At 35.0% G+C, this 70233-nt stretch overlaps 8 protein-coding genes and 2 long non-coding RNA genes across 15 annotated transcripts in view; 6 read left to right on the forward strand and 4 right to left on the reverse strand.

The window, feature by feature from the left end:
- The window catches only part of LOC108196179 (putative ABC transporter C family member 15), a 6103-nt gene extending 964 nt beyond the window's left edge, over nucleotides 1-5139 (forward strand). For both annotated transcript variants that reach the window (XM_017363341.2, XM_017363340.2), the window contains 10 exons: nucleotides 1-292; nucleotides 405-1834; nucleotides 1929-2015; nucleotides 2096-2707; nucleotides 2823-2987; nucleotides 3063-3357; nucleotides 3606-4126; nucleotides 4206-4269; nucleotides 4369-4608; nucleotides 4727-5139. The exon at nucleotides 1-292 is cut by the window's left edge. In XM_017363341.2, coding sequence (XP_017218830.1) covers nucleotides 1-292; nucleotides 405-1834; nucleotides 1929-2015; nucleotides 2096-2707; nucleotides 2823-2987; nucleotides 3063-3357; nucleotides 3606-4126; nucleotides 4206-4269; nucleotides 4369-4608; nucleotides 4727-4830 — 3810 coding nt within the window. In that variant the 3' untranslated portion in view covers nucleotides 4831-5139. The remainder of the gene's footprint in view (nucleotides 293-404; nucleotides 1835-1928; nucleotides 2016-2095; nucleotides 2708-2822; nucleotides 2988-3062; nucleotides 3358-3605; nucleotides 4127-4205; nucleotides 4270-4368; nucleotides 4609-4726) is intronic.
- A 2141-nt stretch (nucleotides 5140-7280) lies between these two features.
- Nucleotides 7281-9315, forward strand: LOC135147838 (uncharacterized). The gene is made up of 7 exons (XR_010285723.1): nucleotides 7281-7457; nucleotides 7559-7682; nucleotides 7780-7900; nucleotides 7994-8116; nucleotides 8192-8277; nucleotides 8385-8436; nucleotides 9010-9315. It is a non-coding gene; the product is annotated as an uncharacterized LOC135147838 (long non-coding RNA).
- Nucleotides 9316-12410: 3095 nt separating this feature from the next.
- Nucleotides 12411-15184, forward strand: LOC108196180 (pentatricopeptide repeat-containing protein At3g04130, mitochondrial). Its single transcript, XM_017363342.2, has 3 exons — nucleotides 12411-12888; nucleotides 13094-14706; nucleotides 15072-15184. The coding sequence occupies exons 2-3, from the start codon at nucleotides 13139-13141 to the stop codon at nucleotides 15145-15147; spliced, it is 1644 nt and encodes a 547-aa protein (XP_017218831.2). The 5' UTR covers nucleotides 12411-12888; nucleotides 13094-13138; the 3' UTR covers nucleotides 15148-15184.
- A 1061-nt stretch (nucleotides 15185-16245) lies between these two features.
- Nucleotides 16246-18955, forward strand: LOC108196182 (lysine histidine transporter 1). Its single transcript, XM_017363343.2, has 7 exons — nucleotides 16246-16424; nucleotides 16884-17267; nucleotides 17560-17956; nucleotides 18042-18147; nucleotides 18261-18352; nucleotides 18440-18508; nucleotides 18604-18955. Exons 1-7 carry the CDS (start codon nucleotides 16246-16248, stop codon nucleotides 18700-18702), a joined length of 1326 nt encoding a protein of 441 aa, XP_017218832.1. The 3' UTR covers nucleotides 18703-18955.
- LOC108196184 (uncharacterized) lies at nucleotides 18440-24654 on the reverse strand. Its single transcript, XR_001801716.2, has 4 exons — nucleotides 24059-24654; nucleotides 23289-23325; nucleotides 22524-22603; nucleotides 18440-18742 (listed from the first exon to the last, which is right to left on the reverse strand). It is a non-coding gene; the product is annotated as an uncharacterized LOC108196184 (long non-coding RNA).
- Nucleotides 24655-25377: 723 nt separating this feature from the next.
- Nucleotides 25378-25905, reverse strand: LOC108194589 (uncharacterized). The gene has a single exon (XM_017361549.1). It carries the CDS (start codon nucleotides 25903-25905, stop codon nucleotides 25378-25380), a length of 528 nt encoding a protein of 175 aa, XP_017217038.1.
- A 2391-nt stretch (nucleotides 25906-28296) lies between these two features.
- On the forward strand, nucleotides 28297-35894 carry LOC108193735 (uncharacterized). 2 transcript variants are annotated; one of them, XM_017360539.2, is made up of 16 exons: nucleotides 28297-28475; nucleotides 28548-28623; nucleotides 29252-29377; nucleotides 29678-30038; nucleotides 30114-30209; nucleotides 30446-30525; nucleotides 30955-31030; nucleotides 31130-31306; nucleotides 32746-32850; nucleotides 32946-33041; nucleotides 33133-33225; nucleotides 33368-33406; nucleotides 33523-33564; nucleotides 34763-34890; nucleotides 35008-35134; nucleotides 35513-35894. In XM_017360539.2, the coding sequence occupies exons 1-16, from the start codon at nucleotides 28400-28402 to the stop codon at nucleotides 35663-35665; spliced, it is 1851 nt and encodes a 616-aa protein (XP_017216028.1). In that variant the 5' UTR covers nucleotides 28297-28399; the 3' UTR covers nucleotides 35666-35894. The 2 variants fall into 2 exon arrangements, with proteins under 2 accessions (XP_017216028.1, XP_017216031.1); XM_017360542.2 differs by lacking the exons at nucleotides 28297-28475; nucleotides 28548-28623 and adding an exon at nucleotides 29461-29560 and having other exon boundaries at nucleotides 29246-29377.
- A 3473-nt stretch (nucleotides 35895-39367) lies between these two features.
- Nucleotides 39368-47253, forward strand: LOC108196066 (cell wall protein RBR3). 2 transcript variants are annotated; one of them, XM_017363151.2, is made up of 7 exons: nucleotides 39368-39691; nucleotides 40132-40419; nucleotides 40524-40632; nucleotides 41124-41244; nucleotides 41378-42127; nucleotides 43652-45539; nucleotides 46323-47253. In XM_017363151.2, the coding sequence occupies exons 2-7, from the start codon at nucleotides 40224-40226 to the stop codon at nucleotides 46751-46753; spliced, it is 3495 nt and encodes a 1164-aa protein (XP_017218640.1). In that variant the 5' UTR covers nucleotides 39368-39691; nucleotides 40132-40223; the 3' UTR covers nucleotides 46754-47253. The 2 variants fall into 2 exon arrangements, with proteins under 2 accessions (XP_017218640.1, XP_017218641.1); XM_017363152.2 differs by having other exon boundaries at nucleotides 39517-39657.
- A 10978-nt stretch (nucleotides 47254-58231) lies between these two features.
- LOC108196461 (uncharacterized) lies at nucleotides 58232-64534 on the reverse strand. Of its 2 annotated transcripts, none has more exons than XM_017363756.2 (11): nucleotides 64114-64534; nucleotides 62289-62371; nucleotides 62050-62185; nucleotides 61383-61879; nucleotides 61244-61291; nucleotides 60799-60973; nucleotides 60336-60448; nucleotides 60166-60262; nucleotides 59802-60021; nucleotides 59356-59515; nucleotides 58232-58991 (listed from the first exon to the last, which is right to left on the reverse strand). In XM_017363756.2, the coding sequence occupies exons 1-11, from the start codon at nucleotides 64331-64333 to the stop codon at nucleotides 58515-58517; spliced, it is 2226 nt and encodes a 741-aa protein (XP_017219245.1). In that variant the 5' UTR covers nucleotides 64334-64534; the 3' UTR covers nucleotides 58232-58514. The 2 variants fall into 2 exon arrangements, with proteins under 2 accessions (XP_017219245.1, XP_017219246.1); XM_017363757.2 differs by having other exon boundaries at nucleotides 62050-62201; nucleotides 64114-64164.
- A 3498-nt stretch (nucleotides 64535-68032) lies between these two features.
- The window catches only part of LOC135147622 (uncharacterized), a 4390-nt gene continuing 2189 nt past the window's right edge, over nucleotides 68033-70233 (reverse strand). Inside the window, exons 2-4 of one of the 2 annotated variants that reach the window (XM_064080759.1) lie at nucleotides 69590-70233; nucleotides 68682-68789; nucleotides 68033-68566 (exon numbers count right to left, since the gene is read on the reverse strand). The exon at nucleotides 69590-70233 is cut by the window's right edge and continues 1673 nt beyond it. In XM_064080759.1, the coding sequence (XP_063936829.1) occupies nucleotides 70073-70233 (161 nt within the window). In that variant the 3' untranslated portion in view covers nucleotides 68033-68566; nucleotides 68682-68789; nucleotides 69590-70072. The remainder of the gene's footprint in view (nucleotides 68567-68681; nucleotides 68790-69589) is intronic. The other variant, XM_064080760.1, reaches the window with a different exon arrangement.

The raw sequence follows: 70233 nt of genomic DNA on the forward strand, positions 1-70233 counted from the left end.
TTGTTACCAAAAGCAGACGTAAGTGAGGCTAATGCCACTGATGATGCATTCTCGAAAGCTGGAATTTGGAGCAAGCTTACATTTAGGTGGCTTAATCCTTTGTTTAAGAAGGGTAGAGTTAAAAAAATTGAATTATCCGATATACCATCCATCCCTCAATCTGAAGCAGCAGATAATGCAGCTGCTTTGCTAGAAGAATCACTTTTAAAGCAGAAGAACCAAGCTTCTTTGTTGCCTAATGCGATATTTAAAGCTATATGGAAGCCTCTGGCTGTAAATGCAACTTTTGCAGGTATTCATTTTTTTGAATCTGGGTTGCTTTTCTGTGTTCTTAATTTTCGGTTCAGCATGTTTTTGTTTGGGTTTTGTATGATATTAATATGATTAGTTTTTGTCATATTCAGGAGTAAATACAATTGCTTCGTATGTTGGTCCCTTCTTGATCACAAATTTTGTGAATTTCTTATCAAACAAAGATGATAATTCAAGCAGTTACCATGGATTAGTTCTTGCATTCATCTTTTTATCTGCAAAGACGGTAGAGTCTTTGTCACAAAGACAGTGGTACTTTGGTGCACAACGAATTGGAATTCGGGTCCGGGCTGCTCTTACTGTACTAATATACAAGAAGTCTTTGTTAATTAAGTATAGCGGTACTAGTACTGGAAAAATCACAAACTGTGTCAATGTAGATGTTGACAGGATTGGTGATTTTTGCTGGTATGTTCATGGGATTTGGCTACTCCCGGTGCAGGTAGCTTTGGCGTTAGTCATCTTGTACAGGAATCTCGGTGCTGCTCCTTCATTTGCTGCTCTTTTTGCAACAATTTTGGTGATGGTTAGCAATACTCCACTAGCTAATATGCAAGAAAGTCTCCATAGCAAGATAATGGAATCGAAAGACTCAAGAATTAAAGCTACATCGGAGACTCTAAAGAGCATGAGAGTCTTGAAGTTGCATTCATGGGAGCCGACTTTTTTAAAGAAGATCCTTCAGCTTAGAGAAACTGAGAGGGGTTGGCTAAAAAAGTATCTTTACACGTGCTCAGCAGTGGCTTTTCTGTTCTGGGCCTCACCAACTTTGGTTTCTGTTGTCACCTTTGGTGTTTGTATTGTTCTGAAAACCCCTCTGAGTTCAGGCACCGTTTTGTCAGCTCTAGCCACTTTTAGGATTTTGCAAGAGCCAATATATAATTTGCCTGAGTTGATCTCAATGGTTGCCCAAACAAAGGTTTCAGTTGATCGAATCCATGACATTATTTGTGAGCAGGAAAATTTGCTCTCGGCAAAACAACTTCCATCTGAAGATTCCAATATTGCGGTAGAGCTTGAACAGGGTGAATATTCATGGGCTGAAAATAACCAGTACTTTGAAAGTTTCAAAGTGAAGATTTCTGACAAAATTAGAATCAGGAAAGGTTACAAGGTAGCTATCTGTGGTTCTGTTGGATCTGGGAAGTCAAGTTTACTTTGCAGTATACTTGGAGAGATTCCCAAAATTTCTGGCAATAATATCAAGGTTTATGGCTCCAGAGCATTTGTTCCACAAAGTGCTTGGATACAGACAGGCACCATACGAGAGAACATCCTTTTTGGCAAAGAATTGAATATGACATTGTATGAGAATGTTGTGGAAGGATGTGCTCTAACTCGCGATATAGAGATGTGGGCTGATGGAGATCTAAGTGTGGTGGGAGAGAGGGGCATGAACTTGAGTGGCGGACAAAAGCAGAGGATTCAGTTGGCAAGAGCAATCTACAACGAATCAGATGTTTATTTCCTAGATGACCCTTTTAGTGCTGTGGATGCACATACTGGAGCTCATATGTTCAAGGCAAGCCAGCCAAACTTGATGTTTTCACCTTTAAGATTCTGAAGTTTATTTTTTTTCCTAAATATTTATAATTTTTCTTTGGATTTTTTTGCAGAAATGTATGATGGAGTTGCTAAGTACGAAGACAGTTATATATGTAACACATCAGTTGGAATTTCTTGAAGCTTCAGACCTTGTATTGGTAAGTTGTTCACTCTATAAAAAATTATTAGGAGCTGATATTTTTCTGTCTTCTTACCTTGAAATGCAATATTCTCATAGGTAATGAAGAATGGTAGAATTGTTCAGTCTGGAAAATATAGAGATTTAATTGCAGAAACTACTGGTGAACTTGTGACCCAAATGGACGCCCATAGCAAATCTCTAAATCAAGTTAAACCACCCAAAAAGTTCTACAAAAGCTTTTCATCAAAGGGATTTGTTCAAGAAAATCAAACTGAAGATGAAGTCATTGAGGAAGTCCATAATATTTGTCACAGGGATGTTAGTCAAGAAAAATCTCAGCAAGAAGAGACGGAAACTGGAAGAGTGAAGTGGCATGTGTATTCAACCTTTGCTACCTGTGCTTATAAAGGGGCACTGGTTCCATTAATCCTTTTGTGCCAAGTTCTTTTCCAGGCATTACAGATGGCCAGCAACTACTGGATTGCTTGGGGAACTGAAGAAGAAGACAGGGTAAGCAAAGACAAGTTGATTGGTATATTTGCACTGATGTCTGGGGGAAGTTCTATCTTTATACTAGGGAGAGCTGTTCTGTTGTCCACTATTGCCATTGAAACAGCTCAGCGCCTTTTCGAGGGAATGATTACCTCAGTTTTCCGGGCTCCTTTATCATTCTTCGACTCTACACCTTCAAGCAGAATCCTGAATCGGGTTAGTAACGCTTTTATTACTTCCATACCGTTGTTTGCTTAGTGTTTTTGTTTCAGTCGAAGAATCTGGACAAAATGTTTTATTAATTTTTTATTTTTTTTTTGCTTACATGCAGTCTTCTACAGACCAAAGCATTGTTGATACAGACATACCTTACAGATTAGCTGGATTAGCTTTTGCATTGATTCAATTATTAAGCATTGTTGTCCTTATGTCAAATGTTGCTTGGCAAATTTCTATCCTGTTCCTAGTCGTCCTTGCCATCTCCGTATGGTATCAGGTAATGGTACTGAGCATTATTACAAAGACTAAAATATAAAAACAAAACTCTGAACCTCGAAGTTGAACTATACAGGCTTACTATATTACCACTGCCAGAGAACTTGCCAGGATGGTTGGGATAAGAAAGGCTCCAATTCTGCATCACTTCTCGGAGTCCATTAGTGGCGCATCAACAATTCGTTGCTTCAATCAAGAGGATCGCTTTCTCAATAGAAATATAAGTTTAATCAACGATTATTCTAGAGTTGCTTTCCACAACTCCAGTACAATGGAGTGGCTATGTGTTCGAATTAACTTCCTTTTTAACCTTGTCTTCTTCCTCCTTTTGGTCATACTGGTGAACTTACCGAGATCAGCCATTGATCCTAGTAAGTTCTTTGATTTCCCTCTCCTTGGAACTCAACAAGTTTACAAATGAACGACTGCTTTCCAATTGCTTTCTTACTGCATCATCATGTCAAATTGCTATTAGAGATATATAAATAAGTTATGTATTTTCACCACAGTTAGCGATTCTCGCAAGTGTTTTTTAGTTACATGTAAACATGTGTTAAAATAGAAAGAGTGTCAAATAAGAGGATTAAATTAACTGATTTGGTGCTTGATATGACAACAGGCCTGGCAGGACTGGCAGCTACTTATGGCCTGAACTTAAATGTACTCCAAGCTTGGGTTATATGGAACCTCTGCAATGTCGAGAACAAGATGATATCAGTGGAAAGAATTCTTCAGTACACAAAAGTACCCAGTGAAGCCCCATTAGTCATCGAAAGTTCAAGGCCAGAACCAAACTGGCCAGCCAATGGGAAGATAGAACTTCAAAATCTTCATGTTCAGTACACCCCTTCTCTCCCAAGAGTTCTTAAAGGAATCACCTGCACTTTCCATGGCCAAAAGAAAATTGGAGTTGTGGGCAGAACAGGGAGTGGGAAGTCCACTCTGATCCAAGCTCTCTTCAGGGTGGTTGAACCCACTGAAGGCCAGATTTTGATCGATGGGGTTAACATATCCAGTATGGGCTTGCAGGATTTAAGGTCTAGGTTGAGTATTATCCCACAAGATCCAACATTGTTTCAAGGAACGATGAGGTCTAATCTTGATCCCTTACAGCAGCATTCAGATCACGAAATTTGGGAGGTAACTGCAAAACTTCGGTCTGTTTTTAACTTAATAAAAGTGAGGTTCAGTTAACCGACATGTGTTTACTGGTTTCCAGGTTTTAAACAAATGTCAACTGGCAGAAGGAGTGAGGCAAGACCAGAGACAGCTTGATGCACCAGGTACAGTAAAATAGTAAATATTATGCAAACTTGATAGTTTAAATTAAAATACAACTTTGTGAGGCTGTTTGTTTGAACATGTGGGATATATTGGTGCAGTTGCCGAAGATGGAGAAAACTGGAGTGTTGGACAAAGGCAGCTTGTATGTCTAGCCAGGGTGCTACTCCAGAAACGGAGAATATTGGTATTGGATGAGGCTACAGCTTCGGTGGATACAGCTACAGATAATGTCATTCAGAAGACAATAAGAAAAGAAACAAGTGAATGCACAGTCATAACCGTTGCTCATCGAATCCCAACCGTCATTGACAATGATCTAGTCCTTGTACTTGATGAAGGTAACTTCGAAATTTGCTTAATAAGAATAATCCCAGGTATACATGTTTTATATGAGATTCATATAAACACATACTTTTGAGATAATTTGCTTACTAGGGTTCATGTTTACCAACACAGGCAAGATTCTAGAGTACGACTCACCAGCTCAGTTGCTAAAGGATAGTTCTTCTGCATTTTCAAATTTGGTAGCGGAGTTTATGAGGAGATCATCTAAGGAATGAAGGGCTATCATATGCAATCGATTTACATTGAAGTATATAGAGGTACAGCCCATGCACAGAAACTTAACCAAGATTAGAATGCGAATTTAGTAACAGCTAACTCATGACAGTTCTGAAAGATGCAGCCCAGTATATACCAAAGAATAGAACAGTAGCGCTGCAGTTCAGTTTTATCTGTTAGTAATATTTTCTTCTTAGTGACAGTATTTATTATATTGGAAGTCTTTGGCAATGCCTAATTGCCTATGCCTATGTTGTTCTGGGCAATTTCAAAATTTCCGCTTTTGATAATTAATACACTCACGCACACATCTTCAGACGTAAACATAAAATGCATGAAGATTAACAGTACATCCATGGAAGATTTTGTAAAAATGATGTAAACTTTACAAAACATCATTTTAGTCCTGACTGTTTCATCACCGATTCTCCGGTGGCGCGCTGGAGTGATCCAATATGTGGTTCTTGTATGTGGATTATACAAGATGACCTTGAAGTGATGTATAAAACTTATAGGAAGCCAACATTTTAAAGTTAAAAATGCAGAATAGTTTGCTTATACAAGATGACCTTGATATAATGATCTGCTACATGAACATCAATCCGTCGTACAAGTGGTGAATAATCAGTAGAAGTTCTGAGTTGCTGCAGTCGCAAAATTCTGTGTTATGTAGTTCAAGGCTTGTTAAAAATGGATCATCTGGAAGCAATTCAGATCCATTTAAACATGCCAAATGATTTAGAGGATCGATATCACTCACTGAAATGTGTTCTAGTAATTCATCTTTCATGCTCCAACTGCTTCTGGACTCTGGTGTAAGGCTCGGAGTAGAAACAAGTTCTGTGGCTGCTGTCAGACTGGACAGGACACAACTCATATTCAACTCTTTCCGGACTCTGTTTTGGAATGTTTCGCCTACTGTAGGGCATTTTGAATTCGACATGGGGTGGATTGTCTATTTCTGTAATAGGTGTTTGACATATAGTGGGAGCAAATTGCACAATATTTAGGAGGATGTGGTTTTGGACATTGGGATATTGGAGATGGCTCAAGTCATTCTTCATCTCTAGGTGAGGCCTGCGTTCCTGTTTGGTCTCGATTCCTGGTCCATTTCTGCTCAAAGAATATTGAGATGGAACGAAAGAAGACAATGCCATATAGTTTGCGGCTGCTGTTCCACAAGTATGAATGAGATTGCTCTCTGATATGCATTTTGAAATTAAAAATTGTCATCGGTTGTCGTCAACATGGGCAAGGAAATGATACCTCCACTTTCAGATGTATTCTGAATAACACTGCTTTCACGAAACCCGTATGTGCAACTGTCAGCGTCAAATTTCTTGAAACTGATCTTGTCAGAGCCCATATCAGCAGCAACTTGTTCTTTTAAAGATAAATCTGAATGTCTTGTCCCACTAAAAGAGGTCTTGATCATCTTCTTTCTGTAATCTGCTCAAGTAGAGCCGGTATTTCTGCACATCAGAAAAAAAAAAGATAAAGAAAATTAAAAAAGATAGATGAACACAAGAAGCCTGTCTGCAGAGAACGTTACCTGCAAGTGACTAGCAACATTTTCCCTTGTCTACCAAACAAAATAAAACAAAACTCAGATTGCATATATGTAATCCGCTTCAGACAAAAACCAGCTTAAACAGATGCAAGTGACATAAACCAGCTTTAGTTCAAACTACTTTACTTTTCTTCACACCAGAAAGGTCGACAGTTTCATTGTCACGGTACTTGCTTTCATATCCTTTTCTTTTCTTTCCAAAATTCATATTTTTCTCACTCGCACGAAGGGCGTTTTTTTCCCACTCGTTAAAGTATATAGAGGTACATCCCATGCACAGAAACTTAACCAAGAATAGAAGGCGAATTCAGTAATAGCTAACTCACGACAGTTCCGAGAGATGCAGCCCAGTATATACCAAAGAATAGAACCGCTGCATTTTAGTTTTATCTGTTCGTATAAATTTCGGATGTTTTATAATTCTTGCCAGTGACAGTATCTTATATCTTATATTTATATAAAGGAGGGTCTCAGCATGGTGACGTGGCGCTTTCTAAAACTCTTATCTAATTTTCCTGACTTTCTAGGATTTCTAAAAATTTTAAATTATAAAGGAGGCTCAAGTTTGTTTTCGACTTCTATGATGTTTTTTTAATTCTATTTATCTGTTATTTGGCCTCATTTGGGCTTCGTTATAAATTTTATATATCATCAAGGGCGTTCTCTGATATTCCATCTCTTTATTGCTCTAATAATTGGACGATGACTTGCAAATTATTAAGAATTAAGAAATTGCGATATGTCATTCTGATCATTTGTATGTTATCTCATGGGCTAATGGGAAGGGATGTGCCTACACATAGTTTCAAAGAGGTATTCAGTTTCTTGCGCAGTTATTTTTGTTTTTGGCTCAACAGGATAGCTATGTTTTTCTTTGTTTAGTTTGATTTATGTAGTTTGTAATGCTATGTGTGGAATGACATCTTTATATTTTTAGAGAGCCATAACAAAAGAATGGCAGCAACAGAAAAGATAGCTGGCATGGATGTGCTTTGCAGTGACAAAACTGGAACTTTGACATTAAACAAGCTCACCGTTGACAAAAACCTTATTGAGGTAGTTTGGCAAAGTAAATCTCTGTCGTTTAATTGGTTTTTTTATAAAAACGAAGCAGTAGCATGTATATATCTTTATTGTCCTTTATTCAAATCCTTTAGGTATTTGCAAAAGGAGTAGATAACAAAAGAATGGTAGCAACAGAAAAGATGGCTAGCATGGATGTGCTTTGCAGTGATTATTTTGATGTTAAACAAGCTCACTGTTGACAAAAACCATATTGAGGTAGTTTGGCAAAGTAAATCCCTGTCGTTTAATTGGTTTCTTTATACAAGAGAAACAATAGCACATATCTCTTTACTGTCCTTTGTTCAAATCCTAGGTATTTGCAAAAGGAGTAGATGCAGATACTGCTGTTCTTATGGCAGCTCTAGCGTCAAGAACAGAAAGCCAGGATGCAATAGAGTACAGTCATAGTTGGGATGCTGGCTGACCCGAAGGAGGTGATTTGATGAACCAGATATTTCTTGTACTTGTCTTATAGTCATCGATGTAACTTAACTCGTTTTTTTTTTGTTGTGTAATGTCATCGACAGGCACGTGCTCGCATTCAGGAAATACACTCTCTTCCTTTCAATCCAACTGATAAGTGTAATGCTTTGACTTATCTTGATAGAGATGGTAAAATGCATTGAGTTAGCAAAGTTGGTCTAGAGCAGGTACTAATGCATAAGATTTTGCGATACCATATCTTATGTGACAATCAATTAACATGAGCTTTTTATTTCAATAAGGTGGTAGATTCTAAATCTTACTCACAATAAATCGGATATAGACCGTCGTAGACCGGGGTTTGCGGTCACTTGCTGTAGCATACTAGGTAAGTTATTCTCTTAAATCTTACAGTTCCAAATATTTCTAAAAATGAAATAACTTCTATTTTGTTATGATGCACTACAATTAGACACTTTGTCCTTTTCTATGCAGGAAGTTCCAGAGGGTAGAAAAGAAAGTGCTGGAGGCCCTTGGCAGTTTATAGGTCTCTATTATTCTCTACTTCCACATAATTCACATTTTTTCTCTACATAATTTATATTTTTGTAAAAATACTATTTATTTATCTTCATTAATTTTGGTTATTCTAGAGTTACTAGACTGAGAACTTTAGAGGTCTTTGCAATTACACCCATTCCGGTAACTGAAGACCCATCAACTGCTTAGCAATTAGGATCTTATATATTAATCCGCTCTGAGATAATGTCTGTTTAGCTTAGTTGTGTTTTTGTGCAGCATAGTTGTGGCTAAAACCATTCTAAGCCTTTATATTTTGATGCAACGATGGCCTGTTTTTACCTTTCAGACATGGATCACCAGTCGGGGTGTGTGTTTGAGAATGTCAGTACTTTCTCATGCTTTTTTGTGCTTATTGCTACTTCTACCGATTTATTCACTGTATCAAACTATGCACCCATTACTAAATTATGATAATAATTAGAAGTTGCATATGAAATCTGATATCCGTCCTAGGTTACTGAACTTTATCCAGTGGTGATTGTTGTTAGAATATAATAACTCTGGTAAAAAGTCTTTCCCTGACAGTTTTTGGTTTCAGGAGAACTGCTACTTCCTTGACAATTGAAGCAGAGGAATTCTAATAGAGGCTCCTCAAGTTTGCCATGTCAGCATCCAAGAACTTCCTTCACAATGATGGATATTTGCTAGAGATAATAACCAGAATGAGCATTGAGTAAATTGCTAGAATTAGATTTTATTTCACCATGTTCAACTAGGAAGTTTGTAATAAAGTTCACAATATTAAGTCTCATGACAACACGTCACTGTTGCCAATTCTGATACACTTCTGACTTCACCATAGATATCAACATTCCTCAATAGTAATTAACAAATTTTGTTGCAACTTTTTTTATATTCTTTCAAACACAATGTAATCGTTTTTAATTCACCCGGTAAACTTTTGAGGAACCGGGTCATAATCATCAAAGTCAAGCCTTGGCGCTCACTTCTTCTCAACCTTGGACAAGCATGCAGGGTCATGAGCTTCTTAGAAAATGTCATCAACAATGCATTTTGGCATCCCTAGGGCTATTCAGCTGAATAGTGTTGGCTATGCCTTCGAGGGTGACACAAGCAGCCTCACATACCCAAAACTAATGTCATTTTGGAATATCTCCCTGTGTTGTTGAAGTATGGCTAAATGTTTGATTCGTTCTTAGATCCTTTATAACTAACAATATTTTCTTATATTTCATAAACAAGCACAAAATAAAAGGGCTTAGAAATTATAAATTGTATAGATATTTTGAAATATTTTATATTTTATACTTTTCTCACTCGCGCAAAGCGCGTTTTTTTTCCACTAATTTATTAGTATAATATTGGAAGTCTTTGGCAATGCCTAATTCAAACATAAAACGGGGTTGTCTATCGTGTGTCCTATCTTTTTTTTTTTTTACTTCATTAAAAAACTACTTCGTCCGTTTCAAAATGTTAGTTCTATTTTGTCAAAAAAGTATTTCCCATAATATGTGTCCTACTCTTTTTCCAATACTATTTTTCAAAACGAAACTTAACTTCTTTTTTCAAAGTTGACCAATTATAGTAAATATTTAATTTAATACTCTCTTGACATTTTATAGTACTACACGGAGTAAGTCTCATACACTAGTTTAGCTTATTAAATGCACTTATGTGATTTTCAAGATTTACAATCATTAAAAGTATTAAAAGGGGATAAAGATACAAAGAAAAATATGCATATTTAAAGTATCCTAATATATGTGAAAATGATAAATAAGATTGACTAACTTTTGACCAAAGATTGTAAGTCACTCTTTCATTATTTTAAAAAAAATTGAAAATTACATCTTAAAGTAAATTAAAAATTATTTCCGCTGACATATTTTTTTTTATTTTTTTAATTGATAAAATATTAATAAATTTCAATCAAACTTATTTGACCAGCACAATACCAAAGATGACAACTAAAAAAGGACGGAGAGAGTAATATACTTTCTTAATTGTTGTGTTTTCTCTTTTAATCATATATCTGAGATTAATGTACTTTTAATAGTTGACAGCAACATTAACATCAGTTGTATGATTAGAAAAAGAAAATATAATAGGAAAATATAACAATTAAGAAATTCTTACACCTAACTTCAAGTGCTTTAATCATATAACAAATATTAATATTTTGTAATAAACAATTCTCAATAAAAGTATAATATAATTTTTATTTTAGATTTTTTTTAAAATATCAATTTTAAATATATGATCAAACTTCTTAAAAATATGTGTAAAAAGTCAAACGCCTGTATAATGGACGGAGTATTAAATATAAAATAGTTTGACTAACATATTTTAACGATCATGAAGCTAATTTGAAGCTAACATGGGTATAATTTGTAGTCGTCAAAAATTTTGGTTTGGTGGTGGTTTGGTACTTTCCCTCTAGGGTGTGTCTATGCTTACAGCTTTGGATCGTAGCTTAGTCTACGATGAGCATGTCTGTTACTCTTATATTGTTAAACAATTTTAAATACTAAAAACAGTCCTGACAATACATTATCATATAATATTTCACAAAAAAATTATAATGATATTTTTTTAAACTAAAAAAATTATAATGATGTTAAAAATAAAATTATAAATATAGGATTTTGAATATCTTTTTTTTAATAAGAACTTTCATATAACTCTTTTATCTCTAATGTGTTATACGAAAAATATATTTTTTCATAAATATGAAGATACACGAAATATGAAAAATTTGATTTAAAATTAATTGAATAATACATTATCACATATTAATAACGGAAAAATATTTATAAATAGATAATAAATTATAAAAGCTAAATTTTTATGAGAAGATATAATCAGTTGATTACTATAATTTAATTATAATTCAATTCATTCATACTAAAATAATAATAAGATGATGGTAAAATTTAAATTATCGGGTTGTCTATCAAGGCGCAGGTTAAACTGCATTAATTAGTTCTCCTTTTCTACTAAAGCTACCCATTTTTCTCTTTTTACACGTCAAACTATGTTTTAGTATTTAATACTTCCTGGTTTTTACGGATCAAGAGTTGGTAAAACCAAACTCAGCAACAAGAAACAGAATCACTCCTCAGTATAGAGTAGAGAGGACAACTGACTAGGGGGATCAAACACCCAGTTAGGAGACAGATTCTTCCACCAAGCTTGCTGAGCAACCCAGTGAGCAACACCATTGCAAGATTTAAGCACAAAAATGATTCTAATATGAAAAACAGCCACTATTGTTCTGATATCTTCTATAAGAATCGCAGAATCCCATGGCGATGCTGACTTAGTAGAACAGAAGCTAATCGCTGTTTTGCAATCCGATTTGATACATGCATTAAAAAGATGATGATGCCTTATGATTAAACAAGTTTCACGGATAGTAATTAGCTCAAATTGTAAAGGTGATGTGGCTGAAACACAACAACCTCTGCCATCTACAAGATTTCCATTCAAATGTCGGCGAATAACCCCAATACCTGCAGCGCCTTGTTTGAAAGCACCATCACAATTGAACTTCACCAAATTGACAGGGGGAGGAATCCAATGCAGTGGAGAATTGTAAACAGAGCTACGAGATTTTGGACAAGCCTTTAAAACTTAAATTGGACAGACATGCACATTGTCAAAAACAAATTTATTTCTTGCCAACCAAATGAACCATCCAACAAAACTAAAATATGAAAGAAGATGTATACGGTCTCTTCTGGTCTCCAACTTCGAAATAAGAGATAACAAATATTGTGGAACAGTATATGTGGAAGAGGATGAAGCGTCAAGGAAAAAGAGAACTAAATCGGCTGTGTCCATTGACATTCAAAAAGCATATTTAATATTTTTTTGATTGTTGTGTTTTGTCTTTAGTTTGTTTTATGTTTTAAGTTTTGATCATACAACATGTTAACGTTACCTTCAATGAGCTGAAACCTTTGTCATCCAAACACATAAATTTAACAATAAAATTTTTATTCAATAATAAATACAAATATTCACTCAGTTTTTATCTGACTTATAATAAATTACAAATTATAAATAATAAATTACAAATTATATATCCGGTCGTGCTCGGCACGGTTGAAGCCGGGACAATTAAAAGTTAATTTTTTTTTTTTTTTTTTGACAATGCAGGCTTATATGCCTTACAACTTAGTATCTGTTCTAATAATTCTCGGGGTGAGCCAGAGTCGAACCCGGGTGCCCCGGGTCAACAGAGGATAAACCCACCACTGGGCTATCCAATCGTGCTCATTAAAAGTTAATTTTAATTTTACGGGGCTGAAATTTTCAATTTATCAGAATGAAGAATGAGCTCATTTACCCGTTTATAAAATATGAAACTTAAGGACAGGAAAGATCAAAAACTACTTAACAAATTCGATTCATGTATTTGAGTACCGAATCATCTCAGCACTCGTGATCAAAGGTACGCATGGTTTGATTTTCAGCTATAATCAGCTTAGTATGTAAGGTGTTTGATAAAATGACTCAGTCAGTTGTAAATATCGAACATAGTTTGTGCACTTAGTGACAGGCATCTTGAAGTTGTTGATTGAGTTAAGTTAGTTATGCAAGCTCATTTATAAGCAAATTTATATGTTGAGTTGATTGTTTGATAAATGTGATTGCAGGACTCAACTTTGGGAAATAATCCTCTTGCTCGAAAACCTTGCATTATGTTCTTTAATAGCCTCTTGAAAACAGACATTAACCATCTTGTTCTGTCATTGTCTTCTGTTCTTCTCCGTGCGGATTTTGCCAGTTCGTCTCGTTGTAATTTTATATTTTATAGGGTGTCGTTGTTAGGAATTTCTTGCTTGGCAGACACTAGAATTGTTGATAGAGAGGAACGACGTGAAGATTTGAAAGGTGAGTGCGATGCTGACGTTATTATAGCCAAGGTTAGAGATGGAGACAGTGTTGATGAAAGGTTGCAGTCTGTTTTGCATGACCAAGCATGTAGTGCTGTAGTGGTGTCTGATAAGCTTGTTGCTCAGCTGCTCTATCGATTTAAGGATGATTGGAAGTCTGCGTTGGCAGTGTTTAGATGGGCAGAATCGAATCCGGAATATAAGCCCTTGGCGCAATCGTATGATATGATGGTTGATATACTAGGAAAAATGAAGCAAATGGAGAAGATGAGAGCATTGGTTGATGAAATGCGCTTGACTCAGATGGTTACACTCAGTACCATAGCCAAGGTCATGAGAAGGTTTGCGGGTGCTGGTCAGTGGAAAGAAGCTGTACGGACATTTGATGGGATAGAAAGGTTTGGGTTGCAGAAGGATACTGAGTCGATGAACCTACTACTCGATACACTTTGCAAAGCAAACAAGGTTGAGCAGGCTCGTGAGATCTTTTTGGAGCTTAAAACACATATCCTCCCTAATGCTCACACCTTTAACATCTTCATTCATGGTTGGTGCAAAATCAAGAGGGTTGATGAGGCTCACTGGACGATTCAGGAGATGAAGGGGCTTGGTTGTCGCCCTTGTGCCATCAGCTACTCAACAATAATTCAGTCATACTGCTGTCAGCATGTCTTTCACAAGGTCAGTGAGATTATTGATGAAATGCGAGCTCAAGGTTGCCCACCAAATGTTGTCACCTACACCACTATAATGTGTTCACTTACAAATGCAGATAAATTTGATGAAGCCATAAAAATAGTTGATAGAATGAAATCTGCTGGATGCAAACCTGATACACTTTTTTATAATGCCTTCATTCATACATTAGGAAGGGCTGGCCGGGTGCGAGAGGCTATCTACGTTTTCAGAACTGAAATGCCTAATATCGGTGTTCCCCCAAACACATCAACATACAACTCTGTGATTGCGATGCTGTGCCATCATGCTCAAGAACAAGATGCATTAAATGTCCTAAAGGATCTGGAGAGTTCTCGTTGCTCTAAGCCTGATGTTCAAACATATTATCCTTTGTTTAAGCTCTGCTTCAAGACTGGCAAGATTGGAAACTTAAAGAAGTTGTTGGATGACATGATTAATACACATCATCTAAGCCTTGATCTATCAACCTACACACTTTTGATACATGGACTTTGTCGAACAAACAAATGGGAATGGGCGTATCTCCTGTTTGAACAGATGATAGGAAATGATATTACACCAAGATATGTGACATGCCGTTTACTCTTAGATGAGATAAAACAGAAGAATATGTATGATGCTGCTGAAAAGGTGGAAGATTACATGAGGAAGATGAAATCTAAGTCAATCAAAAGGTGAACTTGTAAATGATATTGTCATTTGTAGCGATACCATTAAGTTGGCATGTAACAATTCTGGTTAGGCATTGGCTTAAAGTTGTAGTTTACCGTTCTGACCATAGTACTTCATGTTTAACTATCCAATGTTTATTGTTCTCTTACTTTCTATAAATATCTGGATTACTCATAGTGATGGCCCATGAATCCTTTGACTACTTTTTTTGGGGGTTTTTTATTATCTTTGTGTACAAATCTGGCCTAACAGGCTTAATTGTTTTTGCTAAGTGATGGCCTTCTGTCAATCTTTATTTTTTTGCTCTTGGTCCTGAAAGTCCTCTTATATTTACTTGATCTGAGTATCTAATAGTTTTCTCAAGTAGATGTAGTCTCAATTCTGAAGTGAATCTAGATGTCTTGCATATGGTGCTAGAGGCTTTCACAGAAAGTAGCGGATGAACAATAAACATTCTCAAAGGTGAAGTGGATAAAGCAGTGCATCAATTTGGTAAGTCTGAAATTATAATAACAAAGTTTACAGGTCGGATAACCTAGTTACCAGCATCTTGTGAAGCTCTCTACATGGATTTTCAGACACACACACACACACACAAAATAAATAAATAAATTGGCAGCTCAATATGAACCCAATATTCATGTCTATGATTCTCTTTCCCCACAAGATGTTGAACTAAAAAATCAGACATTTATGATATTGTCTACAGCTTGCCTTGACTAGAACTGTTTTTAAGATCAGCTAGTTTGTGTGAACAAGAATCAGAGTTACATATATTTACTTCTCATTTACACAATTATTTGCATAACTTGTATGCAATGAAATTTCCTGTTAAAAATATGTCCTCTTGTGTATTTAGTTTCTTGGAAACTTATTTTGGTGCAACTTAAATAAAATTGTGAGTACACATCCATAATAGTACAACTGAATTTGAAGTTTATGGCACATGTTGCGAGTCAAGAATCATTAGTATGATTTCTGGCTGAGTGTTATGGGCAATTGCTTTATTCATTTCAAACTAGTCTTTATAAAAGCCTCAGGTAAAAGACCAGTTACGAGTTACATACTAGAATTGTTATTATAAACCTCAAAATAATTATACAAATTTTACATATGCTAAAATTACTTGCAAAGTGTTATAGTCAGTTACAAACGACATCCATTTAGCCGAAATTTGATATGACAGCCCCATGAAGCCAAACTGAGCAACCTAATGTCTCTACAAATGGAAGAAACAAGGCTATTCAGGTAAGTTTGGCAGCTTTTAAATTGCTAGCTCTTAGCTCTATATAATTTAAGAAATTCATGAAAAACCAAACCAATGGTCTGGTTGTCTTTTTTATGTGTGTCTTGTATTGACGAGGTCAGTATGTGATTAGTACAGGAGGTTTCATCATTCTATATAACAAACGTATGATCGGCTTGACATCACTATTACTTTTTGGTAGTCCACGTTTCATTCATTCCATCTTCTGAATCTTTTGAGTTACCTACTTATTTGTTTATATACCATTTTTATAATGAAAATTTGAAGGGAAAAAATGGACCATGACAATATGAAGAATGATGATAAAACAGCGGAAGAGAAGGCTATTGATGACTGGCTTCCGATAACTGCGGCGAGGAATGCAACATGGTATCATTCAGCTTTTCACAATGTTACCGCCATGGTCGGAGCTGCTGTTCTTAGCCTCCCATTTGCTTTGTCTGAACTTGGATGGTGACTTCTTAATCGTTTTTTCCATATTCAATAATTATAATATCCTCGATCTTTGTTAACTATATTTACGATTATTATTTATGCCAGATCAGCTTTTAATCTAGCATATTGTGGATCTATATGCAGCGTTTATTTCAATCAATATATCTATCACTTATAGATGAGTTTAGAAGCCGTCATAAGACCAAACTTTCTGCAAATATGCATGAAAAAAATATATATATAACTTTGGAACGGCTTCTGGTGGGTTGTTTAATCTCTTTGTATATGCTATATACTAAAGATTCTTTCGGAAATATCATTCTATTGCATTTGCATTATGTTGTCACTTCTATATGTTTCGTTTCTGATATTATAGTAAACGATGATTTTTATTTTAAATATAGATATTAGATAGGTTTTCCTTGCACTTGCAAGTAAGTTATCTGATGTTTCATATTTCTGGCATGTTTGTTTAAGGGGACCTGGTATCATCATACTTGTTCTGTCCTGGATAATAACCTTGTACACTCTATGGCAAATGGTGGAGATGCATGAAATCATTCCGGGAAAACGATTAGATAGATACCATGAGCTAGGCCAAATGGCTTTTGGTGAAAAGCTTGGGCTTTGGATTGTTGTTCCTCAGCAGCTTACGGTGGAAATTAGTACATGTATTGTTTATATGGTCACCGGAGGCAAATCGTTGAAGAAATTCCAAGAATCTGCTTTTCCAAATTCAAAATCTATCAGAACTACATACTTCATTTTAATATTTGGCTCTTGCCACTTCATACTCAGTTTGCTTCCCAGCCTAAATTCCATCTCTGGAATTTCCTTGGCTGCTGCGTTCATGTCCTTGAGGTAATCATTTGCTTTTAATAATATTCATGCTCAATTCCACAAATGTAAAATGATTACACTGTATCCAAGTGCCAACTTCACCAGTAGTCATATTCATATACGCCAAGCACAGCTATCTTGTACTTCATTAGAAGAGAATTGTTGGTTTGAACGACGAACTACCACGGTTATTGAAGCCAGATTTTTCAAAGTAGTATTACATCTTATATGTATCCATCAAAACTCTTCACATGTCATCATTCTTGAAGGTTTTAGGTTTCTACTGGTAAATGGATTTTTTATTTTTTTGTAGTTACTCAACAATTGCTTGGACAGCTTCGCTTAGGAAGGGCATGTATCAGGAGAATGTGGACTACAGCTACAGGGACAAAACTACAAGTAGAAATGTCTTCAACTTCTTTAGTGCAATGGGTGATGTAGCTTTTGCCTTTGCCGGTCACAATGTAGTCCTGGAAATCCAAGCCACAATTCCTTCAACTCCTGAACAACCTTCTAAGAAACCAATGTGGAAAGGTGTTAAGGTCGCATATATCATTGTTGCTCTTTGCTACTTTCCAGTTGCCCTTGTTGGATACTTTGTTTTTGGTAACAGTGTAGATGACAATATTCTAATTACACTAGAAAACCCAAATTGGCTTATCGCGCTTGCCAATTTATTAGTTGTTTTTCATGTGATTGGAGGCTACCAGGTATATACATAGTTTCTGAATATAGTCTACTAGCTACATCAATTTGAATCATTGCTCAAGTTATTCACTCTCTAGCTGCTTGCAGATATATGCAATGCCTGTATTTGACATGATAGAGACCTATTTGACGAAGCAAAAGAAATTCAGACCTTCAATACCTCTTCGCATGGCTGTCCGATTTACATATGTGGGTAAGCATCTAGTGGTCACTGTGGTCATTTAGTTTAAGAAGTGTCTTAATGTGTGTATCTAAATTTGGAGTTTCAAAGTGATCGTTCCGTTCCGTTGTGGTTATTCTTTGCAGTGATTACAATGTTTATTCGTATGGCAATTCCTTTCTTTTCTGGCCTACTTGGATTCTTTGGTGGACTTGCATTGTCCCCTACCTCGTATTTTGTAAGTAACTACTAATGTGTGTAGGCCTGTGATTTAAAAGAATCTGAACGCATTGCTAATTGATAGAGTATCTTTTTCCCGGTATAGCTCCCGTGCATCATTTGGCTCAACCTCGTTAAACCCCGAAGATTCAGCATATCGTGGTGGATGAATTGGGTATGCATTTCATATGATCTTGGCTTTCCAACTATAACTTTACTCTTTGTGACTATCTTTAGCTAATACAGCAAGATCCTGATTCTTATTTCTAGACTTTCATAGTACTGGGAGTTCTGTTAATGGTATTAGCAGCTGCTGGTGGGCTCAGTACATTAATCTCTTCGTACACCTCCTACAAGTTCTTCAGCTAGATGCTAATATGTTCCTCTTTTTGGCAAAATCATCGGTACTCTGAGATGACAATCAAGGAAAATAAAGATACTTTCAATAAATCTTGGCCATGTATATTGTTCGAAGAAATAAAATTCCCAAATACCACGGTTCGAGCATGAAAATTTAATACATTATATGGCAAATGAAATATTTGAACGTGTAAAAGAAGAAGAATATATTTATAACATTCGAAGCGAATATATTAAATTGTAATCCCTCAGTTCCTTTGGTGCTCAGCTAAAATATTTCTATTTAATAGAAAAAGACTTCTATCACTTTCTGAACAAATGTCTAAGATATCAATTCAAACCGCAACCTCATATTTTGTTTACAATGTCAGACAAAAACGTAACTTGAAGTTGTGGTTTCAGCTTAAAACACAATTCGGTTATAATTTTTAGCTGAAAACGTAACATCAGGTTGTGTTTCACTCAGAAAATTAGAAGATAACACGAACTTGCGTTTTGAAGTGAAATTTGGGGTCATCTTTCCAAAAAAATAAAAATGAGATCCATTTGTCTTAAATAATGACATTTAGCGTCTTTTCTCCCGCCCCTCTAAGTTTTTTTACGTTTTTTTTTTCATTGCTTGACATGTTTTTTAAAATGTATATAAAATATAATTTAAAATTTTATTTTTAATTTTTTTATGAATATTTAAATATTAAATTTTTATTTAGAAAAAAATTAAAATAAATTATGAAACTAATTTTATAAAAAAATTAAAATATATGGCAAGTTTTCATCATAATGCCGTCCGGAAAAAGTCCGAAAATAATGTCGGGGATTACTCTATCCCGGAAGATAAAGAACATCAAAAACAAGTAAATTTATTTATAGGACTCTGATTATCGTTATTTCTTTTTAAATTCATATTTTAGGATAAGTAGATTATTGTTTGTTATGATAAGTTGCTGGTGGCTAGGATAACAAAACGCGATCAGACAATTTGTGATCATATAATAGCCATCACAAAGAGTGATGTATACTGCATATAGTATCAAAGACTAGAAAGATGACTCCGAATTAGGAAGACATAATAGTATATGCAAATTTAAAAATCAGTGAATGTGGTAATATACTAGCTTCTATATTAAGAGAGCTGCTGCTATAATAACAAAAAGAATGGAAAGAGAACAGATAGAGAGAATGTTGAGCTGATTGTAGTTTGTATTCCTCGATGGTTTTTACATTCAGTATGCATCCTATTTATAGCAAAAGCAAAGTGACAAGTAATAAATGCAATGCAGTAATTTTTCATGCCTAAGCCATAGCTCAACTATTTATACATTGACCACATGTGCAATCACTATTTTATAACACTCCCTTTGATTGTCATGGTGGTGTGGATCATAGATTGCCTCGTTAAAACCTTGTCAAAGAAAAATCCAGTGGAATAAAAACTTTAACGAAGGAAAAAGAGTGCAATCTCTCCTTGGAAGAAAAATCATTCACTAAAATTTTGTTGCAGCATATCTTTGAGTCGACGCATAACTCCCCCACTTAAATTTCTAACGTCCTCGTCAGGCCGAAACTGATAGCCCATAAGCCCAGATCGAACCTCTCTAGCCATTGTGGGATAATACTGATTGGCTTCGTGTCCCCGCCTCCGGATCTCTGTCCATTGCGGTATAATACCCAACTGCAACAACTTGGGTAATCCACAAGCCCACCACAGGCCCCCAAAAAGATCATGATTTGTTGGTGCAATTGGTAGTAGTACTTATGCTTATAAACTGAACTAAAGTCTCCACACCTCTTGATGTGGGACTAGGGTGTTATAGCTGGTTATAGGCAGTTGGTCTAATCCTAATAAGATTAGCAGCATGAAGTATTGCATGACCCCAGATTGATGTAGGTAATTTTGCTTTCAATAACAACGGTCTTGCAATAAGTTGAAGTCTTTTGATAAAGGACTCGGCTAACCCATTTTGTGTATGTACATGAGGAACTGGGTGTTCAATTAAAATTCCTACAGACATGCAATAGTCGACAAAAGTTGCAGATGTGAATTCACCGGCATTGTCTAAACGAATTGACTTAATACAATGATCAGGGAATTGAGCTCGCAATTTGATTATCTGGGCAAGTAATTTTGCAAAAGTATCATTACGAGTTGAGAGAAGACAAACATGAGACCATCTAGTTGATGCATCGATTAATACCATGAAGTACCTAAATGGACTAGATGATGGGTGGATAGGTCCACATATGTCGCCTTGGATCCTTTCTAGAAAACTTGGACTTTCAAGCTTAACTTTAGTAGGAGATGGCCGAGTAATCAGTTAACCTAAAGAACATGTTGAACATGGAAGGTCATTTTTGGAAAGAACTTTAATATCTCTAGGAGGATGTCTAGTAGAATTTTCTATAATACGACACATCATAGAGACTCCAGGATGACCTAATCTTTCATGCCAAAGGGTAAATGATTTTGGATCTATGAGTTTGGAAGCAATGACATTGTGTGACTCAATGGTTCTGATTTTCATCATATATAATCCTGAGGAAAGTGAGTGAAACTTTTCTAAGATTTTCTTGTTGCTAGAATTAGCAGAAGTAATAAGGAGATATTCTTTACCAGACTCAGAAGTGGTTTCAATGTGAAATCTGTTAAGTCTGATATCTTTAAAACTACGAAGATTTCTAGTGGACTTACTAGAAAATAATGCATTTGGAATATGTAGTGTGTACCATTAGGCAAGACGAAACTAGCTTTTCTAAAACCTTCGATTATATTAGATACTCCAGAAATTGTTCCCACCTAAGCTTCGATTTTGGTTATATGGGTAAAGTATTTTTGATTATGTAGATTCGTATGAGTTGTACCATAATCAGCAATGCATATATCACTACGCCATAAAAGACCCATAAAAGGGCTAAGGTAACATATATTTTATGATAGGTTTTTTCATGTTGCCCTAGGGGGTCTAAGGCAACATCTTTTTCTCCTAAACCAACAGAAAATATATGTTAGCAAAGTCTATGTAAGCTAACATTTTATACTCCTAACCTATCATTATTTTTTGTTACCTAAGAGTGTTTTATTTTTATTTTTAAATGATGGGGCCCACTGTAGGGCCACCTGGGGCCCACATGGGGGCCACTGTTGGATCCACCTGGCTGCCACGTGGCAATGTGGGGCCAATTAATTTGGCAACATTTGAACAAGCTATTGCAACATTTTGAGTAAACGATTTTTGCTACATTTAAGGTAGCTACTGCAACATTTTACCAAAAAAAAAAATTGACATATATGCTCTAAATATACAATACTTCCCAAAATAAACCATACTTTAAATCTATACACAAAACATCCAAAATCTAACATCCACCAGCCAACATCTAATATCCAGCATAACCAACTACAAAATCCAACATCCAAAAACTTACACATCCAATTCACCAACTACTTAATGAGAGGTCTGGCTTCTGATCTACCAGTTTTGTGAACCAATTTTTTACATTTGTTAAAACAGGATAATCATCAATGGACCAAGTACAAATCATGGTTTAACTAATACACTAATTGACTTGAGTGATTCAGTTTCATACATGCTCTACATACACATGAACTTGTACTATAAGCAACATGATGCTGACACTACAAAAAATAAACAGACTATTAACCGACTCAATGTCAATGTCATTCACACAAGAGTTTAACCAAACGTTCAATGTCAAACACACAAGAAAACCATACATCAGTAGGTTTATAAACACATGTAATAATTATCACAAAACTACATAACGTCACTACATTATTATCAAATATGCGCTAAGATAGAAATGGTTAGAACCTGAATTTCAAGCACCAAAATCTGAACTAAGCTCACACCAAAGAAATGCCCAAATCCACCAAACTTTAAGTTCCAAAGTTCTAAAAAAAAAAAAAAGAAAGAGAATCGTTACAAAATATATTATTTAAACAAAAGTCAAAATTCATAAATTCAACTATATTAATTAAATAAAAGACATCCCACGTGCACATTCACCAGATTAGTTCATTCAAATGATAACTTAATGTGGAATTGCGGTGTCTTACTTTAATTTCATCAGCCTAACTCCTTAATTAATATTTCAAAGTTTCATCATGTACGTCCAACACATACAATTATATATAGGCCCCTGGGAGTACTTGTTGCAGCTTTCGGAAGATTATCATAACTTGGTTATAGTGTATGCTTATGGAACCAGCCTACACTAAATATTTTACTCTAAAAATGGCTTATGACAAAAATAGAGCATAAAGGCGACAACAGAGCATAACCACATAACACAAAAATAAGAGCATAAATAAAAAATAATTAAAGATAAACAAAAATTTTCACATAAAATAATCTTCACAACAAAAAATAAGAGTATAAAATCAGTCACAACAAAAATAAGGGTATAAATCCACTTAACATAAAAATAAGAGTATTAAACAGAGTAGGTCTACACTCAGTCAAAATAAAAATAGGAGTCTAAATTAAATAAAAACAAAAAATAAGCATAAATCCACTTAACATACAAAAAATAAAATGTGAAAATAAAGTCTAATTATGAGCACTAGGGATACCTACAATCAAGCCTATGAATGCACCTCGAAGTGAAGAAGCCCTGTAATAAAAAAAAAATAAAGTCTAGTTAGAAACCCTAATAATAGCAAAAGGCCTTGAAATTAAAGATATAGGGGCCGTTTGGCTGAGCTTAAAAGAAGTAACTTATTGCTTAAAATAAAGAAGTGGATTAAAAGTTATAAGTTGGCTAAGACTTATAAGTTATTAGAAGTGTTTGGATACAGCCACTTATAATTTTTTAAGTGTTCGGATAACTTAAATTATAAGTTAGTCCGAAAATACTAAAAACACTCATGACTATATTATCATATAATATTTTATAAAAAAATTATAATGATATTAAAAATAAAATTATAAATATTTAATTATGAATATGTTTTTTTTTATCAAGAACCTTCGTTTAACTCTTTTTAACTCTAACATGTTTTATTTCAATTATTAAGTAACCCCTTTTAACTCTAACATGTTACACAACAAATATCGTTTTTCATAAATTATCACATATTAATAACAGAATATTTTTTATAAATAGATAATAAATTGTAAAAGCTAAATTTTCACGAGAAAATATAATCAGTTGGTTAATATAATTTAATATAATTAAAATTCAATTTATAATACTAAATTACTAATAAAACGATGTTAAAATTTCAATTTATTGATAATAAATTATGAATTATATACCCGTGTGTGTTTCGCAAGGCTAGTAATAAATAAAAAGAAGAGGGAGGTTTACAGACGGAAGAGAAATAATCGTTAAGGATTGTGGTTACCACGTTAAGCTCTCAATCACATAACCAGAATAACATGTATCATCAAAGGAGCTGATGGAAAAAAGCTAACGCCAAATAAAAACTACGTTATGCAACTTCTTTTCTGAGCTTTTCTCTCCTCAATTAAGTGTTTTAAAAAATTTGCCAAACAGACATCAACACAAGAGGAACGGGCTTCCAGGCTTTTAAGCCCAGAAGCACCTGCTCCCAAACACCCACATAGTTTGAGTGGATGTGATTTAAGTGAAGAAACCGCTGTAAATGTAAATAAAATGAAGAAACCAAGCCTCTATTTGAAGAACCAAAGCCCTAATTAGAGTATGAAAGCCTCGTTCCTTCAAACAGAGCCCTAAATTGAACTCTACACCAACCAATTAAAAAAGCAGTTGATGAGAGAGACTAGAGGGAGATGATAGAGAGCTGAGAGACCGGAGATGAGATCGATGCCGGAGGTGAGGTGAGAGAGATGGGCGAGCTAGCTGGGTGTGTGAATAAACAGAGAGAGGAGATGCGCGAGCTGGGTTTGTGACTTAGTGAAAAAAGGGGCGGGATAGTGCAAGTGAAGTCCCGCTTCACTTTTGTGCGAAAAAATTCACCCGCAAAGTCAAAGTCGGTCTTGTCCGAAAATTCACAAGCAAAGTAGTATTTTGTTAATTATTTTTAATAAATAAATATTTTATTATTATTTTTATTAATAAATATTTATAAATAAATCCACTTACTATTATGTATTTAAAGATATATTTATAGAATTTGAATATATTCAGTTATTATAATTAAAAAAATTGTATTTTTCATTTTAAATAAAAATAATTATTTTCACATTCTTTTTTTGATAAAATTATTATTAATAAATAATTATTTTTACCTTTAATTATAAATTATAATTTAAATAAATTATTAATAATTTACACAATTATTAATAAATAATTATTTTTACCTTTAATTATATGTAAAAAAGTAGTATATATATCTTCTATTGCCCCTAAGCTAACAGATTGTCATGAATGTTGCAACCTCACACAAGTTCTAGCTAAGGCAACATCAGATTTGTGGCTAAGCTAACATAAAAAACATAATGTTGGGGGAGGGTACAAGTGCTATAGCTAAGGTAACATAGTCTAGCAACATTTTCTCGGACGGCGTTGTGAAAGGCCTTTTATGGCGTAGTGTATCTTCAAAATCCATTCTGTATATAATTAAGAAACATAATTTATAAGAACATAACACATTACATAGTTCAAATAAATCACACAGTACACACTAGTAATTATAGTAATTCGGACCATTAATGCTCATTCCTCTGATTGCTAATGAAACTAATCCTCAGCCTCCCATATGGGAATTTCATTATTAGGGCCATTAACGCTTATTCCTCCGGTTGTTATTACGAAGGAATCATCTAAGTTTTTGGCGAAATTGGTTTCCACCATTTTCCCTTTCGATCTTTTAGATGACTGATATAAATCAACAAGATGTTGTGGGATATAACAATTTCGTGACCAATGCCCTTCCATTCCATACTTGTGGCATAAATTGTCATTTTTCCCTCCTTGTGGTGCCTTTCTTTTGCTCTGTGTTTCAGGTTGCCACTTCTGGTGACTAGAGCTATTATGAGGACGAAAATATCCACGACCACGGCCTCGTCCACAGTAGCGACCATGGCCTCGTCCATCTCTATGCCTTTTTCCACGTACATTCTGCTGGAATGTCGTGTTATTTACTTCTGGTAAAGGGGCAGATCCCGTTGGACGGGATTGATAGTTTTTAATCACCAATTCATGATTTTGCTCGGCAACAAGGAGGGTTGAAAGGAGATCCCCAAACTTGGTAAACTTGCGCTCCATGTACATCTTGGCTGAGTTGATATTATTTGGATGAAAAGTTGATAATATTTTGTCGATCTTTCTTTTCTCAGTAACAACCTCACCACACATAATGAGCCTAGAACTTATTTTGAATAAGGCCGAGCCATATTCCCGAACACTCTTAAAATCTTGAAGCCTTAGATTAGCCCAATCATTTCAGTTGCAGGTAGATTAACTAGTTTCTGATGATCGAACCTATCCTTTAGATTTTCCCATAAGATAAAGGGATCCTCGACTTCTAGGCACTCAGATTTTAAATCTTCATGCAGGTGTCAAAGAAAAATAATAGAGGTAAAGTTTTCTTCAATCGTGGATGTGTTTTCTGCTTTTATTGTGTTGCATAATTTCTTTGAACCCAAATGCAATTTTACATCTTGTACCCACGATAAATAGTTCTCCCCAGAAATGTCCAATGCCATGAACGACAAGTTTGTAAGATTTGTCATTATAATCTGAATTTAACACAAAAATTATTAACTTAAATTATCAATGTAAATATTACATAAAATCCTACTGAATCGAGTGCGTTAACAAGTAAGCAATAATAAATGTGTACATCATTATTATCATCGATATTATGAACAGAGTTATATATAAAATGACAAATGGATTTTCACCGCCATACGGACGTCTGCGTATACAGGTTATCTCCAACCAATAATATATTTAAGTGGAAAATCCTGCATAAGTTATTTAGGGCACAAAAGTTAATATCCGATAGGCAGGCAATTTACAAATTAAGGTTCCCACTATATTTCGGTATCACCCAAAATCATATGGTACCGTAAATAGGCGGTGCGCTGGCCATATTTTGTTAAAATATTAGTAGAGGGTGTAACCACGTCTACTCTAGTTATATTTATAAATTATTAGTAGAGGGTATAACCACGTCTACTCCGGTCACATATATTTAAATTGTTTGTAGAGGGTATAACCACGTCTACTTATATATATATATATATATATATATATATATATATATATATATATATATATATATATATATATATATATATATATATTATATGTACATTTAAATAAAATTATACCTTCTCAGTTCCAGCAGGGCTTCGTGCTGATAACGTGTTGTAATATACTAGCTTCTATATTAAGAGAGCTGCTGCTATAATAACAAAACGAGTAGAAAGAGAACAGATAGAGAGAATGTGGAGCTGATTGTAGTTTGTATTGCTCGGTGGTTTTTACATTCAGTATGCATCCTATTTATAGCAAAAACAAAGTGACAAGTAATAAAGGCAATGCAGTAATTCTTCATACATAGGCATATCCCAACTATTTATACATTGACCACATGTGCAATCACTATTTTATAACAGTGAAATCATAACTGACAATAAGTGGCAATTATAACCGAAACAAAAGTTACTCAATCTTCGATATCGTTTGAGTAGAAAATATGTAGTTGTTACGCAGCAATGTTGAATAGAGCCTCCTAATTATAAAAATGCTAGATAATTCAATTTTTTGTCCAAAATTTCTCTTCAAAAAATATAAAAACGGCTCGAGGAGAAAATATAGAGTTGTTATGCTGTTTTACTACACTGAATAATAAATCATGATGCATGTGTTTTGATATTGCAGAATTATTGAAAAGAGCCTTCTAATATAGAAATGTCAGGTAATCCAAATTTTCTCTTCAAAAAAACATGATAGACAAGTAGTTTTTTTTTATTCGTGGATGAATATATATGTAATTGGATCTGATATTACTACTAGGAATGTTACCATTTATATATGTCACACTCACAAGTTAGTATTTGGAAACAATTTTAGGATAAATTATGAGATATTAGGCCTTTTTTTGAAAGAAAATTTATCCTACACCACTACTAAAATTACATTTAATATTACAACACAATCCGTGCATGAATGCATGAATTTATTTTAGAGAATCAAATATTGTAACATAACTTTTCAAAATAAAAATGCATATAATCACGTAGAATAAGTGACTAAAACTAATATTGTAACATAACTTTTCAAAAAAAATATTATATAAAAATTTGTGACCTCAAAAATACTTATAACAATCATTTATCAGAATCAGAGACTCTCGTTTGATCAATAACAAAGGTCTTTTCCTTTTTTTATTTGTAAAATGTGTTGGTGTATTATAGTCCACCCTATTCTGTCCGGCATCACACTCACACTCAGCATAATTATGCTCATACATTCAAAAAAATAATTAAAATGACAAAATCAAAAGGAAAAAGAGATGATATCCAATTGTCAATCATTCTAATGCCACACCTTGGCTAACATATACTGAAATGAGCCCGAGCCCGAAAGAGTTTTCATAACCGAGCCCAATATTCATCTGGATCATGTACATTAAAACGGAGGGAAATGAGAAAGTTTTCCCGCCACTTTGTAACTAACCTTAAAAAAACACAAACTCAATTGCAGACATACTCTGTAACTCAAACGAAACCCTAGGATCGAGAAAGCTCAAATGGAAGAAGAAATCAAATCGGAGTTCAAGAAGAGTGGCTTCACATTTGACAATGAAGAAGAGATACTTCAAAAATGTGAGTTTCTTTTATTACATGTGTGTGTGTGTGTTTTGATTTGTTATGAATCTGACATTTTTGGGGGTGCAGGTCTTGCTTTTTGTATAAATTACAATCTGAGTCCTTGTGATCTTGTTTCTAGCTGGGATGTTTATTCACTTAATAGGTAATTTTATCACAACTCCTCATTTTTCAGCTGCTTTGTTTTCTCAAATTAACAGTCAGACAGTCAGTTGTAGTTGTAGACTTAGAGTCTCTCTCTCTCTCTCTCTCTCTCTCTCTCTCTCTCTCTCTCTCCCCCCTCCCTACCTCCCTCTCTCCCCCCTCCCTACCTCCCTCTCTCCCCCCTCCCTACCTCCCTCTCTCCCCCCCCTCTCTCTCCATCCCTCTCCCCCCTCCCCCTCTCTCTCTCTCGCTCCCTCCCTCTCTCTCCCTCCCTCCCTCCCTCCCTCTCTCTCTACCCCTCCCACCTTCACACTCTCTCTCTCTCTCTCTCTCTCTCTCTCTGTCTCTCTCCCTCTCTGTCTCTGTCTCTCTCCCCCTGTGTGTATGACTGATACGGGGTTTCAGGGTTTTCGTAAATTTCACCTGATTAGAATGAAATGGGACATTTTTGGCAGAAAGGAGAAAGAATTAGGGAAGCATAATGGTTTTTTGAATGTGTTATATAGGGTGTTGGTCTTAGAAATACTGGAAGAAGGGGTGGAATGAATTGCGCCAAATTATTTCTTCTTTTTTTTGTTTTAGATGCTTTGCAGAAACTGATAAGAAATTTGATCTCAATTTTTTGACAGGCAGCTGGAACTGACTGTGCAAAATGCACATATGGATGCATTTTTGCAGCAACTGCAAAATGAACAGAAAGAGGCTATCATCAAGAAGGAGCCTGGATTGCATTTGTACTCTAATGATGTCAAGATGTGAGTATAACATACAGATTTTGATGTGTGTATCAATGTGTGTTCTGCTCATCTGCTTTAATTTACTTTATGGTTTTTGCAAGTGAGAAGCTGAAACAGAGAACCCTTAGTTCCACTTTGTCTCAAATGTTCAAATTACCATGTTTTTCCCTAATACATGGAACAACATGTCTGCGATGATAGGTGTGCCACGAAGATAATTTTTATAAATTTGTTTATAGTTAGACTTGTTATTCCGCAATTAATTGTATGTTACAAATTACACGAACAGTTTGAATACTGAAATTATATTCTATTTAGGATATTGAGTGATAAAGCTGAAGATATAGATGAAGTGGTCCCTGGGACTCCGACAGAAAAATATGACACGGGTTTTCTGGGTCCTCTGGATTCAGCACACAAAACAAATGGGAGCATACTTCCCTCTGGAAAACCTGCAGATCTGGTGACACCTTTTGGGCAACGAAAGAACAAATTTGTCGTCCAATCCACCATCAGTGACCTGCCCAATACAGATTCTATAAAGGAAGAACCGCATGACAATAATTCTGAGGATGACATCATAAAAAGAGTGCAACCCAGGAAACGGTGTTCGTTGCAAACTCATCATTCCAAGCCTGAAACAAGTTGTCGATTTATGTATGATAGAATTGAAGATAAGGTATTTTCATTAATTGACTAAATGAGCGTCAAACTTCTCATGTGTACAATACTAACTTCATTTCTGGTTATTCAGTTTAATTTTCTTGAAAATAGAATCATGAAGCATGCAAAGGCTTTTGCTGCTTCTGGAATCTACGAGGAACCAGTTGACCCAACTGTTGCTTCACAGGTAATATATCCATGTATTTGGTACTTTTTGTAATCACTGCCAGTACATCAGGCATCTTAAGTTTATGCTTTAAGGTCATATTACTACAACTTATCCATTTTCTTCATATTTGAGAATACTTTTGTCAGGTTCTAATATGCAGCAGTCTTATCATATTGTATATTACTAAAATCAACTAGGAACACTCTGACTAAAGTTCCATTTGAGAGCTTTATATTCTTTTTCCTATCTTTCAGAAAAGTTTGTTTGCTATTGGTATGGTATGTTGTGAGGAAGAAGGTCGTCTAAAAGAGAAGCCCCTATTGCTACAAAGCAGGTACAGAACTTACATGCTAAGATTAGTGACTTCAATCCCTGGAATGTAATATCCCCAACCTCTTCTATTATTTCTGGACTGAGCTCATGGATAAAAGGAACATTTTAAGGATCAAAACACCATGTTTAACAGTTTTGACATTCGAAGATAAAATACATCATGTGACCTTAATCTTTTGTGCCGCTAGGTCGCTGGAGCTATTAATACTTGTTAAAGTAATGTAGACATCAGGTTTACTTGCTACCTTTATGAATTGATTTAAAATCAATTCCCAGAATCATCATTCCTAAATTTTTTCACGAAAGTCAATCCTGATAGGAGTGTAGCCAGACCACTGATTGTTGCTCTAGGTTAGGATATGTAATCCTCCATGTTTATTATATGTTTGACATATTTGGTAAATATCCACATCTGCCAACTTTCTGACAGTGTTGAGCACTCTGGGGGGCAACGTGTCCGTCTTGACCTGCAAAAGCTGAGTCAGTTTTCTATCTTTCCTGGCCAGGCAAGTGACCAAATTAAAAACATGTGTATTAGATTTTATTTTTTCATTGGATAATCATAATTTTCAGGAAATATTATTCCAGATGTTGCTCTGCTGCAGGTTATAGGCATTAAAGGGGACAATCCAAGCGGACACTGTTTGATTGCATCAGAAATCATTGACCATGTTCCTTTACTAGATTCTAATGATGAGAACTCTCAACCTTCAAAGAAGCAAGCTCTTGATAAGGACTTAATTCAAACTGATCTATCTCATGTGCAGTCAGAAATATCAGCGGTGGGTTATTTTGTTATTTGTATCATAATAATCTAAATATGTGGACTTCTCTTCATTTCAACTTGTTACTGTTTTACCATAGTGTTATCTGCATGTTGTTTGGTTGACTTTGAATATTACTTTTAAGTCTTTACAGCTAGAGGAGAATAAGAGACAGTCTTTATAATAGAAGAAAATTGGTTCAGAACTCTCATTTGGGCCTGAGCTACATAAAAGTGTAAAAATATTTAAGGATACACCGAGTACTTTGTATCTTCATACAACACAATTGTTGATTGCACAATAGATTTAGCAATATAAACCTCAAACTTTATTCTCCACAAATCCGTTGAGTAAAAAAATCTCACTTTGCATGATTTGTATATTTCTTAACAAGTGTAGAACAACCAATTCTGATGTACACAAATTCTTTTGTTATGTAGGCAAGTTTTAATCATATATAGATGTGAAGATGGTAACATGTCATAATAAGTAACCATTTATACATCCACAGAACATATTTCTTCGATAATTTATTGGATTCTTCAACTCCCTGCTTCGATTGATTGGATAAATTTCGTTTGTCCTTTCCCCATAAACCGATAAGCAGGGACCTATAAACTACAAACATAATAAACATATACTCTAATGTTTCACCTGTCAGGGTTTCTATTTCAGGTCTCGCATTAAAGAAGATACCATTTGGACATTAATCCATCTTAAAATATGGTTGAATAGAAAGGCGCCTTAACATAAGCAATTGTGTTACCAAATCACTTTTAGTGTACATCATAATTATTTGTTCTAAATTCTTGATTATTTGTGCGAGGGGCCTGTATGGACAGAAAAAACTATTATGCCATAACCATAAATCAGAGTAGGTGCGCTTGTATGTTTGAGGAGTATGACAATAAGTAGCACCTGTAGCAGTCAATGTTTTGCTTTTTCATACCCCCTCCGTCCCATAATACTTTTCATGTTTTCCTTTATCACGCTTGCCAACACACACTTTTGATCGTTATTATCTTTAATTTCGTATTAGTATTAAATATAAAACTTCATCGTATTACGGTACTCGTAAATACGAATCCAAGAAGATCACTCATGAATATTTTTAATCTTATAGATTAGACGTAAATTAGTAATTTATCTCATGTTATGAACAGTACCGACATATCAAACGAGTGAAGTAAATAGAAACAGAGGGAGTAGTTTAGAACCAATTTTCTTCTGCTACATATACATCTCTTCTAATTTTAATTTTAGTTAACTTTACTAAACCACAGTAACTAATTGTCATTTTATCTAATTTTATTATATTGTTGCCGCTTCAAGTATGGTCTTACAATATAATATGGTCACGGCATCATCCACCTTCAATTTAGTTAAAACAAAAACAAAAACTGCATATCACCTCCAACATGTGAGACCATTTTTCATTGATGGAATGTGTTGAACAGTTAATTGCAGGAGGTCCTTTTACCACAACTGATAACTTGATGTTTGAGCCTCTAACTGAGTTACTTGCATATGCACGGAGAAAGCAGCCTCAGTTGCTTATACTGGTATTAGCTTAACAGCTCTTATAATATAATCTTCTTCAACTCATTCTGGCTATACTATGATAGTAAATCAGTATCTAAATTCAGATTTTTGGCAGCTTGGACCCTTTATTGATTCGGAACATCCTGAAATCAAGAAGGGAACTGTAAATCGGACCTTTGATGAACTTTTTCATCATGAGATTCTTAAAAGGGTATATATTACCTCAGCTTTTTGCTGCTCTATTTTTTTTACCTTTGTTGATTTTCTTATATTGTAAACGTTTGCTGTCTTTTGCTTCCCAGATTCAAGATCATGTGGAGTATATGGGTTCAGCAGCAAGGGTGATTCTAGTGCCATCCATACGTGATGCTAGCCATGATTTCGTTTTTCCTCAGGTAATTACTGCTGGTCTGTGTATATACTTACATATTTAGTTGGCTCAAGTTATTAAATAATATGAATTTTGTCCATTAGCAATAGAGCATTAGTAGTTAGTACTCAATAGCAATGCTCACAGTTTATATTTCGGTTTTGCAGCCTCCTTTCAGTATACATCCGCCTGACCTTAAAGATCAGGTACATAATATTTTATCTATATCAGAGGTCCTATGAGTCATCTCTGTCCTAATTCTCTTCCTAATATTGTTGTTAGTTAGCCAGTGAACTTACTGATATCACATGTTTTTAACCAGATAACCAGCATCACAAATCCTGGAACTTTTTCTGCTAATGAGGTAAACACCTATTGACCTGTAAACACCATAGTCTTTCTTATTTTGATCTTTCCTTTGTGTAGTCTCTACCAGTGACATCAAGATGCAACTACATTCAATATCTTCAATTTGTCATATATGACCTAGTTACATACTTTTGGAGACCTACTAAGAGCATCTCTAAGAGTCTTCAAGTCGGCTCTTTATATAGCTCCTAGCAAGTTAGTACATTGTTAAGAGTGTCAACTCCAACAGTACTCTTTATACTCATTCTCTAATTTAAATTTTATTAATATGTGAACTAAAAGAGAGGGAAAAGTGGTGGATAAATAGAAGGGAATGAAATTTTTAAATAAAAATGAGTTAAGAGCCATGTGGAGGCTCCTAACTCCAAGAGCCTTTCTATATTGGCTCTTAACTTGAAATTTGAAGAAAAAGTGAAAGGAAGTTGCTCCAAGAGATTCTTAGTGGCTCTTTAAATCCCTCTTCTCTCTCCTCTCTTATGAAGAGCTCTTACACATTCTTAACTAATATTATATGATATATTCTCTATCTCACTACTTTGTTTTTGTACTCCAACGAATGCACATTATGTTTAATAATAAAAATATTTAGTAAAGAGTGAATGTGAAGAGTATTGTTGGAGATGGACACACATTAAACTACTAAGAGCCAATGTTTTTATAATAATTTTAAAAATGTGAGTTAAGAGCCTTTTGGAGATGCTCTAAAAGAGAGGAGAGAGGAGAGGCTCTTAAGTTTATAAGAGCTTCTAAACGTCTCTTGGAGCTCTATTGCTCTTTATTTTTCTATTTAAGAGCTCATATAGGGAGCCTCTTGGAGATGCTCTAATGTTTCTTTGCTGAGTTGGACTGCAATTTTTTGCTAACCTGATGGCATCATACAAAAGATAGTAGGAAGTATCTTTTATCTGCAATGCATAGAAATATACTAGTTCAAAATTTTAGATCTGGTTGCATTACTTGAATACACACACACACACAAATGTATATTGGTATGATTCATTCCATTTGCAAATATACTTCGTGGTAATTGCTTTGCTACCATTTGTATGTGTAGCTTCCAAATTGTGTCATATGGGGCTTCATAAAATGATTTTTGTTTGAGGTGTTTAATGTATGTAGTGTGCATTTAATTTTTATGATATAGGAAGAGGAAGCACTAAGAAAGTTAAATATATCAATGTTTAACATATCAGGTCAAGGTAGCTTGCTGCACTGTTGATATAATTAAGCAGCTTAGCGGAGAGGAGATCTCACGAAATGCTGCTGGTGGATCAAAGCATCGGATGTCTACACTTGCAAACCATATTTTGTGTCAACGCAGGCATGTATAAAATATTCACATTTGTTCAGGATTTTCTTTTGGTTGTTATCAAATAGGTTCAGCTGACATGATTGGTTTTAATCCTTTGCATGTATCTCTTACACTTTCCCAAAACAGTTTCTATCCTCTGTATCCACCAGCAGAAGGCATTCCCCTGGATTTTTCACTTGCTCCAGAAGCTCTTGAAATCTCTTCCATTCCAGATATTCTCATCCTCCCTTCAGACTTGACTCATTTTGTGAAGGTAAGAGTGGATCCCTTATTAATGAGCTAAATGCAGAGTGGTTGCCGAAGTTTATCCGTTTTTGCATTTTAGTGGTCAGAATTTCAATGTTACAAATTGGTGGCCACTAATCTTTTTTTCTTAAAAAAGTGGCTCTTGACCACGTTTTTGATGAATCAAAACAATATATGGCCACCCTATTACAAATTTGACCACCAAAAATGGAAAAATAGATAAAATTTGGCTACTAATTTGCATTAAACTTATTATTTCTTGAAACCTTTTTAACTCACTAAAGCAAATGCCGGTTTTTGTAAAAGCCTTTTGTTCTCACTTTCATACATAAACTTTCTAAATTGGATAGACATTTATTATACTAAACATCTAACCTGTGTTCAGGTTGTGTCGGTGGGAGGCGAAGGAGAAGCGCAAAAGAAGTGTCTATGTGTTAATCCAGGAAGACTAGCAAGAGGTGAAGGAGGGGGTTTCTTTGTGGAGCTTAACTACCACGGAAGCCCTGAGTCAGCAACTGCTTCTGTAATCCGCATATAGGTATGGAAGAAAGAAAAGCCGATACAAGCTACCCTATCTTCTTTGTGTAAAAACAAGAGGAAGTGACAGATGAGTTATTCTTTCCCTTATTTTGTTCCATGAATGGTTTGCTTATAGTTTAGGCCCTTGTAAATCTACAGCTTTATAATATGGATTATGGAATACTACTTGTACTCGTTATTTGAATCACCTCCTTAATTTTATTGATATGTTTATAGAATTTTATCCATGTATTTGTAATCTGTATTTGCCAAAAGTGGCTGCACTCTCAAAGAAGTCGCAGCTAGGAATTGTAACATTAGCAGCACACCTTCTGTAAGCAGAAATCCTCTAGTACTTGCGGTATAAGATATATAAAACAGCAGAGGCAAGAAGTCGTACTACTTTTAGCAGGCATCTCAGATTTTCTATATCCAGCAAGTGTTCCGATGCAAGAAATGGACAGACTACAATCCTTTTGTTCGCAATGCTGTGTCAAGTAGCATGTATCAGAACCTGCTATAAGCAGAGTCACCAAAATGCTAAAAGCTTGTTGCCCGGGATTTAAGTCATTTTCGACTTCAAGTAGGGGCTCTAAGTTACAAGTGGAATTTTATGAGGTAGATATGTTAAACTTGAACAACTTGATGCGTTAGCCGAAGCTCTGTGTTTAAATCCCAGTTAATGAATAACATAAAGATTAAAATGGTTTATACCGGATAAATGGGCCTCGATGCCGGCCCAACTGGTTTGAATGTAAAGCCCAAAGAACACAAAGTCATGGGAATTGAGGAGCTTGGCCCAGCCAAGTGGATCGGTAGTCAGTGTCAAAGCAGCTGTGATTTTAACTTTATAAGTACAATCACACATATGTGTCAATCATATCACCTTTTTGCCTTTTTCGCATGTACATCGAAAATGAACCCAAGCCCAACCAATACACTTTCCACTAATTATTTCTTTTTATTTTATTACCTTACTTTTTGGATTATTAAGATGCTCTGTTTTGTTTTCCTACAAATTTTATTTAAATATGTTCGTCTATTTACCCCGCGCCTGCTTTCACTCATTCAATTTACGAAAAATTTTAAGAGATGTTTGTTTACTTTAATTTCTTGATATCAAATTTTAGTATACGACATACTTTTCTACGACTGAAATGTGACAATTAAACTCATTGTGGACTCGATAAAAAGTCCTCGTAATTGAGTCTCCGGTGATCTTTTTTATTAATTAGAAAATTTGATCAATTAACAAAATATACTGTATCATTCTCGGTATACTAAAAATACTGTGTATTCATTATTGACAAATCAATAATATTAAAAATTTATAATTATCAATTCATAGAGATCTAATTGTCTAATTATGTAATTGTGAATCATAACATTTCATTCTATGTGACAAGAATGAAGATGGAAAAAGTGAAAAAAAATCTTGGGTCCCTAACTAAATGGATTGGTATTTTCGTACAATTTCTTTTTCAAAGAAGAGAATATAGATATATATGATATAAACGTCAGATAAAATCTAAGGAAAATCTTGTAGGTCAATTGTTTTTGAAAATAGAAAGAATTGTTTAGAAGGCAAGCTCAGTCTACCCTTTTTATTACATACCTATAAAGCTGTTAGTACTACTACATTAAAAAATTGAAACATAAAAACCTATGTCAATCTCCAACCTAAAATTGACTAGTTTGTACGCATCCCTTTTTTGTTTTATAATTAATTAAGGACCATGAGTAACCCTTAACTTTTGTAGTTTGCACACTATCACAAACTTTTCAAATTTTAAGAAGTTAATATCTGAAATACAAAAATCTCAACAATTTTAAGTGTCACAGAAAATATAAAAATAAACATTTACGTAAAAGAGTATTCACACCGTCCCACTGGATTTTTTATGGTTTTCTTTCTGAACGTCTCATTTATTTCTTTACATTATAACACTTTTCACAAATAATAAAATTTTATAGTATTTAACTCAATCTCACCCACTACTTTAATCTACTTTTTCAAATCAATTTATTAGAAATCGACAGTCCCACCACTTTCTCCACTTTTCTTACCGTTTCTTATGATATCATAATTTAGTTTCTATTTTTCCAAAATGAAGTTACAATTTTTTTAATAAAATATTATACTCCCTCCGTCCTCCTCAATAGTGTTTACATTGGGGGACGGGGTCTTGACACACATTTTAATACTCTCATAAAATATGATTTGATAAATTATTTTGTATTTTTTTTTCTTCTGAATAAAAATTTATTGTCTTAACTTTTACACAAAAAAGAAAAATTTCAAAAAAAAAGTTATGGAACTATATTTTATATGCGTTTTAAATTTGTGTCAAGTAATGAAAAAAATATATAAAAAAAATGAAAAGGAGAGAGGGGTAACAATTACACATGAAAAAACAGGCTTACAACTTCGTATGTAACCTTAATCAAATTTACCTATTTTTTGAATTATTGATATTCTTTAATGGTTTTTATCAGAATCCATGATCCAAGCTGAATTCTGAAATACGGACAACCCATATCATCTTAATCCCGGTATTGACATGCTGCAGGAAAAACAGAAAATATACTAGTGTTATGAATTGAAAAAAAAAATGTAGAGAGAAGTGATGAAAAAAATAAGGATGATAATCGGGTTGGTTGTTTCGGATATGACATGATTCATATTTAAATCTGAATATTTTACCCATATCAATCGACGGATTTTGGATCAAATTCGGGTATATTCGAAATCCAAAGTTTTCGGATTAGATATTCGAATACTAACTACTAAATGTGAATCAAATACGAACAATCAGATCTATATGACTATATGACATCACACCATCATAAATGTAATTATCCATCCAGACACACTCTCGACCTAACTTTGGATAATTATGGTTCTACTATATAACCGGTCTGTATATTTTAATAAAATTTCAACATTTATTTGGAGGATGAATGATTAATCATTATTTTTTGACATATCAAATACATATATGATGAATAATGAGATTGATATATTAATTTCTTGAATATGTACAGGTGTTCTCTACTTTTAACTATGTATAAGGTGTTTTTGCACAGAATGTGACTCATATTTAGTATATATTTTCAAGTTTGAGGATTTTAATCATATTTGAATCAAATCGGATATCGGATCGGTAAATATTCTATCCAAATCAAAAAAATCCCGGATAAGAAATAAATTCGAATTCAAAACCGAAATATCGAATTTGATAAATTCAAAATTTTGACTTTCGACGGGAACACCGTCGAATCAGATCATTTTGGAAAAATACAAAAGGCGGCAGTTAATAGTGAAAGTACGCGTGATAAGCAAAGTCCCCGCCGTAATAAGGCTAATAAACAGAATAAAAGCCACCTAATTACAAACAAAACATTCCTTATCTACGTCAAACCCCTTCTCTTTTATCAAAACTCCAGCTTGTCACCTCCTGTGCTGTAATAATCCATCCCTCCCTTCACTTTAATAATAAAGTAATCATTTATACTAATCGCCAGCTAACACACCCTCTCAAAATAATTCTCGAATTTATCCTCGAATATGATACAATGATTTATAACATTATTTATGTACATGGATTATTTATTTTCAACATACATAATTAATCATTTTTATTAACTAAGTTATAGAAAACTGATTCCAGATATTTAATATTTTGTATAAAAGAAAAGAATTAAAAATACATATATCTTCATCTGAGCAAAGAGAAAATGGAAGCTTGCGGATGAGGGAAGAAACAAACAAACAAAGTCTGACCAATTTAAGCTTTAACCCCCCCACCCCTTCTGCTCTAATTCTTGCTGCTACATTCACTTTATATACTTACATCTCTCTGTGTGTAGAGCTGTGTTCATATTGCAAGAAAGGGATAGGTGTTTCTTGTTGATCTCAAGCATACCCAACTGGAATGCCAGCAGATCTGACCCATTCATTGTGTTTTTGCATCGTTTGCTTCAAGTTTTAATCTTGGGGTTTGGCTTCAGGTGCTTGGCTTGGCTTTGTTTGACTTTGTGTTTGGTAAGTCAATGAGATTTTGGGTTCTTTTTTTTTTTTGATGAATTCTGTGTGTGTGTGTGAGTGTGGTTTGATGTGAATTGGAGGGTGGTTGTGTGTGGTTTTTGTAAAGATTGGATCTTTGGGTGGTGGGGGTTTGATTGTAGTGGAAAAGGTGGGATCTTGAATCTTTGTTGGTTCAAGAAAATGGGAATTGGGTTGTGTTAACTGTGCCATTCGTTGCGAGTTTCGTATTTATGGAGTTGGTTCTGATGTTATAATTTTATGAATTGTGAGCAGAATTTGGATACATTAGTCTTGAAACTTTGGTTCAGTAGTATACCTGTATGAATGGTGTTAGTAATGTGTACTTTTTTAAGTTAGAAACTGTGTTTTTTTAATTCTACAGTGTTTGATCCTGATAGGTTAATTTTGTTGGGAGTCTGACAATTTTGTGGTTTCAGTGGTGTGCAGTTGGAGTTTGGGCTGTGGTCAGTTAAGTTCGATGAGAGTGAAACTGGTTTGAAGTTCTTTGTGGAAAATTTAGTTGGCGGAGATGCCTCCGTCCCCATTACTGAGACGCTCACCTGGAAGGGAGCTTAAGGCAGACAATCACAAGAGAGGGCGCAGTCTTGAAGGTGGAATTCTCTTTAAAGAGAAGGAAGAAGATCTAGCTTTGTTTAACGAGGTGCAAAATAGGGAACGGGACAATTTCTTACTCCAGTCGAGCGATGATTTTGAAGATACTTTCTGTAATTCTAATACATGCATCTGTCTAAAAGTTCTTATCTTAGAATTTTTCTTTGTGTTTGTATTATAGCTGACAATTATTTTTGTCTTGCTGATTATATTGCAGCTACAAAGTTGAGATACTTCTCAGATCATAAGCTTGGGCTAGCTGTTCCTGTACGAGGAGAGAGTAGCAACCTTCTGAACGCCGAGGAGGAAAAAAATGACTATGACTGGTTTGTTTTTAATTTCTTTTGATGATCTAGTACTTCAAAACATTTTTTCACCTATTCTTCTTCAATCCACAAATTGCAGTATTCTTTAATGGAAAATTAGATTTATATTGGCATCGAAGTTAACAACTCTTGATACCCATATCCTGTGTATTTTAATCATTTAGATAGAGTTATACCATATTTATACTACGTATCATCAAGTGACACTTAATTATCAAATTAGATTTTATCATATATTTGATGGGAAGAATAGACTGCTACCTTTGTGCTATATGACCATTAAATAAGACATTGCACGGACAACTATATGATGTGAATGGACAAAAATTGGCTTGTGATGCTATTGGTATTTACTTTGGCAGTGTTCCTGCAATTGTAATAAACTTTCACGCAACAATGACTGATCATCGTTCTGCCACTATTGTTGCATTTCTTTCTTTTCTAATATGTATACATTTTGCTTACTAATCATAAGTGTGGCGCCCTTGTAGGTTATTAACTCCTCCGGACACTCCGCTCTTCGCTTCTCTGGATGACGAGGTACCTCCACTTAATCTTCCCCAGAGGGGAAGACCGCGAAGTCAACCCATTTCAATCTCAAGATCTTCGACGGTATAATAAATTTTACTCTTGCAGGCTGGACATTTATTGGAATTTTCCTTATAATATCAATAGCTATTTGACACTTCTATTGTCTTTTTATTATTTGCTACAATACAACACTAAAATGAGTGTGTGACAACAGATGGAAAACAGTCGAAGAAGCAGTAGAGGTAGTGCAAGTCCAAATCGCCTCAGCCCATCTCCTAAGTCTAGCAGTAGTGTTGTTCAAGCAAGAGGCAGGACGTCATCAGCACCTCATTCAAGTCCAAACCCTAGTTTACGACGTGTCAGTCCTTTGCGTAGACCATCCCCCCCACCTGGAAAACCCTCAACACCCACTCGAAGGTCAACCACACCAACTCCTAGAAGGGTGAGTACAAGTTCTATCAGTAATGTGGCATCTTCTGGTATTAGGGGTATATCTCCCGTAAAGTCAAATAGAGGAAACTCAGCTTCACCAAAAGTAAGGGCTTGGCAGTCAAACATTCCTGGGTTTCCCTCCGAGGCACCTCCAAATCTTCGTACTTCCTTGGCTGATCGTCCAGCATCGTATGTGAGGGGATCTTCACCAGCATCCAGAAATGGTAGAGAGTTTCCTTCTAAATCTGGCCGACAATCAAGGTCTCCAACTACAGCCAGAAGTATTGGTTCATCACATAGTCATGATCGAGATCGATTTAGCTCTCGAAGTAAAGGTTCGATTGCGTCTTCTGGTGATGATGATGCAGATTCTCTAGTATCCATTACAGTAGGTAGCTCAGAGCAATCGTCGACAAGGAGGATGAGTTCCTCTCCAAATAATAGAGCTCCTGCATTTTCCAAGAAACCTTTTAGAACAGTTGCCTCTAATTCTGCTCCAAAAAGATCCTTCGACTTGGCACTTCGACAAATGGTATGTTGCAGTTTGTTTGATAAATATTAATTCAATTGTTTTAACAGTTCATGTGATTTGACTTGGCACTTTAACATGTGTTGCTATTCGTTTAAGTGATTTTTTGTTGACGAATATTGGAACCAGGAGATGATATAAATTTGAATTGATTAAATACAATGAAAAACTTTGTTGCCCTACACTGGATTTACGTACGTGGTTATCATTTTCTACCTTTGTATATATCTGTTAAATGTCAAGGTTTACTAACTTACATGTGTGACGTAAACTAGAACATAAAATGACAAAATTATTGAACAAAACAATGAAAAGATAGAACCAGCCTGACGTAACTGCAAGACCTAAAAGTACAACTGCTCACAGGGTTTCTCAACTGCGGAAACGAAAAAAATTAATGTCTCATGATCCAAAATAGTTGGATATTCTTACTATTGGATAATTAATGTATATTGAACTGTTTGTGTATGCATTGTTGACAATACTTTTATTGAATGTTTAATTTAACCTATCTTGAAATGCAAGACAACTTATGTATGCTAGAACTGCCAAAATAGTAATAAAGATTTGAAATTAATGATACTTTCCTGAATTCCCACAATTGCCAAAAAAATACTTTAGTCCCGTATGAACACAATAAAGTTTACAATCCTCCTCTGTATTACCGCGGCTGCTGGCACAGCCACTCTGGGATGGAGAAGTTTCCCTTTCTTTGATTCATTCGCCCTACGTGATCATAAATCAGTCGATGCGTCTTTGTAGATTCTTGCTTGCTTCCTCCATCACTTGGATTAGAACGCTATTAGGGTTTTGTCTTTTGGGGTAATATTTTACATTTAGAATATTATTCAGAAACCAATAATGCTGTTGATGTTAAAATATAGTCTCGTGCTCTGAAAAATAGAGCACACACCATTATGGCATTAGAGTATCCTATATAACCTAGTTACTTGGTTTAAAGTGATGATTATAACAATAAACCTATATTAATGTGTTTGGGCTAGATAAAAGTATATCATCCAAATCTATTATGCCTATAGCATAACTTGTTGATATTGTCAAATTCCAAACCTTACACGGATCTTACTGAGTTGCATGGAGAAATACTGAGTTCCACATAATATTATGTGACTACAGCTATGTTTCAAATTAGTGGGCTTCTATAAAACTGAAGTTGTGGTTAGATTTTGAGCATTCTTTCAATGTGTGTGCAGTTGAATCCAATAATTTTCTTTGGTAAATTTCAACTATTATTCATTTGCAAAACAACCTGAATTAGTAAATATGTTATATAATGATGGTGGTTCAATAGGATCATGTTCCTGTCACTTTTTGTATTCACTAACTAGTCTTCACTGTTAAGATAAGCTGAGGATTATTGAGCTATAGGTGCACTCTATATGCTGAAAAAAAATACAAGATCAAGATGATACACTGTTATTATTCAAATACTACATTTTCCTTGCGTGTTTTTGATAGAAGTATATGTGTCACGCATAAAGACTAATGTTATCATTATATTTGTAGGATCACCGGAAAAGTCCACAGAATATGTTCAGGCCACTGTTATCTAGTGTTCCCAGTTCAACCTTGTATGCTGGGAAAACAAGTCCTGCACAGCATGCAATTACATCTAGGAATTCGATAACTAGCAGCAACGCAAGTTCTGATCAGGTCACAGGTGCAGAACACGATACTGAAGGAAGTGAACAAAATCAGGACGATGTAACTAGTGCATTTATGGAGAGCCTTGAGGCTCCTCTTGTGTATACTAAGGATGAGTTTTATGACTCTGATAAGGCTGGTGCAGTAAACGAAAGTATCATGCATGAAACCCAGGATGGATCTAGTAGTTCTCAGCATGCTGACTTAGTTGGTAGCCATGAAATCTATGAAAATCACGGAAACCATTGTTCTGGTATGGAAACTGTTGCGGCTTCTGGAACTTCTGACGCTGCTTTGGATCATGATGGTCCTGAAGACATGTTACTTTGTCAGAGCTGTGGGAATATGTATTATGACACTGATTTGACAGATGCGGAATTTAAGGTTTGTCATGACTGCAGGTCGAATGAGTACTTGACTATCAGCAATGTTGTGGCAGCCCCAATCACTGCTGGAAACTTTCCCGTGACGAACTCAAGGATTTTGGAAGAGTCGGGTCCCTTTGGCACAACAGATCCTTCTGTAGTGGCACCTGTGTCTGCTGGAGTGACTAGCATTGCTGAATCAGGAACCCGCCAACATGAAAATACCAGTAAGGAAAACACGGGTTCCTACAGTGAGCCAATTTGGGACTTCCTGTCTACTGATTCTGTTTTAGGGAACGTTGTGGAAGAAAGCGATCAGAGGCATCCTAACCCTCAAGTAGTAGGTCAACCTACAACTAGCTATTGTGTACCTGATGGCGGGACTGGTGATCAGCAAATGAAAAGATCTCATGACTATCCACCTGTAAATGCTTCAGGAGGTGCAGGCATCTCTGTTCTGCTGAACCGATCAAGTAGTGGCAGAGGTGCATTTCTCCAAAGCAGGTCTTTTACCGCCAGTAGTAATTCTTATGACGATTCATCTTATGTAAGAGATAGTGCATATAGCTTGAGAAGCTCTTATGGGCATGGCAGTTTGTCTGCATCATCTTCAGTTGACTTGGGTTTGTATAGACAAACAGAGGCTCGTGTTCAGAGGCAGCTAAGTGGGAAACAATCTGACCTCGAAAATTACAGGCATGACATGAACACTAAACACCGGCGAACTGGCTCATCTTTGTCCGCTGCTTCAAATCCTGCATTGCAAACTTCAAGTTTTACACCAGGCATGCTTGAACAAAGTCCTGATGTATCTCTTTCCCAAGTAAGAGATGATGCAGTTGCAACACTTGTTGATGCTCAGGAACATTTACTATCTTCAGAAAATATGGAAGAAGATGATGTGCGCACTGATGGTGAGAGTACCTATAAGTGTAAAACAATGGATCCGTCTCCCTCAGAATCATCGACCAATATACTAAACAAGCATCAGCTTAGTACGTTGACTTCATTTTCAAACTCTGAAGAGTCTTCTTCATATGAGAATGTTGAAGACTTGACCAATAATTTGAAAAATGTTGTGGTTGTAGAAGCATCAACCAATTCCTTGGAGTCTTCTGTCGTGGGGGAAGAGACAGTGCCAAGTTCTTCCGTTGACATGGTCGAAGGTCCTAAATTTAATTCTCAAAGTTCTTTTGATAAAATCTCTGAAATAGAAACTGAGAATGTGCACCAAGGTACTCCGGAGATACCTTCTGATACTGTCTCCACAAGTTCAAGAAGCAGCATGAATGAATTACTGGATCCTCACAATACTACCACGTCTGATAAAGATATTACTTTGGCTGCAGAACCTGACATTTCAAGTGACGAACATCGCACCCTTGGTACGTACATCCTTATACTATATTTTAGGATTTTCTGGATGTTTAATGTCAGGAACATTGTTGCTTGGTACATACATCCTTATTGACTTTGTAAATATTTAAATGGTTGAAGGAAGAATGATTATGCATGTGCAAACATCACAGCCAGGGACGAAAAAGATCCTCTAAAACTAGATTGACAATATTGTGAAGTTCTCCACATTTTTTTGAATTCGCTCTATATCTTAACTGTTGTGACACAAGGAACTCCCCCCAATCATTGCCTAAAATTGGACACAAGATTTCCTAGGCAAAACTCGTTCCGAAGGGTAAAGAAATTGTACCTAGCACCAACCTGTTACCTTTCTAAAACTGAGTCATACTCCTGGTTGAAGATGAAAAGAATCAAGAAACTAGGTACGAGAAATAGGAGTTGTTATGATTGTAATCTAATCAATTTGCCATTTTAAAAGTTATTTTAGGAAATAAAGTGTCAAATGAATAAAGAAAGTTGTGTTAATTATTTGACAGGATCCTGTTGTACATAATAAGTACTGAAGCATTTGTAAGAGGGATGGAAGGTAATAAGTATGAGTATTGGGCCAATACTATTATATCATCAATTCATTACCTTATTTTAAGCTAATGTAGCAATCATGTTGTTTTTGGTTTCTTTGTCTGAACTTTTTTGTATTTGATAATACATGTGGAGTCTGTGTGCACGTTTACATCTTTTAGCCTGCACAAAGTATATCGGTAACTATATGATGTATTTTGGATACTTGAATAAAATGCTTATTACAGAGGAATCAACGGTGATGGTGGTGGGAAAAGGTGGATCCAAAGCCAGAAGCTTGACTCTGGAAGAAGCAACCGATACAATACTTTTCTGCAGCTCTATTGTTCATGATATGGCCTATAATGCTGCAACCATAGCAATAGAAAAGGAAAACCCTGCTCCAGTGGAAGGATCTCGCCCGACTGTTACTATATTGGGAAAAGCGAACCCTGAAAGAAAGGATGCCCAACCCAGAACTGCAGCCAAACGCACTTCAAAGCCACAAAAAGCTAAGCCAAGGCGAGATGAAAGTGACACAAAGCCTCCTAGCAACAGCAGTAACGATGAAAATATTGACGTATCCACAAACCGCATTGTTGGAGCGTATGATAACGATGCCAAGAGCATGAAAGCACCTCCTAAGCTGGAGTCGAAGTGCAATTGTACAATAATGTAAAAGTTGTTGACTGCTATTTGCTGCAAGTGCTGCTCTCTTGGTCCAATTCAGATGAAAAGGTAGCGGGTGCTTTTCCTTAAATATTTTCGGGTTGATTTTTACAGCATCGTCGCCAAATGCTATTTGTTGCTATTTTTACATAGTTATCGGTAACAACACATCTTTGTAGTGTCATAGACTCATAATCCTTGTAAAGTTGGGAAATTTATTAGGCTAATAGTTGGAAGAGATTGGAGGTTGTTAGTGTTATGTACTTGGTTATCGTGTTGGACAAATAGAGCAGCAAGCTTCAAGTCCCTTGTTGAGGTGATAAGAGGAATGGGAATGTGATGAACAAGAGCAATTCAATTCTTGTCCCTTCATCTATATGTATTTTGTAGCTAATTTCTTGGAAGCAGCTGTTTGTATTCACCTTTAGTAGTTTGGCAGATAGATGAAAAACAACAATAAATTGTATTTTATTTGTTCATATTATTCAGAAATTACTAGTTGTGATTAAAGAGTGTGTTTTCTTGTAATCTACAATCTCCTTCCCATTTTAGTAGTCCACTTTGTACAAATCACACATATCAAGAAATATTAAATGTGATATGTTGTCATCATTGTAATACATTGGTTATACAAAAATACAATTAATTTTTCATTCGTTTTGTTAAAAGTCAACATAATTTACATTATAAATCATGAAAATTGTGTGGACTAATAAATGTTAATATTGAACCTTGTATAAAATTTGTATTGGACAAAGCATGACAAAAAATATGAAATTTTTTTTCTCAACAAACAAGACTATTGAAATGATAAGGTGGGAGTATTATTCAATTGTTTTTATTTTGATCAATTACAAAAATTAGTGTTTTTTTACACAAATTTAAATATACAATACTTCCACGTATTCTTAATACCGAGCAAGGTGGTTATTATCATGTGTTGTACCTAAATTTTGGTATAACAATATTGGGCCTGCATAGCAATATTGGAGGCTCGTAATTTGGTGTTGGTCAAATTCACAAAGTATATTGTCATGATAATGAAGCTATTATGTGTTAAGAAAATATGTTCAAAATTTTGGTATTCTTGTTAAAGACATGTGTACTCCAAAATTTTGGTGGCTAATTGAGCTTCATTTTGATATACTAAACCTCTTGTTTCTTACGAAGAGTACGCTCACGTAAGCTTAGAGTCAGAGGGCATGTATGTGTTAAACGAGATGATATAAAGCTCAATGTACCTATGTATGAGGTTCAGGTTCCTCATTTTACTTCATGGCAAGGAGTAATCAGGGGATAATTGTTGTACCTAAATTTTTGTATAGCATTATTGGAGGCCCATAATATGGTGTTGGCCCAATTCACTAAATAGTAATGGATTTTTGGGTTGATAATGAAGCTATTTTGTGCTAAGAGAATATATTCAAAATGGAAGCTCTTGACTGACAAGGAACCTGTTTGGAAACTAAGAGTAAGTCCAATAGGCCATCTATCTCATTACCAATTAATAATATAAAATAATGAATCCTAGTGAGTCTTAATGATTTAAGTAATCTACTTTTAGTGTCAACTCCAACAGCAATTCCTATATTTGTTCCCAATATTATTATTTTAATAATAGATTTGAGAGAAAAAAGGAAAATGGGGGAAAAGAAGAAGAAAGAAGGAGTGGGATGAATTTTTTTAATCCTAAATATTAAATAGGTAATGGCTAGAGGTTATTTAAAAATAGGTAATGGCTAAGAAATTTGAGGATGTGATAGTGATTTAGATAATCACTAGAATAGTGTTGGAGTGCCTCTTTTTGATACATTACCTAAATGTGAGTTTAGGTACTCATTTAGGTAACCTATTGGACTTGCTCTAAGGTGTTGAGACCATCTAGGAAGCTTTTAAAATGGTTATGGAAGTTCATTAGTGGAGCTATATGAATATAGCTCAAAGGTATGTAGCTTATGTGAAGCTGCAAAGTGGTTTTTGATGTTCTGAGAACCTGTTTAGGTTCGATCATGAGGATGTCACTTCAGTAGTTCCTAAGATGAAAAAAAGAGTTACTTATGGAGCTCCACGTGGTTGGTTCAGAGGTCCACAACTTCTACCAGAAGATGTGAGGTTTGCAACAAACAGCTTCTTGTAGGGCGAGGAAGCTACCGGCGAAGTTCTATTATAAGAAGAAAACAGCTTCCAGATCTTTACGAATACGTTCCTAGAGGATTTTAACACATATCTATTACTAATTTGAAGATAATAACGAGGGATTGATGATAAACTTGAAGACTAGAGGTTGGGTTCATTAAGTATTCTGAGGTTCACCGTTCTAGCTTCACAAGGACTCTAGAAGCTCCCCAAACACTATGAAATTAGTGGTTGGATGGGAGTTATCTACTGGAGACCTGTTCTTTGAGGATACAAAACTATGAGCACCATATAATTAAGAGATACACATCTCTGGTCGATCCTGTAAACGCAAATCTTACCGTTTGTCAAACACAGCCCGTATTTTATGGGTGGGTAGTGGCGAACCTCTTTTGGCCGGTTATTCTCTTCCTATTTTTTTATGTATATTGAGTTGATGGTATTGTCTATTCCACTATTAACATCAACATCATGTTTACTCCTTTCTCGCATAGAAGGGTTGCAAAAATCAACTTGCTGATATTAAAATTAAGGATTGTTAATATTGTACGGTAGAGTAAACAATAGAGACATATGTCTACATACATTTAATATTCATATCAAACTATAAATTTAGACTCAGATATATCTATGAAATTCTCTTTGATACAAATTTTATGAATAAAAATATAAATAAGATTTTTTATTTAAAAAATAAATTACAAAACTTTCTTTTTATGAAATCTATAATCACTCACTAATAATAATTATTGATAGCATGATAGGTCATGCATGCTAAGAGCATCACCAACCATAGAAAGCCGTTAGCTAAAATGTGAGTTGGCATACCAAAAAAAAAAAAAAATACAGCCAACCTCTCGAAAAATTCACACTCCAATCATACCTATCTGTTGCCTATAATTTTAGCCAACCTCCTATGATTGGCTATATTTGTCGAACCTCTACAAGTCTGTAAGAAATCCGTAGGAAGATTGCGCATCATTTATTACCATATTAAACTGATATATTCTACTTCAACAACCTAAAATATTAATAACATACTATTTTTAAATTATAGCCAACCAATATAGCCAATACCACTGAAGCACACTATGTTATAGGTTCAGCAAATTTTGCATAATGTGTAGCAGGTCCAATATTCAGCAAATTTTACATAATGTGTAACAAGTCCAATTTAGCCAACGATTATAGGCGTATTAGCCCTAACTGACAGAAATCTCCATGTATCTCACGATCCAGATAAAACGTCCCTCACTATCATTCAGTGACGACAAATCGTGTACCGTTTTGTATTTTAGGATAAAACGCTACACGATGTAGCGTCTCAGGCCCAAATCAAAACACTGAAATGTTACTTTATGTAGCGTTTTCACATCAAGCCCAAATCAAAACACTGAAACGTTACTTTATGCAGCGTTTTCAAGTAAAACACTGCATTATGTATGGTTTTCCATTATTATTATATTAAATTGGTTCCTCGGCTTTAGGGCCTCACGGCCCTAAAACCTCGTATTATTTAGGGATTAGGCTCGAGGATTTAAGGCCTTAAACCCAAACCGCCGGTCAATTTAATTTCAAATATAAATTAATCATTCTAAAACCTAAATATGAACCCTAAAATATTAACGATGGTTAATTTATCTTCCAATTATTATTTTATTAAACTGGTTCCTCGGCTTTAGGGCCTCACGGCCCTAAAACCTTAAATTAATTAGGATTTAGGCTCGAGGATTTAGGGTCCTAAACCCTAACCGCCGTTCAATCTAATTTCAAATATAAATTAATCATTACAACTAACTGAAGAACTAGAGAGAGAATATGGAGAAGGTGATTGTGGAAGCATCTTTTCTAACTAACTGCTCTCTCTATCTTTTTATATTGGTTTAGACCTTGTCGAGGTGTCATTCTGCTGAGTTGGCATCTCCTTGTCACCACTGTTATGCTCAACACCCCCCTCAAACTTGGCTCGCATTGTGTCATGCCTAGTTTGTGTAGCAGTTCATTGTGCTTGCCATCTGCAATATGTTCAGATGTAGGAAGATATACCATTTGTGGTAGCCCTTCTAGCACCTTATCTCTGGTAAAATGAATTTCTGTTTCAACATGCTTTGTCCTTTCATGCTATACTAGATTCTTAGTATTGTTAATTGCACTTTGGTTGTCACAGTGTAATGTTATAGGCTTCAAATTGTTCACTCCAAGTTACTTTAATAATCTGACTGATCGGTAAGAAAAAAGGATTTGTAAGAAGAAAGGATTTGTAATTGTAGTGGAATTCTGCAGATGATAAGGAAAATGTTGTTCATGAAAAACAACATCCCTTGAAATTTGTATCTGCATAGTCTTGAGATTGAGAACTTTATACCCTTTCTTATCTGGAGGATATCCCATAAACACATGAGGCTGAGCTCTTGGTTCAAACTTGGTTTTGTTTACTTGAATTGTTGACACATAACATAACCAGCCAAAAACTCTCAAATATTCAAGATCAAGGGGATCACCAAATAATTTCTCATAAGGACTAATGTAATTCAGGCTTTGTAGTGGCATTCTATTAATCAAAAGAGCTGCACAAAGTACACATTCTCCCCAATATTGTTCAGGCACTTTAGAATAAAAATACAAAGCCCTAGCTGTTTGAAGTAAGTGTTTATGCTTAATTTTTTTCCACCACACCATTCTGTTGTGGTGTGAAAATGCAAGTTTTCTAATTAAAGATCCCTTTTTGTAAATAGAAAAGTCTTAACTCTCCTTCACACAATTCTTTGGCATTGTCTATTCTTATAACTCTAACTGTCTTAACATATTGTTTCTTAACAAAATGAATAAGAGTTTTCACAACATCAGACTCATGAACCAACAAAAATATCCTTGTCATTCTAGTAAGATCATCAATAATTGACAGAAAAAATCTACAATTATATATGTTGTCTCCTTGTATGGACCTCAAACATCAACATGTAACAATTCTAAAGGTGCAGTAGATTTATTCTGGCTATAATGAAAAGAACCTCTCACTTGCTTTGCAGCTGGACATATCTGACAAATGTGATCCAATGTGCAATCCCTTGAAAATTCAGTCTTGATGTGATGCAACATAGAAATTGGCATGTGACCCATTCTTAAGTGCCACAACTTGATTTTATTCCTTTCTTCAGAAACAACTCCATTAGTTACCACTGAATGCTACCTTTTGTTGTAGATTCTTCAAATTGATGGATACCATATTTGAATTTACCAAGAGGCATTTTCTGCAGTAAATTGGTCTGAAGAAAACAACTGCCATTATCAAGTACCACTGTACCATTTAGATCCTTACACCAGCTTGGGAATTGAGATGAGATTGTATTTAAACTCCGGGACAAAAAGGACATTGAATAAAGTGATATTATTATCCAACTTGACTGTACCCTGATGAGTAATTAGAGCCTAGCCTATTTTTCATTAGGGATTGTGATCAAATTGTCTGGCCCTTTAACATTCATGAAAACAAGACAAATCACAACACATGTGATCTGTAGCCCCACTATCAACAATTCAACTTTGTGAATTATAAAACAAAAGACATATTTTACCTATCACATTTGCTGTTTTAAGATGAGTGTCCTTTGTCTACTTATCTTTACCAAGAATCTGCATAAGTTGATGATACTGTGCAGGAGTAAATACCACATTGTCAATGCCTGAAAAATTTGAGTTATCTCTTCCAATGTTGGAGCCATCTTGAGTATTACCTTCACAAGCATTTACAAAAATGGTTCTATCCCTATCAGTTTTAAAATGTGCTGGATAGCCATTTGTTCTGTAACATCTTTGAATGCTACGTTTAGGTATCTTGCAGTGATCACAATAGTATGAGACCTTCCTTTTGCCATCATTATTAAACCCTTGACTGTTTTGATTGTAACTCTAATACTTGTTCCTATCTGAGTAGTTTTTTCTGTTTACTACAAATGCAATCACTTCTTCATGTGAATTTGTGTGTTGAGACAACTTCTTGTGATTCTCTTCTAGAAAAAGCAACCGATAAGCATGAGAAATTGATGGTAAAGGACTCATAACTAGGATACTTCCCCCAATCACTTCAAAGCCATCACTCAGTTTCATAAGAAATTCAACAAGCCTTTTGTCCTCTTGTGATTTCACCAGTTTCTGAGTTATAGTACATGTGCAGTATGTATAATCACAACTAGGAAGTGGATCAATTGAGAATGATCCCAGATCATCTTGATTTTTGTGTAATAGGATGAAATAGTGTCTTGACCTTGTTTAATCTCATGTAATGCTTGCTGAAGAGAATAGAGGAGAGTACCTGATGATTGTCCAAAACGCTCTTCAAGATTCAACCATATTTCTCTTACACTTTTGAAATACGACACACTCCTTGCAATACTTTGATCAAGAACTCTTAACAACCAAGAAATCAGCATACTCTTACACCTATCCCAAGCCTTGTAGGTTTCATGAGTAATTGCTAGTTTTTTTATGGTGCCATCAATAAATCCATTATTATTCGTTGCTGATAAACTCAAGATCATAGAACGTTTCCGATCACTGTAATTGTTTCCATCAAACAGATTAGATACTAACTGCATCCCTGGATTGTCACTGGAATGAATATAGTACGGAGATGTGGGATTTTGTGAAGGATCAATAGTGTTCGTAGCCATTGTAGAATCAATAGTAAAGAAATCGAGTAATCAAATCAACTACTAAGCATATCATGAATGAACGAATGAGATCGAGACAAACAAGAACGTAATAACAGAGAGATCAAGTACAAACGAACTAAAAATGAACAAGAACACCTGAATGAATGCAGTGTAGATAAAAAAACAAGATCATAATCGATGATATCAATGTTGAATTGAGTAGAGGAAGCCAAGAATTGTTGCCGCTCACTCTGATACCATCTTACAATGTATAAACCAACACATATAACACTGTTACTAAGCTAGAAACAAAATGACTCAAGCTTCATTATACTGTATCAATAGAGTTTTCTACAAGAACAAGAAGGAATGAAAAATGTATATAGAGACTACTAGCTTTACTTTACAACTAACTGAAAACTAGAGAGAGAATATGGAGAATGTGATTGTGGAAGCATCTTTTCTAACTAACTCCCAAACTAATTTCTCTCTCTCTCTCTCGGTTTAGACCTTGCTGAGGTGTCATTCTGCTGAGTTAGCATCTCCTTGTCACCACTGCTATGCTCAACATCCAATTTACAGGTACAGACTGGATAACCGTGCTGTTGTGCAGTCCAAACGATGTTAGCAGCAAAAAAGGTAAGTGATTTAATCATCAAAAACATAAATATATTTGACTCCTTGATTTATTATTCGGGTACTAGTTCTAGGCAATTAGTCCACTGGACGAATACAAGTACAATAATTACATCAAGTCATTACAAAGCGCTAGACGTATCCCGTCCAACGATTAAAAAGATGACCATGTTAAAAAAATTTGTTATAATCAACAATCGTGCTGAACATATTGAAGAAAATGTTATAATTCTTACTATCAGTCGAGACCCGCACCCTGTTAGTTCTACGCTTCGACTGGTATTGTTTTGATTGTTTTTGCTTTCTACAGTAAAATTTGGTTCATATATGTATTTTTCTACATAATTTTTGACAAGTTTTCTACTTGTTTAGCCTTCTTTGAAGGCGTGTATGTTTAATACATATTCCCAAATGCACTCTCTTACGAACAACACTATAATTTCAATTTACTAAATAGGATCCACCATATTCTTGGATTTCAAATCCCAAAAGAAGCTTTCTTTGCAATAAGAAACAAACAAACAATATTGTGGAGTAAATAAAAAAACCAACACGATGGAAAAACAAAAATACATGCAGGAGAGAAGGATTCGTATACATCAAGATGCGAAATAGAATCATATAGCTTAGAATATTCATCCAACTTGCAGTCAAAAAACCGAAGTGTTCATGAGCCGCACTAATAGATGACCACACCCAAGCTTTAACTGAAACACTGTTAACAATTTGCTTCTGCATTATATGCTATTTTTGGGCTGCAGTACATTGCTTCGCATCATTGTCATCAAAGATAAACAAATAGCATCAAAAAACTGTACCCAACACCAAAACCAATATAAGAGAAGATCTGTCTCATATGAATCAGAAGCAAAACAGCAAGTCCCTGCGTATGAATTTATGCCCCTGTTTGGGGATTAGCTGTTAGCGGTTAGCTATTAGTGGATTGAATTAGATGTTTTGACTAGCGGATTGAAATAAATGTTTTGACTAGCGGATTGAATTAGCTGTTTCTCGTAAAACTGTTTGGTTAATAGCTGATTGATTAGCTTTTTCTGATACAAACCAAAACCTCTAACCCAAAAAACTCCTAAAAGTAGCTTTTTCAGAATTAGTTTTTTGGATCCAAACCACTATTTCAATCCGCTATCTACCAAACACTTATATTAGCGGATTCTAGTGGTCAAACCTCTAAACCACCCAAAACCTCTAATTTTGCCCCAAACCTCTAACTTCCAAACATGGCCATAATATATCAATCTAGTTCCAGTCAGGCAGTCACTGTGAAAGAATACACAGACTATAATACTTTACTGGTAATGTTTATAAACCTAGATAATGTTTATAAATCTCTACCACACTATAAAAAAAACGCAAAGTAAGAATTAAAATTTGTGAAATTTACTGTAGAAGAGATGGGGGATACTGACATGCTGTATAGAGGGCTATTAAAAATGTACTAGCCAAAATTAGATTAAAGTAAATAAACATTCATATCAGACAGAAAACAAATGGACATTGTCATGGTGACCAACGACCGAGTAATAAAAATATTTCTTATGGACTGGGGCAGAAGCAGCGGAAACATACTTTTCATGACAAGAACAAACTAATATCTATTTTAAACGGCACACTAAATTTAAATGACACAAAAATCTTGAAGGTTACAGCAATATTGTTAATTTATTAATATTCAACAAGTCGCCATAAAAAGATTTCAAACATATACTGAGTTGGCCACATCTTAGTAAACTACTCAGACATCTATCAGCAAAAGCATAGGCATCACAAGAGAATGAATCAATTTTCAATAACTTTATGAAATATTATCCAACCAAATCTTAACCAAGATCTGTATACAAGCCAAAGTCTTGTTCTACTAAACATACTTTAAAACCAGTAAATCATTGTCATCTGAGGTGTCTACAAGACGGATAGTGATCATCTTGAACTGCAAGTATAATATCTTCTAGGGTTCAGAGTTAGGGGGAGAAGCAGAGGAGGATAAAATAAACATAGGAGGGGAAAATAAATATAAGCACTTAAGATTAATGGAAATACAATTTGAAAGAAAACATCAAGATGAGAGATCATTCTACATAGGATTCACAGGTATCTTAGTCTACTTAAGTATACAAAAAGCAACCTTTAGTTGTAACACAAAAGAAAATATTATTTTAGGTATAATAGTTTGTTTCTGAATCTCCATAAATGTACTTCTGTACAAATGAATTATTACAACTAATACCATATGCTTAAATGAACTGTACTTGAACACAATATGATTTATTAGTGGCTACTGGCTAGTGCATCAGAAAGGCTATATATAAATGTCAGGGAAGTCATAGTAGTATTAGTAGTCTTACTGTGTCATACTACAGCATTGCATCAATATCGAGTATTAGTAAGGACAGTAGAGACATTTACTTCCATTGGGCGTCTATAAATACTTGTGTGACTTGTAACAGTTCTGTCATCTTGAATATATGAAAAGGAATACATGTTCACCACCTCTCTCTCCTATGCTCTCTCTCTCTCTCTCTCTATTCTGATCTCTATCTTTCTCATTTCTGCTCTGTTTCTATCTGAATCTCTCGTAATCTCTGCCTATCTTTTTTATTTTTCTTGCTATCTAGCTGTTCTTAACACATACTCTATAAAACACCAAAAACACTTACAAGAGGAGTTAACCATGACAATATACCACACGCAGCTACTAACACAAATAATAACAAGTCTTGCAATGTTACCACGTTATATGCAAAATCCATTTGCAGATAGCTCTCAAATAAGAAGATAAACTATACAGTCTACAGTCTACACTACTCGAGGGGAATAAATACATATAGATATATACATGTAATCTCAATGGAGTGTGATGGTGGATTTACTAATGCAAGTAACATTAAGGTAGCCAAAGAGACCCATCATGAATGCAAAAATCCAATACATAAGATGGACTGAGACTGATTTTTATCTAGGTAGCAGTAATATATGTATAGGACTTTGCTTCAATGTGTGAGGCCATGATATTAGGGCAATTATAACAAATATTTACTAAATTTCATGAGTCCAGTTACCAGATAGCTCTCAAGTAAAAAGATCAAATACACCACTCAAGGAATATACATATATACAGATATCATTTTAAGCTCAATACAGTGCAATGGTGAATTAAGTTTTCTGATATAAATGACCTTAACCAAGGTAGCCAAGAGACTTTAAATAACTGCAAAAATATAACAAGATAGCCAAAGGCTGATATCTATCTAGGTAGCAGTAGTATAAAGGACTTCACTTCAATTAATCTTTAAAAGGCCATGAGATTAGTCATTAGGTCAACTATTAGTAACTCCACTAGAACTTGTGGCAAAAACATTCGAACAGCTTATAATTACCTTAAGAACAAATGCAAACGTCAACCTTCCGCATCCTTCAGGGAAAGAGCAAACTTCTCAACATCGCCAATGGAATTTTCTGAACAAAGTCTTCTTCTCTAATAACTACGTACAATAAGTTCGTCATAGTTGGCATATGAAAAAGTTCATCATCTGTAAATGTGCAATACATACTTGCAATAACAAACAAATATGGTGCTAAATTTACCTTCACCTCCATCCAACAAGTCATTGTGATTTGTGAGTGCATAACAATGCCTCCGCATTTTTGGGGGTATTAGAACCAACTTGCTAATAATTTGAATTTGTATCTTATATCTCACGCCAAAGCCTAAAAAACAGTATACTTGATCTCCAATGAGAAAGTACATCACTTTATTCCAACTCCAAGTCAAGTTGTGATTTATTTCTCTTAAATTATATCTGATATGCAATTACTTAGGAGTATAATACTTCTTAACAAGCAAACAGTTCACATGGTATAAACAAGTTTCTATGTAAACTGTTACATATTAAGGTTTAAAGTATGAAGGTGTGTGTGTGTGTGTGTGTGAGTGAGTGTGCATGTGTTTCTGTGTCAGTGTGTGTTTTCAGCCAAAAGCATTATATGTATAATGTACCATGTAACATAGCTCAACAAGGCTGTCCACTTGAATGTATAACTGGATATTAGTCGAACAACTCTTTATTTTTCATATAACAAATAAAATTTATTAAGTACTCTATGTACACTTATACACGTGGTATTATACGTACAAATAAATATAGCATTCCCTTTCTTTCATGATCTACTCCTATCTACACCATTCCCTTGGGCCAGCAACAACCAGGAGGGTCAGTATGATTAGCTTATAAATAAATTTCAATTTTATCTATATATGGAAGGTTTATTCTTCTTATAGTAGGTGCTAGGAGATGATTTCTCTTAGTTGAACTGAAACCATCCATCAGCCTAAAGATCCCATCCATACTCTAAGGTATTTTGGGGAGCCAGCTCCTTCCACTCCTTATAATCGGATTCACTACAGCTTTTCAATCCTAAAATAGCTGAAAAAACCCTTCTGAGCTCAAAAGTAGTATCACCAACCACCCCTGATTTTACCCGCCAAGCTATATGCTCATCAGGCCTAACTAGAATAGCTCCTCTATGGGTCATCTGACATAGGTCCCACCATGAGGATGATGCTGAAGAGTGCTTAACTTCCACAACATCAATGAAATTTTCCCAAGGTGTCAATTCTGCAGCACTTCTTGCAGCCCCGTCAACTGTACCATCAGGCCATAACACACATACCTTTGCAGAAACATTGTATTCCTCTGACACCTCAAATGCTGCCCGAGCTAGACGATAAGAAGGTTCCACTGGTGCAATAATAAGAAGAAACTCAACTTTATCTCCTGATACAAGATCCAGAGTAGAGAATGTCTCCTACAAAAACATTAAGTTAGCCAAGAGAGACAATAATGTAAAATAAACAGTCTGTAATCTCTACAAAAGGTTCTGAGCTTCTTGGAAGAGTGGTAAACATGATGGCATGTGGAGCAAAAGCTTGTAACCAATAGTAAACAGTAATTCATCCAGCTTCAGTGTAGAAATCTACTAGGATCCTTATTACTACTATAACATTAAGCATTCATATGTCTTGCTAGCCTGGCTTTGCACATGTTGACAAGGAACTGAGAACAAACATCCAACACTTTCAGATCCAACACCTGCCCCCCCCCCCCCCCCCCCCCCCCCCCAAAAACAAACAAACAAACACAGAGGAAAGTAACATGAGACCGTAGAATACCTCAGTTAAGGGCCCAGACAATGCCTTCACATTTGTATGAGGGAGCCTAGATCCTGGATCGGCAGATGGAACATATTCCCGCCTACGTCCTGTAGGTACTTCAGGCTCATCCAACTCGGTTTCAACCTCATCGTCAAAGAAAAGGGCTCCTTCGAGATACCTAAGGTTAACGATTTACATGAATCAGATAATTGAAGTTCCCAAGAACAGAAATATACAGGAATTGTTATTACAATTATTTAAAGGAAGAACAATCTAGGAGGCACGACATATCTCATTGCATTGTAATAACAGATAATATCATTTTTGCTATTAGTTAGAGAACAGATGAAGTGGTGTGCTCCATGGACAAGCCATCCAAACGGATTGAACTACTATTCAAGATGATATGTTGGCTTGTAAGGTTTTGTTAACACCAGCATCATAAATTAATACTGAAGGAACACCTGAAACCAAGATCCTCTGCAGGAAACTGGAGTTGAAGGCTCTCTCCTCCTTCAAATATTCGTCTAACATTAGCCAGTCTTGAAGATCCAACAGGATTATTCTTATTCAAAACAATATCAGAGAGCTGTGCACGACCTAGAGTGAAAATTCCATCCAGAATTCTCTTCTGTAGTTCAGTAGGTAAGATGGAACCAACTGTATTATTAAGAGCATTGTGAACTGCCAAAAAGAAACATATAATAGATGATTGGGTCATTTGAAAGCATGAATCAAAATCTCAATTAAACAAAAGAATCGACTAGAGCTTCTGGAAGCAAGAAAGAGGAGATAATGATGAAAAATAGGCATTGACACTAGGTCTACCTGAATTTGCCATCACTGGATCAAGACCAAGTGCAGCAGGAACCCCCATGGCTGCTCTAAAATTCTTGACACTTAATTCTGTGTTAAAAATTGCTACCTGGCAAAGTTTGAATAGTCAGATTCCACCACTAGATCAGAAAATGAGCATATTTACAAGAATAGAGCCACACCGGTCGGCGTTCCACCTCATAAGTGGTAAGGATTGATTTTGGAGCAGTACCCTGGACTACTGAAGCTATTTTCCAGGCAAGATTGTGCACATCTTGAATGCCAGTATTCATTCCTGCACAAATCAATTCAACATCCAAAGCTAATTAGTCTTCTAAGTGTAGGTACTTGATATCAAAATCAACTATATCAACTAAATGGATGCTATACGTCATATTTGTCAACCAACAGTTGGTACCACAGAACATCTCAACCAAGAAAATACAAATATATGGAGGAAACATGGAAAATATGTGAGAACTGAAACAAACTATTTTGCTAGAACAATTACAAGAGTTATAAGCCTCTAAATCAGAAATTTGAAATTTGAGAACAATAAACACATCTCAGATCATTTTATATATTTGCAGCAATGAGCCAATGACCAACATCCTTTGTAACTAATGTAACAAAGAACTTAATTACCAAAGCCCCCGGCAGGAGGAAATCGATGAGCAGCATCACCAGCAATAATTACACGGTTATCATGTAATAGATACTTCTCTGAAACTTCAGCATGCATCACCCATGGTTTGATGTCAACTACGTTTATATCTGACAGTTCTCGCCCTGCCAATTTTACAATCAACCTCTCGCATATCTACAAAAACTTTAATCAATGTTACAAAACTGCCAGGAAATTATATAAACTCGCCAATACACAGATTACAGTGAATGTGCAAGAACTTTTTTGTTTTTTAAACTGTTCCATCAACATATACAGGTTGTAGAGTAACAGATAATGCAGCAAATAGTTACTGTTTCTGTAATTTCTTTACTTAAATCTAGTAATCTACCATTAAAGCTACCATTTGACCATTTTCAAAGCAAAAACATCTTGCCAAGAAAACTGCTCAGCAAAAAAGAGTACCTTCGAACTAAAATCTTCAAGCTTTTGCTGAGGTGGGTAAAAGGGTATCTGCATGATAAAACCAATTATCAAATGTAGGATTATCTAAATCTTATAGCAGTTTTATGCAACAAAGGGAAAACTAGATTACACATGCTACCTGTAATACAAACTCCCCTTCCTGCAAATCATGAGCTACAAGAACTCCTATAGCTTCAGTATTGAAAATAAAGAAGAGCATGCCAGGTCTCTCATTTATCAGGTACTCCCCTAGTTGTTTGCTCATGAAATGGACACTGACAAGCTTTTGCAAATCCTTTTCACCTCTCATATCAATTCCCAGAAGCTGTCTAACGGTACTGCCTGCCCCATCTGTACCGACAAGGAGACGGGATCTTATACATTTCTCACTATGCTTCCCTTCTTCGTTCAGAAAAGATGCAGTTAAGGTAACATAGTCACTAGTGGCATTAACCGATATACATTCATGCCCCATTAATATTTCCCTCTCTTTAAGTTCACCGTACTTGAGATTGTCCAACCCGTTTGCATTTCTGACCGTGAAGCCAAGGTTTTGAAGATGTTGAAGGATTAAATTTGTAAGTTTGTATTGAGAGAAGTGTGCAACAGAAACAGGGCTGACAGACTGATCGAGATCTAGACACAAGAATTTGAGTTAGTCACCAATATGGACAATGTTACACTTAATGATAACAGATTTAATAATTGTTCATTACTCTAAATGTGGTACAGTCCATCACTGAATGAGGTCTAAAAAATTATATTCTAAATGATCATAAGCTGGTGACACAGAAACCATATCCCACCTTGGGGTTGCATATGGTCTACCGACCCAATTATAGGACCAGTTAGGGAAGTGCAATACACAAATTTTCTCCAAAGCTCCACTGGTGGCTGAAATTTTTGAATCTGATCTGCTAGGCCATCCAACTTGCGGAACACCTGAGAGAGAGACACACTTGGAAAGTAAAGGTAATCTTTAAATTGTCTGGACTCCTGTGTTGCCACCAACTAAATTACAGTACAGCTTTTTAAAAACACCAACCTCCATTGAGCGGTTATTAATGAAGTGTGCCTGTGGATGTCTCGAGAAGCTCAGATTTTTCTCCAGAACTGCACATTTGACCCCTACATATAGGCGAGGAAAAGCAAATATGAAGACCTAACCCTCTTAAAAAGAGATATGCAAATATATGAGATAAATCATGAAAATTGCAAAAACGAACACAGAAAGATGGAAGAAACACTTAAAAGGAGGTGAATACAGCATTACTGAATCAAGCATGACGAAGAGTGTCATTAGTATGCATAAAATGATGGAACATAATATAAAGCAACGAACATTATTGTTACTTCATACACTATTCCGAACTGTCACGAGGACCAGGTATAATCATAATTCGATTTACATGATACTAAAGATATTGTTCAAGCATCAAGTACTGTCCGAGTGGTGACAAAAGTTCTTGCAGTATCAAAAAAAAGTCTAGAGTTTAATCCACAACCCCACCCCCCAACCCCCAAAAGAAAAAAAGAAAAAAAAAAACGCCTGAGCCATACTTGAAAAATCAGAAACATGAAACATATATATGGAGGATATACCTATACTGCTTCAGAGGAATGGCCTTAATATTTAAATCTAGTGAGGGGTTAGTAGGCAAAATAATGTAAATATGGATATTTAAAATTATTAGAAGAAAGTATATTGCTTTAGCAAGATCTAAACACGTATCAGCCTGTCAAGCAGATGCTTTCCTTACTGGTTCAACTACATTAAAGCATATGTACAGATTAGATAAATTACTAATGAAACTAGAGATTAGAGTCAAAAATTTTAGTTTTAACAAGATTTGAACTAAAACAAACACTGTGTTCATAAGTTTTTCTTGTCACTTGGGCAAGCATCAAACTAGTACCAAATTTTAAATTTCAGATTGTGCTATAGTCCCCAGATAATAGATGTTACAGCCTATCTAGATTCTGAAAGTCCTACTTATATTTGTTGAAGCATCCGAAATGACAATTCATGGACAGAAGTCACAAATAGCACTGGCATTACTATACCTATAAATCATGTTTTTCAATTTGAACCTAATGATCCTATTCCTACTTTATATTACATATACATATATACATCTAAAAAAAACTCACCTCATAGCTCATTAAAACTTTGTATAGTGTACTGCAGCTTACATATTAGAATTTAGCTTACTCATATATCCCTAGTTACAAGTGGCGTATGTAATGAAAGAATAGTAATAAAGCTTTGTGTAACAAATATCAGAGCAATACATTGAAATCACTACAATAGCAAGAGTTCTATGACATTGGTACATGTACAATAAAAAGTGGAGAAAACACTTCACAAACTACTACTACTACTCCCTCTGTCCCATTTAATTGTATACGTTTCTTTTCAACTGTTCGACACGCATTTCAATGCTCTTATAAAATATAGTTCCATAACTTATTTTTGAGATTTTCTTTTTCTGAATAAAAATATAACATCCAAACTTTAATTCAGAAAAAAAAAATTTTAAAAATAAATTACACAACTACACTTTACAAGAGTATTAAAGTCCGTGCCGCGTCCCCGTCCCCCAATGTATACAATTCAGGGGGACGGAGGGAGTATATATCTACTACGTTGTTCCACTAAACGATAACTTAAGCTGTAATTGTAATTCAAATAAAATGCGACAAAACCTAGCTTCCACCAACTACCAGAGTGCTTAATTACAGAATCACGCAACACAGACAGCAGTAAAAAAACAAAACATGCGCAATCGAAATCTAAACAGATAAACATATTAATATTAATCCAGCTGAGCTCACACTATTAATATATACATACAAACAGTGTTGTATACCTAATTTGGTTAGGAGAAGAGAGAGCACGAGGCCGACCGGTCCAGCGCCGACGATGAGAACCGGTAACACAGAATCGCTATCATCGTGACCGTTGATTTTTATTTTATTCGAGAAAAATCTGTGTTGTTTTTGTGTTTGTACTGGTGATTTCAGATGTATTGTGTTTAACAATCTTCCGAGTCTCGAAACCGGAGAAACACTGTTCCGAATGAATCTCATGACTCGCTAACTCGATCTCTGTGAGCCGTGACTCGGTGAATCAGGTGAGTTAACTCGCGCGATCGAAGTGAGTGATGTGTTTGATTTTGCTCCGGTGATGAGCTTGGTATGGAAGTGAGAAGAAGAAAGGTATTTTTGGTATTGGAAAATTTGTATGCAGAGAAATGAAAAATAATGTTTTTTTTAAAATACAATTTATTCATTTTCTGGGATGGGTGAGTTAGGAATATCAAAAATATAAAATAAAAAATATAGCTCTTTTCTCTCAAAAAAAAATATAGCTCCTAAAAATATCGCACTCATCATATTCTCTCTTTATTTATAATTAGAGCCAAATTTCTATAAATTACAATATTTATGGAATCTTTATATACTTATAAAAAATCTGATTACCATATTGAAGTGATATGTTTTATGTATAATAATATAAATATTAATAACATAGTACCTTTAATTTATAGTCAATAAAAACCATTAGAAGTCGATTAACTCAAAATTAATATGGATGCAATTTTGTCAACAGAACTCATATGCAGTTGGTATGGTTGTTTATAATTATCACAACCAGTACACAGCAGGTTAAACAATGAGGTTTGCACGCATGGTTTCAGTACTGGAAGTAGAATTGAAGGGTATTCTGGAAGCTATTTTATTGGCTCAAGAAATTGCAGGTTGCTCTGTGACCATTGAAACTGACTCTCTAATCAGTGCTAATGTAATAAACCATGGCCACGATAGCTCTCTAGAAGCTGAAGACTTAGTGCAGCAGTGTCAAGAGGTGTTAACTAACAACTCTAGAATCTCAGTTAGTCATGTTAAAAATGAAGCGAATAAGGTAACACATAATTTTGCTAGGGTGCCTTGTGAGCGTAATTGCGTTGTTGGAAACATTATTGTCGGATGCTTTGGAGTTTTAATGAAAATCTTATTCTCAAAAAAATAGAGAATATAGACTGTATAATTGAAACACAATATCGTTCAACAAATTTTATATAATATCCCACGGATCCAATTTAACCAACCAAATTTAGCAAACTCCGTAGGAGATGTTTTAATAAAATTTCGGTCAAATTTTACTATCAATACAATTAAAATAAATTTTAAATTACCTACAATATATTACAAAATCAATTTCATTTTAGACTTATTTTATATTTCAATTTCGATCGGAAAACGTTGCTCAATGAAATGTGTATATAAAAATTGATACATACTAGCTTCTAAATCATGGGCTAATATATAAATTTAAATAAATTTAAAATAATTCAATCAAGTAAATATATATAATAAAAAAAATATATTTTTAACTTATATTTTATATGAAGATATATTTTTATGTGTAAATTATATATATTAAAAGAAATACTTCTTTGGCTAGATTTGTTTGCGTAAAAATCATTTTATAGTTGTAATGTGAGTTGAAGCGAATGTTTAAGGTTGTTTAGGATAATTAAAATATTTTATTTTAATTAATAAAATACTAGTGTGTATATATATATATATATATATATATATATATTTGGAATTAGTATACGTAAGAAATCATTTTATAATTAAAGTATGAGTCGGAGACTAAAAGTGAGATTTAGAAATATATTTTATTAAAAAATCTTTCTATGTTTAATTTTATTTTTATTTTTGAAATAAACGTATTTGCATTAATCAAATTGCTTCCAAAGCAAGGTTACAAATGGGAAAATCATGAGCGGAGGTGATCCACTCTTGTAAACCAGACACAACACAGAATAAGCACTCTTTGCTAACAAATGAGCAACATTATTCGCTGATCTACGAACGAACACGAGTAAAATTTCTTCAAAGTGTTTAATTAATTCCTACAATCGTCAACAATTGTATCCAATGTCGAACATCCTTGGTTATCTTTTGTTGTGTTGATTGCATCCACTAGAATCTTGGCATCCGTTTCAAAAACACATTTAATTGATCTCCATTTCTTTGTCCAAGAGAGAGCCTCTCTCAAACTCAAAACTTCAACAATTCTTGGTTGGTATCTGGCCTGTAAACACTTGCTTCTTTCTCGAATAAACTGACTTGTATCATCTCTTGCTATCCACCCTAAACTAGTTAACCCTCCATCTATATTACAAGCCGCATCCGTGTTTATTTTTACCTACTGAACTGGTGGTTTGGACCACATACTTACTCTTCTTTGTTGTTGAGTCCCTTTTTTATCATCAAATTCTCTAGTCTTGTTCCAATCAGACATCATATTTAATGTCATGGACTTCACATCAAAAGATGACATTGTCATTTTATCCGATATCCATTTGTTTCGTCTGTATTATAAAGACCAACATATCATAGTAAACATAGCTCCCTCGGTCCTTGATGCCATTGAAAAACTTTTTTAATTACTTGCAATATCGTATCACCAGGTACAACTAAGATAAGACTTAGCATGCCTACAACAATCCAAACTTCTCGAGCAAAGTCACACTGGTATAGTATGTGTAAGTTGTTATAACATCTGAACCCATAACTGAATGCATACCGGACCCAACAACCCACCACAAGGCGGCCCAAAAAGGCTAGCAAAATGGTATACATTAGTTAGTTGCTTGTACTTGTAAAGGCCCAAATACTCTTTTATCTAACAAATGTGGGATGTTACAAACACCCCCTTTTATATGCTCGACGTCCTCGTCGAGCCCACAATCAAACTTACGAAACCCGGGCAGTGCCTTTGCACTTCCGGCCGGGTAGAGCACTGATACCATTTATAACATCTGAGCCCATAACTGAATGCATACCGGAACCAACAACTCACCACCAGTCGGCCCAAAAGTGCTAGCAAATTGGTATACATTAGTTAGTTGCTTGTGCTTATAAAGGCCCAAATACTCTTTTATCTAACTGATGTGGGATGTTACAGATGTCCTCAGCATGATTTTGAAACCAAGCACATCTATCAACAATATCAACATGTTCAGTGATTAGATTTGCAGTTGTTGGAGTCACATCCCTACATTTTCGCCAAACAAAGTTAATAACATTTCCAGGAAGCTTGACACCCCAAACTTTATTCCAAAATCTTCTATCCGGAAACTCATTATCCCCCTTGATTTTACGATAACAACATTTTACACACTACAAGAAAACGCGGGATTCCCAACGGAATTTTCCGTTGGTAAACACAAATTCCCGTTGCTAAAACGAGGTACCAACGGAATTACCAACGGAATAAACTGTTAGTAAAATCCTGGTTGGTAAACTATTACCAACGGAAATATACTTTCCGTTGGTACTTTTGCAACGGATTATCAACGGAAAATTGGTGTGTTGACTTTGCTGAGATGCCCAATATGCCAACGGATTTTCGGTTGCTAATTTGCCAACAGAATTTCCGTTGCTAATTTGCCAACAGAATTTCCGTTGGTAATTTGCCAACAGAATTTCCGTTGGTAATTTGCCAACGGATTCTACTCTGTTGCTAATATTGCAACCACAACTAGCAACCATCTTTTGGTTGGTAACTTGGTAATTTACCAACGGAAAAATTTACATGTTTTGCTTTTATATTTGGTTGCAAATTCGTAGGGAATGTTAAAAATTAATATTTTATAATACATTTTTTATTAGTGAAATGATTGGGAAAATTAAGCAATAACTTTTTTTGGATACATTTAGTTTTTTTAGCTAATACTACATTATACACTACATTATATTATTAACAAATACTTGTAGAATCAAAAGAAAGACTAACTTTGATTAGAAATAAAGTACCTGATCACAAGTATCCAAATATTCACAAATACCATTCATTAAGTTGGTACAAAATATATAGCAGAATATATAAAAGCAGGAGCTTGCTATTGTCTTTTGTACTGATGAACTTGCCTAACTTGTGTTCTGATTTTTAAATACCAAAGCAAGTTGGCTCTTCATCTCTTCCATTTGGTTTCTCATATCTTCAAGTTCCTTATCTCTCGTCTCCTGTAACTCCTTTACCTGGTCCTTCATTTCTTGGAGCTCAACCTGCATTAGCTCATATTCTTTATTGAAGTTAGAGCCACTGTAACGGGAAGTGGATGTACTGCTCTTGCTTTCTGGCCCATATATGACGCTTTGCAAAGAACCCAAGCCATATATTCTATTTCTTTTGTCCAGCCCTCCAACTGCCTCCAAGAATATTTCGTCTTCATCAACAATCTGAGGTTCATCAGAACCTTCAATAGGTTTAGAGCGTTCCTCACGAATTTCAATAACCTTATTCTGTAAAATAATGAAAACACATCATACCAATTAATTTTTGTGCAACAATAACGACAATAAAAATATTAAAACTCCTACAGCACTCGCAATTGCAATATTTCGGAATACTACTTACATATACTGCTTCCGCTTTCTTAGTAACAAAGGTCTTTTTGTCACGTTTCTTAGTATGTGTAAGCAAATACACATCGGCCGGAGTTGGATCTTTACCATTAGTCTCCGCCTGAAATTAAATTTAATTTACAAGTTAAAAAAACACTTACTAGTATGTCCTGCATTTCTGATCACAGGTAAATTCCAAGCCAAGCCAACAACAAAGCTCATTACAGTATATATTACTTCACCAGAAAACTATTATCTGCCAGTTTTCTGTTCATATTTTTCAGATATCCATATATTAATTTAAGTACACTGCAACAACAGGAGTGCGATCTTTTAAAGGCTCTCTACAATGTTATTCCATATAAAAATTAAAACAAAATGTTCATAATAATCATTTGACAATAAAAATTCTAAGATTCTAAAGGCCAAGTGAATCTCATTTGTTATCCTGCCAAAATCACTATCAAGCTGCTTTCAACAAGTTCTAAATAGTATAATTGGCATTTATACATTTGCCCGTGCACCACAGCCTAGCACAACAAACAATTACATGTTCTGTAATATAGTAGTATTAAACTTGATTATTCCTAATAGCTCAGTGTTTATCTATTTGCAGCGGAAATGTTTGATAAATTCAGGCTAATCATTCTTTCTGATGAACGCGCAAAGATAATTAGTGCAAATAGATAAACATGTACTCAAGGAAGAACCAGAGCCTCAATGGATTTCAAAACCGCATGGTATATTACTTCATTCAGAATAATTAAATCATATGAATTTCAAACAAAATTATCTTAGTCGATTATCCTCTATCACAGGCTGTCCATATAATAGTCATTACAATAAAAAGCATTAAACCAAAACCAAACAATCAATAAAGAATAACAAAATAAATTAGATTAGTTAAGTTCAAGCTCTTACCAGAACAGCAGCATGAGTTCTTAAGGATGCTGAACCACCTGTGTGAGTTGGAGGGTAGTGGTCCGTCCCACCACGACGATTTTTCTTTTGAGTTTTTGATTTAGTCTGGAAATCTGGAGTTTTCCAAAACTCAACCAAGGGTAGCCATACATGCATGGCTACTCTATTGTCCACTTCACCAGCTTCCCATTTTTTCCGAGCATCACTACAAAAGTTGGAATATCGATTTCTTGCTTTTTTTACCCATGCTTTGTATATTTGTTTGTCTTCTTGTCTCCAAACAAAAGATTTCTGCAAAAAATAATAATATTATTTGGATCATCAACATGATCTGCCCCGGTGTAAACAAAGCCATCTTGCACTTAAACAAGTGATTTGACTGATATTGTTTGATAGTTTTATATTTCTATTACTCAGAACTTGGTTTCCCAGACCTTCCGCAAATTAAATCTAACTCTGTAGTTTACTTAGCGATCATAGGGATTACGTCGATTCATCAATTGCTAACTCAGGCCTCCGACAAAGAAGTGCAATATCAGCTCTTGCTTTAGCATTATCTTTGGTTTTACCTTCGATGGCCATAATAGTGTTGAAAATATTTTCAAACACATTTTTCTCAATGTGCATAACATCAAGGTTATGTC

Source organism: Daucus carota, chromosome 7, assembly GCF_001625215.2.
Source record: "Daucus carota subsp. sativus chromosome 7, DH1 v3.0, whole genome shotgun sequence".
Lineage (NCBI taxonomy): Eukaryota > Viridiplantae > Streptophyta > Magnoliopsida > Apiales > Apiaceae > Daucus > Daucus carota.

What these genes read in the sequence shown, in the direction of transcription:
- LOC108196180 (XM_017363342.2), top strand. Translation starts at nt 13,139, where the DNA reads ATGTTCTTTAATAGCCTCTTGAAAACAGACATTAACCATCTTGTTCTG. An exon ending in AAATCTAAGTCAATCAAAAG is followed by an intron (nt 14,707 to 15,071) that starts GTGAACTTGTAA and finishes TTTCTCAAGTAG; the next exon opens with ATGTAGTCTCAATTCTGAAG.
- LOC108196182 (XM_017363343.2), top strand. Translation starts at nt 16,246, where the DNA reads ATGGACCATGACAATATGAAGAATGATGATAAAACAGCGGAAGAGAAG. An exon ending in GCTTTGTCTGAACTTGGATG is followed by an intron (nt 16,425 to 16,883) that starts GTGACTTCTTAA and finishes TGTTTGTTTAAG; the next exon opens with GGGACCTGGTATCATCATAC. An exon ending in TGTCCCCTACCTCGTATTTT is followed by an intron (nt 18,353 to 18,439) that starts GTAAGTAACTAC and finishes TTCCCGGTATAG; the next exon opens with CTCCCGTGCATCATTTGGCT.
- LOC108194589 (XM_017361549.1), bottom strand. Translation starts at nt 25,905, where the DNA reads ATGGAGCGCAAGTTTACCAAGTTTGGGGATCTCCTTTCAACCCTCCTT.
- LOC108193735 (XM_017360539.2), top strand. Translation starts at nt 28,400, where the DNA reads ATGGAAGAAGAAATCAAATCGGAGTTCAAGAAGAGTGGCTTCACATTT. An exon ending in AGCCTCAGTTGCTTATACTG is followed by an intron (nt 32,851 to 32,945) that starts GTATTAGCTTAA and finishes GATTTTTGGCAG; the next exon opens with CTTGGACCCTTTATTGATTC. An exon ending in ATCATGAGATTCTTAAAAGG is followed by an intron (nt 33,042 to 33,132) that starts GTATATATTACC and finishes TTTGCTTCCCAG; the next exon opens with ATTCAAGATCATGTGGAGTA.
- LOC108196066 (XM_017363151.2), top strand. Translation starts at nt 40,224, where the DNA reads ATGCCTCCGTCCCCATTACTGAGACGCTCACCTGGAAGGGAGCTTAAG. An exon ending in CAATCTCAAGATCTTCGACG is followed by an intron (nt 41,245 to 41,377) that starts GTATAATAAATT and finishes GTGTGACAACAG; the next exon opens with ATGGAAAACAGTCGAAGAAG. An exon ending in TGACGAACATCGCACCCTTG is followed by an intron (nt 45,540 to 46,322) that starts GTACGTACATCC and finishes TGCTTATTACAG; the next exon opens with AGGAATCAACGGTGATGGTG.
- LOC108196461 (XM_017363756.2), bottom strand. Translation starts at nt 64,333, where the DNA reads ATGAGATTCATTCGGAACAGTGTTTCTCCGGTTTCGAGACTCGGAAGA. An exon ending in TCCTCCTGCCGGGGGCTTTG is followed by an intron (nt 60,449 to 60,798) that starts GTAATTAAGTTC and finishes TGATTTGTGCAG; the next exon opens with GAATGAATACTGGCATTCAA. An exon ending in TCCAGTGATGGCAAATTCAG is followed by an intron (nt 60,022 to 60,165) that starts GTAGACCTAGTG and finishes TCTTTTTGGCAG; the next exon opens with TTCACAATGCTCTTAATAAT.